Below are 72,089 nucleotides of genomic sequence, written 5' to 3'. Positions count from 1 at the left end.
AATACTTAAAACCATCCAATTCTAAAATTACGGCAAAAACCAATGTTTTATATTCCCTTTAAAGTTTAAAGGTTGTTTTATTTAAACTTCCGGTCTGGTGACATCATCAATTTTCTCCCCTCAACTTTTTCTTAACATGAAGCTGATTATATACATCAATTATAAAGTGATTATTAGACTTGAAATAAGACTGTATCTGTAGCATACTGCAAACAAACTCCACTATGGGATATATGGTTGCAGGCGACTAGCTGTCAGAGTACTAAATTCAACCGTGACCGAGCCCAATTGTACACATGCGAGCGGTCAACGGGGCCAATTCCCCCGCATTGATAACTGCAGTTAGAATTCAGCTTCATCAGCCTTGAACACAGACTACACTGTGCCTATCGATTTGCTAACCTGGCCATACCTGTGACCCGACTCAATTGATTGCGACATTGTACATGTATACACGATATGTACATACATGTACATATTTTAAACGTATATTCCTAATATATTCGGGGCACAGGGAAACGCGGAGAAACACTTCTTTGATGGAGAGTTGTAACAAAGTTGAGCAATCCATTGGTTCAAAAGGAGCCTTCGCCAGTGTGGATAGTACACTGAAGAGGTCCCAAGATGGGATTAATGTGCGTACTGGGGGACGAGTATTAAACATCCCCTTGATCAGTTGGCTGATTGCAGGGTTGCCGGAAACGGAAGAACCGTCCGGAAACCCTTGATGAATCGTGGCAACGGTGGATCGATAATTTTTGACCGTGGCCGTCGTGAGCCCACTGTTAAAAAGGTCTAGGAGGAAATCCCCAACTTCCCTTACAGAAGTATTGGGGGGATGAATAGATTGCCGTCTACACCATTTAAAGAAATGGCGTAGTGGGCTATCGTACACCTTTCTGGTTGAGGCTCTGCGGGACTGGGCTGCAATTGTTGCAGCTCGTCGCGAAAGGCCTGCTGAGCAGAGGGATCGCGTGACAATACCCAGCACGTCAGGTGAAGATCCTCCGGAGCCTGGTGACTGATTCCTGAGCTGGGCTGATAAAGGAGATCGGCCCTCCTCGGTAGAATTACCGGGCGGTGAACCAAGAGCCGGACGAGCTGGGGGAACCACGGCTGGCGGGGCCAGAACGGGGCTATGAGGAGGATTTGGCAATCCTCCTGCACGATCTTGGTCAGCACTCAAGAAACGAGGGAGATGGGTGGGAAGGCGTAGGCCAGTAGGCCGTCCCACCGCACCGCCAGCGCATCGGTCTGCCACGAATTGGGATCTGGACCCCTCGTGCAGTAGATCTGTAGCTGATTGTTCATTTGCGACGCGAATAGGTCCACATGAGGCCGGTCGATTAGTCAGAAGATCGACTGAGCCACGTGTGGGACCAGTGACCACTCTGTCGGGGCGATCCAGCCTCTGCAGAGAGCGTCGGCTGTGACGTTCTCTTCGCCCGGGATGTGGACTGCCGACAGTGCTATCCCGTGATGTATGCACCAGAGGGTGAGATCCCACGTTAGTGCACACAGACGGCCTGACCGAGTGCCACCCTGGTGATTGATGTATGCCACCACTGTGGCGTTGTCGCATCGTACCAGGACTGCCTGCCCTCTGACGTCCGACTGGAAATGTTTTAGTGCGTTGGCGACTGCCAGCATTTCCAGGACGTTGATGTGGGATGATTGGTGTTCGGCGCCCCACACGCCCGCCACCTGTCGCGGGTGGAGGGTAGCCCCCCAGCTGTACCCTGACGCGTCGGTCGTTATAAGTACTGACGGGCGGGGCAGGCGGAAAACGCAGCCCTGCATTATGTGGGCCTCGACTAGCCACCAACGAAGGTGGGGGACTAGCCAAGACCAAGGGCGGATCCAGAACACAATTTTTTGGGGGGCCAAAAAAAAAAGTTGGATTCTAGATGCTCTGTGGTGCGATCTGAGGCAATTTCTGACCACTTTAGCCAGCGTTTTTTGAGGAAAAGATGGTGGTGTACTCATTGCCTGCCTTTATTGCGATGTCACATAAAAAAAAAAAATTGGTTTCGTTTTGGGGGGGGCCATGGCCCCCAGTGGCCCCCCCCCCCCCCCCCCCCTTGACCAAGACGTAGTGGGCGCCGGATGGTCGATCGGGTGACAACGGGGTTTGTAGAAAGAAAGCAGGTGAAGTTGAATTGGCCTCATCCTCAACCTGCAAAAATCCACTAAGTGCCTAGGGATGAGCAGGTTGACATGGTGGTGCCTGGGGATGAGCAGGTTGACATGGTTGTGACTGGGGATGAGCAGGTTGACATGGTGGTGACTGGGGATGAGCAGGTTGACGTGGTGGTGCCTGGGGATGAGCAGGTTGACATGGTGGTGACTGGGGATGAGCAGGTTGACGTGGTGGTGACTTGGGATGAGCAGGTTGATGTGGTGGTGCCTGGGGATGAGCAGGTTGACATGGTGGTGACTGGGGATGAGCAGGTTGACATGGTGGTGACTGGGATGAGCAGGTTGACGTGGTGGTGACTTGGGATGAGCAGGTTGACATGGTGGTGACTGGGGATGAGCAGGTTGACATGGTGGTGACTGGGGATGAGCAGGTTGACATGGTGGTGCCTGGGGATGAGCAGGTTGACGTGGTGGTGCCTGGGGATGAGCTGGTTGACGTGGTGGTGACTGGGGATGAGCAGGTTGACGTGGTGGTGGATATTATGGTTAGCAGGTTTACAAAGTACGTATAGGAAAAGGCCAAAATGCCTGTCCATAGATTTCGTCTTCTTTAGAAATAACGTCCGGTATAGGAATAGCTGCCTTTTCAGTTTTCGTTGCCTTTCTACGGGTTAATCACAAAGAACGTTTACGAAAAGCCGAAATGCCTGTCCATAGTTTTCTTAGTCTTTAGAAATAACGTCTGGGTCTGGTATAGGAATGGTTGCCTTTTCACTTTTCGTTGCCTTTCTACAGGTTAACAAATAACGTATACGAAAAGCCGAAATGCCTATCCATAGATTTCTTCTTCTTAAAGGGAATGTACAACATTTGCTTTTGCTGAAATAAATTGATTTGGAGGATTAGTATGTCATAGAAAATATTGTTAAACTGACTTGTTTCACGTTTTGGGCTTGTAGAAGCTGGAAAAACCAAGAAAACTTATCATGTTCTTGTAGTCTGGTTTCCTGACCCCACTTAAGATGAAACGGAGCAATAATTACACTTTGGGGAATTGTAAGGTCAGAGAATCAGTCTTACAGGCTTGTACCCATTCACAGGTGTATAATCAATTGCAAAGAAAAGTCGGAATAACTAAATATGAAAAATTAGGAACAGTTTTTGAAAAAAAGCCAGTTTTCTCCAAGGCTGGTCGGCCGACCAGTGTTGGAAAAATACAGTTTTTCTTAAAATGTCAGCACACCAGGAGCCACGATTTTAAAGGATGCTTTAGACTGTCGGTCCCTAACAGTCCAGTAAGGTATCTCGTGATAATTTGATGATTTCGTTTTTTGATGTTTGCAAATGTTGTATCTTCTCTTTAAATTGACTCCATGCAGTATATATGTACGTCGTGACTAAAAAAAAGCTTCGGACTGCGTGCACGCATTTGGCCCTTGAACTTTGCGCCCTCCCCCTTTCTGAAAATCCTGGATCCGCCCCTGGGAATGATTGCCTTTTTTCTTGGTGAATTTGGTTGAGAATTTTGTTTAGATCTTCTGCAATCACATGATCCTGCTTGGGACATGATCCTGCTTGGCGAAAAATTGTCCTTCGATTATAATTTCCACACAATTTTATAACCTAATACAATTCAAATACATGTACAATGTTACTAATCTGAACATAAATTTCGCAAGGGCTACATTAAATATTAATTGTTTGTTTTTTACTTCATTTTTTCTTTGCAAACATGCATGTGCATTGAGACCTACTTTTATATTTTGGTCGTTGGTATTGCGACTCCGAGTCGGCCACGGACCTCTACGGTTCGATTACATTCTTTTATTACCGTCTCAATGCATATACATGTAAACATTTTGTAACCAATGACTATAAACCTTGCTTTCCCTCTGCTGTATTACAATATATTTAAATTTACCTATTTGTATTTGATTTTGTTTGACTGATCTTTTTGTTGTTGTTTTCATGCTGATGAAATGAAAACTGAACCTGAAACTGAACATGAAGGGTACAAAATATCAATTCTTTAATTTTTGAGAAAAAAAAAATTGGCCACATAAAATACGTAGTTCAAATTTAATTTCGGGGTCTTCTTTCTCAGATCATGGAGAAGGGACATATACATTTTAATGTACATATTTATTGATTTAAGAAATGTGAAAACCACTTTGTCTGCCTGTTGGCTCAGCTTGCCTGGCCAGCAAAATTTCTTTTCACAAACGAGATCGGACAATATCAAAAGAGGGCGCTCTCTCTGCGTTATGCATATTCATGATGTCCAGGGCTTTAGAGAAAAAGTTATATAACAAGGAATAATAGTGTTTAAACCACAGATGATTGGCAGCTGATTCGTGGACTGGTTGGAAGAAGTCCTGACTTCAATCAGGTGATCTGAGTTCCAATCCCAGTGAGCGTTTTTCACTTCTTCTCATTTTACCTTTTAAATAAGTAAAGTGATGAAGGAACATTTCTTACAAGACATAAAGCCTACCTTGGGTTTGTGTTGTGGAGAACAAGGCATTAGATATGCATGTAATAGACCAATCAGAAGATGGAAAGCGGATGTCGTTTGGGAATAAAAGATTCGCGCCCGGCCCGCGTGTTTCAGCCTGCGAATTGGCCCACTATTTCCAATGGGGCCGCTTACGCTTCCGCCTCACGTTCTTTATTTGCATAAATTATCATTCTCGGTTGAAAAGGTCTATTGTGAGATACAAACGGAGACGTACTTATGTTCGTGGTGGGTGAAGCTTAAGGGCGGAGCAAGGAAATCAGAGCTTTTCATTGGTTTGGACCAAACGACTGTGTTTCGTATCAGTGCAAAACGCATGCACACTATTTAAACTAATACCAATCAAAAACTGCACGCTGATTATGTAGATCTGTAAAGCACACATATCCACTTTGATCCCGGTTGTTACCGGACCCCTGCTCAGCAGGATCAGCTCCCTCGGTAGTATGTACATCCGGGCTGCAGGCTAAGCACACATGGGCTAATCAGTCATGATCACTGCTCTTCCATACCCATTTACTTCTGGGTGGAGAGAAACAACTTGTGGCAACTGGTTTCTGCTTGCACTGCATGGTCTCAAACCCACAATTTGTAGAATATCTGAACAAGATACCGAGTCCTGTGACTGGACAACAAGGCCACAGTGCTCCACAACCTGTTTGATGATTTATTTGTTCTAAATATTTGGTACTGAGAAGAAGCACTGATTGGTAGAGAAGTTTATTCTCAAATAAACCTTTTTCACATTCTCAAAGCATAATGGGTGTGGATGACAAACGGTAGCCTATCAACATACTTGCATAAAATTATTTGCATTAATTTATTTTGTTGATTATTCAGTTTCAGCAGGGAGAAATCACAGGAAATCACAGGACCAAGTGATTCTTCAACTACTGGAGACGTTGATGAGCTGTTAAATGTTTCCGGGGAAAGTTCTCAGCCAGAATCACTATGGCAAGACTCTTCTACGGTATCCACATCCACAGTGCCACGAAAAAGGAAAAATCGTATGGAAGGATTGGTGAGTACATGTACAAAGTGTTTTATCTTCAAGTAAACTTGAATCCTGGATCTTGATTGGTCGATCCATAGCAACAAGCTGTGTTACATATAACCATGTAGCACAGCCACAGTCCATACCGCACTCCGCGTATTGTGCTATGCTAAGAGGCATGTGCCCTCGTGGCAAGTGGGACACATTCTTCCGTGTTCCACTTGCGCTTGCGGGATAATTAACAATATTCAATGCTGGTTTGTTACTTGAAATGATTTCATACCGCTAAAATATGCTGTACTTTTTCTCATTTTTATTTATGGATGAGGTACATCAATTTAGGCAATTACAAACACGGATATGATAAACAATATTCTAATATTAGTTATCACACGAGCACGAGTGGAACACGGCCTCGTGGTACATGTATGTGGGACACAGCTATAGACGCACTACATTTTCTGTGTTCTATGAGCGCAAGCGGGATAACAAATTTATCTTCAAGCAAACTTGATGCACAGTAAAGATGGAACACGCATGTAATTTGATCTCCATTAGTAATTGGAGATCAATGCACACAGTACACAAACTTTTCATCGGTTATCCTATTACACGTGTGTGATTTTGCACGGAACGGCGCACGCATCTTAGAATAGCGCAATACGCGGAGTACACAAGGGCGGACGGATCCAGAACACAATTTTTTGGGGGGCCAAAAAAAAATGTTGGTCCCCCAAAAAGTGGGCCCAAAAAAATTATGGCGTGGGGTTCGGGGCCCGCTTAAGGGCCCCAAATTTTTTTTGGATTCTAGATGCTCTGTGGTGCGATCTGAGGCAATTTCTGACCACTTTAACCAATGTTTTTTTGAGGAAAAGATGGTGGTGTACTCATTGCCTGCCTTTATTGCGATGTCACATAAAAAAAATATAAAAATGGTTTCGTTTTTTTTGGGGGGGGGGGGCCATGGCCCCCTTTGGCCCCCCTGGATCCGCCCTTGGGAGTGCAGCATGGACCGAGGCCGTGCTACATGGTTATGTAGCAGGGCTTGTTGCCATGGATCGTCCAATCAGGATTGGTGATTCAAGTTTACTTGAAGATAAAGGGAAACACACCCTTCTGAATGTTACCCTTGTTAATAATGTGTTTGACCTTTATGTTTTTATATGTATTTTTACAGGAGGCAGAGGAGATTCTAAAGAAGTCAGTGTGTGGGAGAAGCATTTTGCAACGCCTGAGTAGTAACAAGTGCCTGACTAAGCAAGACCGATGCAAGATGACCGCAATACTTGTGACACAACTGATTGAAGCACATGGCTTACAGTAGGTAACAGCATGGTAATTGCAAGAAAAATGTTTCATGCAATCTTAGCAAAGTACATAGACTGAGAGCTGGATAGGGTTTAATCAAAATTTTGGGAACAAATCCCCTGATTGTCTTAAAGCATAGTATCATCGACCCTGATCACAGAATGGCCATTCTTAAGTTTTGCTAGATCAGACAAAGGCCCATTGGCGTCATGCCAAATGTGGCCAATTTTGCATTTAATCAAAATTTTGAGAACAAGAACAAAACTAGTATCATTTGATAGCTTGGAACTTGCAGATTACGGAAATATAGCTTTAAGAGCAATTTTAGATCAGACTAAATAATTAACTTAAGAGCGGCCTAAAAGCGCGGAGGGTGGGCGTGGCCATCACCCCCTCTTTTTCCTTTTCGCTGATACCGTTGCAACGCAACAGTAAAGGAGAAAATGAAAGCAGTTTGTATTGATGCCTTGGCACATGTGGAACATGAAAACATAATTTAAGAGTGACTTTTGGTCAGACTTATTAACTTAAGAGAGGTGCGAAGAGCGTGGAGGGGGCGGGGCCGCAACCCCCCTCCATGTACATTTTAGCTCACATCGTCGCAATGCACTAATTCAATTCTGCCAAGTTTCTCTGACTATTGTTCCGATGTCGTGCAGTTATTTTGACACCTTGTTTATGGCAATAGGGCATACCTTCCTAACAAAATGTCCAAATACCAAAACAGGAATAGGATTAAATGCTAACTTTTCCATTACATAGAACATGAATATCGTACATCAGAGGGCGCATGCATATGAGAGTGCCGACTTTTACTGACCACTATAACAAAACGTTTTAACAGGTTGAACTGAAACTTTACAGATGTACTACACTTATTCTGGTGTCCATTAAATAATAACATATGTGGAAAGAGCATGTTAGACCTCCATTGCCCTCAGCTGGGACAAATTACTTTGTATACCTTAGTTAACTTCTCGCTTATATATAATTTTTATTCGTCAAAATGTAACATTTTCCGTGAAGCAAGCCACAACTATATAAAAAGAACGGCATTATTCTACACTCCTGTTATAAATTCAGACCCAATTAGACAATGGGGTGCCCTCTGACCTCTATGTCTCTTTTTCTAGTGGCAGCCGCGAAAATGATACGACTGGATGGAAGGCTGTGGACCGAGATGCCAAATTCAAAGCTTGGTGTGAGATAGTGCTATAGCAGCAAAGGCATAAGCATATGGTTTTGCTTGATGGGGGGGGGGGGGGGCCATACTGCCTGGAAAGTTTTTGACAAAATTAATGAGACAAATGTCTAGTTATTGCAGTGCATGGGGGCGCAGTGTTTAAATTCAAAGCAACAGATTGTGACTGATTTATGATCTTTGTATGGAATGAAAGTAGCCAATGCGCTTTACCTAACAATGAAACATTATTTCTCGTTCGCGATAACCAGTAACATTTTGTAACCCTTTTACCAAACTCGCTGGTGCACTGTTGCCATGTTTGTTTGGATTGCCTCTTAAAATTCTATTCTGTTGCACCTGCATCGGCATGAAACAGAGGACATGGGGATCAGATGCTCTGAAGAAAAAAAAATCGTCTCTGCATCTGAATTCATGACATCATGTATAGAACAACAGAATAAATATAAATTTCTATTCATTATTTAGACTTGGGACATGAACAGTTGGCATTTTAAGGTAGTAGTGGGAAATGGGTACATAAAGCTCGCTGACCTCAAAACGTCACCATGGGTCAGATATGAACTTTCCCTACATTTGAAACTTCATGTAGTGGCAAGAATTCACATCGAGAGTTTAGATATGGGTCATGGAAAAGTAGGGTTTGGTTCTTTAAAATATCAATAAATAGGGTATACACCGTTAATAGACCTTTGGAAAGTCACCACAGGGCAAGTGTGAAATTTTCTCACATCCGATCATTATATTCAGTGTATGACGAACCAACGTGCAAAGTTGTATGCTTTTATAGGCTCAAAGTGCACAACTGGTTACGATATTTGACCTTAACAGCCCTGTCAGCCCACCCACTGCCCCTTAAGATTCAATTCAATGTCTAGCTTCAAACCCCAAAACTGATACATGTATGTACATTATAATTTGTTTTTTAATTCGCCAGCTACTGCTACCTGTGCTTTTGCATAATTACCCATTATTTTAAGCAAATGTTGATATCTGTAATGACAGGACTCCCTAATATATGTCGTACATCTGTAAAGTTTCAATTCAACCTGTTAAAATATTTTGTTGTCATGATTACTTAAAGTCGGCACTCTCATGCACCCTCCGATGTACGTTATAGGCTTACATGCTCCATGTAATGGAAAATTAGCATTTAACTAAGCCCATACCTGTTTTGATATTTGGACATTTTGTGACGAAGGTATGCCCTATTTACATAACCTTGGTGTCAAAATAACTGCAAGACATCGGAACAACAGTCAGAGAAACTTGGCAGAATTGAATTAGTGCATTGCGACGATATGAGCTAAAATGTACATGTAGGGGGTTGCGGCCCCGCCCCCTCCACGCTCTTCGCACCTCTCTTAAGTTAATTAGTCTGACCAAAAGTCACTCTTAAATTATGTTTTCATGTTCCACATGTGCCAAGGCATCAATAAAAAATGTTTCATTTCCCCATTTTTAATTTGAAGTACATTTGCACAGCTTCCATTTGATATGTTAGTCGGCACTCTGATGCACGCTTTCATTTGCATGTACTTTTCAATGGGAAAAGTTAACATTTGGACATTTTGTGATGAAGGTACATGTATGCCACATTTTCATAAACCTGGTGTCAAAATAACCGCAAGGCATCTGAACAACTGTCAAAGAAACTTGGCAGGATTTAAGAAATGCTTTGCGACGATAGGAGCCAAAATGTACATGGAGGGGGGTTGAGACCCCGCCCCTTTCTGGCTTTTCCCGCCGGTATTAAGGTAATTAGTCTGACCTAAAAGCCCTCTTAAGTAATATTTTCATGTTCCACAAGTGCCAAGGCATCAATACAAACTGCTTTCATTTTCTCCTTTACTGTTGCGTTGCAACGGTATCAGCGAAAAGGAAAAAGAGGGGGTGATGGCCACGCCCACCCTCCGCGCTTTTTAGGCCGCTCTTAAGTTAATTATTTAGTCTGATCTAAAATTGCTCTTAAAGCTATATTTCTGTAATCTACAAGTTCCAAGCTATCAAATGATACTGGTTTTGTTCTTGTTCTCAAAATTTTGATTAAATGCAAAATTGGCCACATTTGGCATGACGCCAATGGGCCTTTGTCTGATCTAGCAAAACTTAAGAATGGCCATTCTGTGATCAGGGTCGATGATACTATGCTTTAAGACAATCAGGGGATTTGTTCCCAAAATTTTGATTAAACCCTATCCAGCTCTCAGTCTAACAGGGTCCAGCTGCTTCCTTAATCTACTCTCCATCTAAAATAACCATGTTATACATATATATTTTGACGATACCTCATACATAATCAGTTGTCAATATTGGTTGTCCAAAATTGCACAATTTACAATTTTGTTGCGACCAGTCATACTCTATGCATCGGTGATGAACTCTACCTGGAAAGAACTTCTGGGCTTGTCACATGTGCTAGATGTAAATTCTCTCTCAACAGGTAAAAGTCTTTGCATAACATGCATTATACAATTGTCATGTTTTCCTGGAATATAGACTGTTTTCTCAACGAGAAACTCATCAACAATACTACCATATGTGTGGACTGTCATGCACAGAGTGCTAGGGAACAGGTAAAACCCAGTGGCATAGCCGGGGGGGGGGGGGGGGGGGGGGATGCTCCCCACAAATTAAACTTCTACAAAATGTTTACATGGACCTATTTCACTAGCAAAAAGGTCATAATCCACCACTGGGGGCCTTTTTGGTCAGAGAAGGGAATTTTGCATTTGTTGCATTCTGTAGACAACTTCATTAGGACTTTGCAAACACAAATTGGTTTCTGCATAATCCAAATTAAATATTAATCACAGGGGTAACTGATGATGGTGCTAAAACCCATTTCCGTTTTTCAATGATAAAAAATAAACAAAAATAATTGTGCCTTTCGCCAGTTGTGGTCATATTTAATTAAATGTAATGCTTCATTGAGTTTCATGTGACATTACACTCTTTCTAAGTCGACATTTGGCAGTGATCGGCTTTACCACTTAAACAAGTTCTTGGCCAAAGTAGCCAGGGGAGGGAAGGGCATATTATGCCTCCTTCCCAACAATTGACAGGTCCCCCCCCCCCCCCCCCACTTGGATACGCCACTGCTCTTGCTGTCGGTTTATATGTCATAGGAATACCATTTATTCAGCACACAGTTGTCTGGTCAAGTTTCTTAATGTGTTTTATATTTGAAGGCAATCACCAACATCGATGGATACTTGGAGGATATAAATGCATCGGAAAGACCGCAGCTGTTTGTTCTTGCTTTAGTTGGCAGGAACAAACTCCATCCCACCCAAGTCTTTGTGGTGATTGAACGCTGCGCAATCATGATGCCCACACTACTCCAGGCAGTTGATGCAGCTTTCAAGTCCCACTATGTTTTCAGTCTAGTCTACCAGCCACAGATTAAAGCAGTGTGGGAGTTTCTGCAGTGCGTTGTCTATGAACTACCAGGACAGGTCCAACCTGTAGTACGTGACTTGCAGGCATACCGGATGGCAAGCAAGCGTTAGATACAATTGAGATAAAGGTCCTGTCCCAATTGGCAACTTTGGCTACACCTGTTGCTAAGAGGTTGCTAAGGCTGCCCGCAACCCCTTAGCAACAGCTATATCTGTAGCAGCCAGTTTGGACCAGCCATACTTGAAGGTGTGAACTTGAAGGTCAGCAAGGTGTGTGTGTGGGTATGTTCCTGCATGGCATTACGCCTGAGGACAGACAACAAAAGGAGCACAAAGGGGCCATTGATCCTCGAAGGAAAGTGCCTATTGTCCTCGAACGCAGGTTTGTGTGCTTAGTCTATGGGAGAGTGTTATATTACAGGGACAAAGGAAAACACAAAGCCAATCCTCGGAAGCATAGCAAAAAACGACTGTGTGTGTGTGGGTGTGTGTGATGGGGGGGGGGGGAGAGTTTGCATATCAAAATTGTTAATTTTTAAAATGTTCCAAAAACTGTTGTCATTACAAAGTTGATATTTTGAAAACTGATCAAACAGTGTGTATAAAAAAAATGATACACTGGAAGATTATTTTGTTTAAGTGTAAAAAGTATTCGATGGGTTAAATTTGCTTTATAATTGAAGCCATAAATTGAGAAAAAGACACTTTCTTCCCTATCCTAATTTTTGTTCTGCGTTATTTGAGGGTTCCGATCAAAAGTGATGTCAAGTTTTAGCGGCTAGTATTTTTAATATTTGTTTCCCTAATTTTGTATCGTTTTTTTTATACACACTGTATGTCGAATAAATAATCCGAGGGGTAAAAGTCAACTTTACCCTTCACGCTTATACAAATAAAGGTAACGAAATTCCATATAAAGTTGAGCATACATGTAAAAAAAAACCTACTCTTCCAACTTCTGTAGTTAGAATGCTTCTGTCATGGTAAATAAGCAAACAGTTAACATTCAATTTAATTTCCTGTATAAGCCAATATCTATCTTACTGTCATAGATTGTAAGTAATACATGTACATGAACAGGGTTGCTGCAATAATCACAATGTTTGATAACGTAAAAATGTTTGATTACATTCTACAGTTTTTAGAGTCGGAGTTGTAATGACTCAAGTCTTTGACTCGACTCGAGTCCGACTCGAGTCACAATATTTGGTGACTTGACTCGAATCCCTAAGGGTAAATGACTCGACTTGAGTCACTGCAAACAAATGACTCGACTTGACTTGAGTTTCTCATCAAAAAGACTCGATTTGACTTGAACGTAGGCTAATAAGACTCAAGTCCCAAAATAAAGAAATGCAGCGAAAAGTATTTGCAACGGTGCAACATTTATGTTCACGTCACTTTGCTAATACATGTACAGTAGGGTACAGCAGCCGCTTGTCAGGTACAAACATACAACTTGTCATAGACTCCCACCTCGTGGTTCTAGAACGCACAAAATACTATCCAGGAACCGGAAAAGGATTTGAAACACATTTTCCAATTCGTTGTTTCATCTTTGACTTTGGGCGATTCCTTATAAAGCTCTTGGATTTGAATGTCGGCTAAATTTATGCCCTCCTTTTATAAATGTTTGTATACAGTGTTCAAATATTCATGACTTGAATTGACTCAAGCTAAATATTTGACTCGACTCGACCTTCTTGACCTAATGACTCGACTCGACTCGTGTCACTTCTTTCAAATGACTCGACTCGAGCCACTTCACAAAAATCAGTGACTCGTTACAACTCTGTTTAGAGTTCAGTGTTTGTTAAATGTGATCTAAAACTTAATGCTGTAATGTTCACATTGATTCCAATTGTTAATTATATGATTTAAAAGAAAGATGTTGATGTGGTGGTTGTAAAGATTTTTATTACCAAATTAAACAAATTGACATAGAAAATGTTTTAATGTCATCATTAATAATTCGTGTGGCATTCCCTTGAAGTAGTTGGGGAAAATAGTAATAAGTAAAATCATCGCAATTGAACAAAATGTGAATATATTGTCAATTTATAATTGATTCAATGTCACTGCCCCCCCCCCCCAAAAGTATATTAATTGGTGAAAGTTGCACCAGTTTATATAGTAATTTTGAAAATGCTCATTTATTGGGTAATTATAATTTAAGCAATGTAGAGCGAATATAAAAAATAACCAACACCTGGGTAACACTAGTGACCAGCAACCAATTCTTGAGTAAAATATTTCCCCAATTAGTGGTAAACATCTTTGACCAATAGATGAGTAACGTCTCGACAACCAATTGTTGAGTAAACAAGTCAGGTGTGTTTACAAACACAAATGCCCCGCAACCGTGACTGTTTCCATGACATAACACCACTCTAACATCAACTTACATGTACCTTGGTCAAATGGAACGTTCATTGACAGCATCAGTGTCTTCTGTAGGTTTTATATGAATTAATCCCTAACCCCTATGATCTCAGAATAAATAAAAGATTTATATTGTTTTAGCCACTGTGACCTTGACCCTTGACCTTTCGACCCCCAATGCGATAGGCTTCTTAGGATTGCCAAGGACAATCCACAAACCAAATTTGAAATTAATATCTAAAGTATATCTCAAGTTATCACGCTGACAAAATGTCTTTTGTTTTTGCCACTGTGACCTTGACCCTTGACCTTTTGGCCCCAAGTGCAAAAGGCTTCTTAGAATTGCCAAGGACATTCCACAAACCAAATTTGAAGTTCATATGTAAAGTATTTCTCAAGTTATCGCGCTGACAAAATTTCTATTGTTTCAGCCACTGTGACCTTGACCCTTGACCTTTTGGCCCCAAATGCAAAAGGCTTCTTAGAATTGCCAAGGACAATCCACAAACCAAATTTGAAGTTCATATGTAAAGTATTTCTCAAGTTATCGCGCTGACAAAATTTCTATTGTTTCAGCCACTGTGACCTTGACCCTTGACCTTTCGGCCCCAAATGCAAAAGACTTCTTAGGATTACCAAGGACAATCCACAAACCAAATTTGAAGTTCATATGTAAAGTATTTCTCAAGTTATCGCGCTGACAAAATTTCTATTGTTTCAGCCACTGTGACCTTGACCCTTGACCTTTTGGCCCCAAATGCAAAAGGCTTCTTAGAATTGCCAAGGACAATCCACAAACCAAATTTGAAGTTCATATGTAAAGCAGTGATGAAGTGCCTTGATGCTGGGCCTTGGCCTTAAGGCTGCCTTAAGGCTGGATTTTAGGGCCTTGGCCTTGGCCTCGAGGCTTGAGGGCTTAAGCCTTGGCCTTGGCCTTGGCCTTGAGGGTTCAGGGCCTTGCAATTTTGAGTCAAGGCTCTTCAAGGCCCATAGATTTTTGCATTTTCTAGATAAATCTGTTCGAAATTGTGCTGTTACCATTTTAATCGTATTACCATGGAGGAGGGAAGCACCCTGTAGATTTGTGTGTTGGGCACACTTCCACTTTTATAGCATCACATGTTGTTACCATTGTAGTAGATCTGCTGCAAAAATATTCCATACACTTGTGGGGCTAATGAGATGATCACTTTAATTGCATATAACTATGGAATAGATCTGATTGGTTGTATATATGTCTCCCTGATAAGTGCTAAAGATTTGCATGTATCTGTTTTAGATAATGCTGATATTTCTGACCATGTTGGGCCAGCAAATAAAAATTTCCCAAATCAGTTTCTTGGATCCCCCTTTTGTTACACTTGGGAGAATTGTGTGTCAATATAGAAGTAAATCATTATTTTGTTTAGTTAAACCATATTGAAGACCTGAACTTATACTTTAATAGATACAGTGCAGTCATAAAACGGTGTAGGCCTATGCGAGCATGTTGATTGCAATTAAAGAAATGTTGTTCTTCGTAACGAGCAATTCGTGATGATAAGGGCGGATCCAGGGGGCCAAAAGGGGCCAATTTCCCCCCCCCCCCAACAAAAAAACGAAACCATTTTTTTTTCTGTGACGTCGTAATAAAGGCAGGCAATGAGTACGCCACCATATTTTCCTAAAAAAACATCGGTTAAAATGGTCAGAAATTGCCTCAAATCGCACCACAGAGCATCTCGAATCCAACAATTTTCAGGGCCCTTAAGCGGGCCCCGAAGCCCAAGCCATAATTTTTTGACCCCCTTTTTTTTTGGGGGGGGGACCAAATTTCTTTGCCCCCCCCCCCCAAATTGTGTTCTGGATCCGCCCTTGCGTGATAATGTGTCACTCATGTGACTATAATTAGTTCTATATCAGTGGTCATTACATAAAACAGGGCCTTGGCCTTGGCCTTGGCCTTGAGGGTTAAGCCTTGGCCTTGGTTCGAGGCTTGGGGGTCAAAGCCTTGGCCTTGGCCTTGAGGGTCAAAGCCTTAGCCTTGGCCTTGGCCTTGAGGGGCAAAGCCTTTGCTCCAACACTGATGTAAAGTATTTCTCAAGTTATCGCGCTGACAAATTTTCTATTGTTTCAGCCACTGTGACCTTGACCCTAGACCTTTCGGCCCCAAATGCAAAAGGCTTCTTAGGATTACCAAGGACAATCCACAAACCAAATTTGAAGTTCATATGTAAAGTATTTCTCAAGTTATCGCGCTGACAAGATTTGTCCGGACACACACACCCACACACCCAGACTTGTTTCACATACCTAGTGTGGACTTTCCTTTCTTTTCGTGTAGTTAAGGAACACCAGTGGAAAAACTCATTTTTCTCAAACTGTGAAAACTCTTACAACCCAATTTTTTTTCAATGATTCCCTTTAGTGTTTCTCTTCATTCTGCTACTGATAAACCTAACCCAAAAATGCCTCTAAACCTGTTTTCCAGAAATGGGGAAACACTGTGTGGACGTGGGCAAGTCCACACTTCGTCGCTGCTACCTACATTATGTGGACGTCTTTTGTTCGGAAGTCCACACTGCGTATGTAAGACAAGCTCACCCACCCACCCACCCACCCACCCACCCACGGAAGGACAAGGCGGAAACAGTATGCCCCTTCGGCTTCGCCGCGGGGCATAAAAATATTTCCCCAATTAATGGTAAACATCTTTGCCCAATGGATGGGTAATCGCACAACAACCAAATGTTGAGTAAAAATATTTCCCCAATATATTAGTAAATATCTTTGACCAATACCATTGGGCAATAAAAACCCAACGGTGTAGGCAGTTGATAATTCGACCTTCTTTGGGTAAAAGTTGGGTATATATTACCTTTTTTTTTTTACAGTGTATGTATAGATTCCCAACATTTTTTTATTTCATTGTGTTCTAACAAAAAGGACAATAGAAGCCCAGGCACCAAAAAAAAAAAAAAAACACTTTTGGAGATAGTCGAGTTCCAATGTTTTGTGCTCCCATTACTCAATAAAATAATCACTTAAAGCTGCAATTTTAACTCATGAAATTTGTTAATAATTGGAATAATATTGTGCATTTTTATTTCAAAAAATTACTTTGTTGGACTCTAATAACTTATGGGCAATTCCATGGTTACGAAAATGTAACGTGAGTAACCGATTTTGTGAGTCTTGTTTATCATACATAACACATTTTTCTGGATGTCATCTTTGGTGCTTAGGTAGGTCTAGGTCTACTCTATCTACCATGGGGATAACAGTTATTATTCCTTTTTTAGTAAGGTAATTACAGCCCAAGGAAACTCAAAAGTAGCATCAAAAATGTAACGTGAGTAACCGTGGAATTGCCCTTATGAAATATGAAATAAGACTTACGAAATCTCAATATTCATCGTTTTTATAACTACTCTTTTCATCTTACCTAATTCACCAACAAGCAGGGTATGCTTGGTGTAATTCATTACAGCTCTAGCCACAGATATTGCGCTCTTCACTCTTCTTAGACAGCCAACAGATCCAACATCATGGGTCACACTGTAAGGAAACATCAATGATGTCAAAAATATGCATTTGTACATTTGGACTAAAACACAATATTTCATCTGTTTTACCATGAAACATACATATTCACCTTACTCGCACACGTAATTAATTTCATTTCCCAAATCTTGAGGGAAAAAAGATTAAAACTTACTCTACATTCCTTCCAATAGTGAAATTCTCCAGTAAACTGAAAAGTCCTATTTGTGTAGATTGAATAAAAACATTAGTAAGGCCAAAAAAAATAATACTTTTGCTTCCAGTTACCCGACCGACCCTATTTTGAGGCTGCGACCCTAAAAATTTTATCGGCAATTCCAAAAAATAATAATAATGATGATTGAATAAATAAAAATAAAAGCTTGTTGTCTTTTCTGTCTTTACAAAATACCTCTCAACAACCCATTTGCATCAAAAAATGCTTATATTTATTTGTTTTTTTACTTACATTCGCTATTTTTTTCAAAAGAAACCAAATTCGCTTCGCGATCTGTCATGTCATCATCAAGTGATTTATTATGGAGTCATGAATAATTAATTTTTCTAATAGACTTTGTACACAGCTTTCTCCACAAGTCTTTCCCTATACAACACTGATACTGAGTAGTTCTGAACTTCGGCGGAGAATTACTATGAGAAGGAAAAAGAAATCGTATTTTTTTACGTTTGCCATTTGATTGAAAATATTCCCAAGATTCAGAATATCAAGTTATATTTTATAAAAATGTTTCAGTTTAAAGGCAAATTACGTATTTAAAGGTGCAGTTTTTCTGCTGTGCGATTTTTAACCCATTGACTTTGTACACGTTTTCAAGCCACCATGTTTATAACTTGGCGATCTGGAATCGCCATCAAAGTTACAGCCAAGGAAGACCCTCATACAAAAATTATGCCAAGACTATGACGTCACGATGACGTCATCACCTAATTTTTTTATTGATTTTTAAAAATTTACGTACATATTGTGAAGTCTTATATCTACAGAAATGTAAGTCCGATTGGGTTGAAACTTGGTATGTGGCTATACCAGGATGTGTTATAGATTAAAAATGAGGTGACGTCATGATGACATCATCCTGAGATTTTATATGAATATATATTTTTTGGACCTTATAGCCATATCTCCCGAACGCAACATGCAAAATGCAAAATTCTTTTTTGCATTTGGTCTGTTATGTAATAGCTATTCGCACAAAACTTGAAAAATGTGTGACGTCATCATGACGTCATCAAAATGCGATTTTTCAAAACTCATATAAGGAAAGGTCCAATTGTCATGAAACTTGGTGGGTAGGTAGTTAATCATACTAGTATGCAAAGTTCGAAATGACGTCACGATGACGTCATCAAAAATTTAAAAATAATTGTCGATTTTCAAAGTGCGTTTTCGACTCTTTGCCAGTAATTTATTTAGATCACTCTTTGTCCAAGCAAAGACCTTGTACACACGCACAAACATCGTATTGCCGAGGTCAAATCCTGTCCACAGTGACCGTTTTAGCCGATTTTTCGGCTAACTTTGACAGATTTTATGTTCATGCATATTCAGGGCATATTATTGATTTAAAAAAATCATAATGCAGAAAAGCCCTATGTTCTGTTGCAAACAGACATAGACCTCTAGTTTTTTTCTTCTCTTGTTCCTACCCCAAATCCCATAGACTTTGTACACGTTTATTCTACACGCCACTTTGGGCTTTAAAACAATTCCGAATTTCCTTCAAACCTGGCACATACTTAGAACATCACCTGCAGATGTGTGCCGAATCATTACGTCATGCTGACGTCATCATGTGATTTATTATAGAATTTTGAATATTTAATTTTTCCCATAGACTTTGTACACAGAAATTAAAAAACAATTGTCGATTTTCAAAGGGCATTTTCGACTCTTTGCCAGTAATTCATTTACACCAATCTTTGTCCAAGCAAAGACCCTAATTCAAACAACATTGTGTAATGATGACGTCATGATGACGTCATCCGGTGGTTATTTATGGGCAATTAAAGTGTGACACTTTTAATATTTAAAAATGCATAAGAAATCAACCGTACGCGTCCACAGCATTCTGTTGCCGGCAAGTGGTAGAGTAGGTTGAGGTCTTTATTTCATTCAGTGTGCGTGCAATCACGTGACCCTTGCTTCCGGTCGAAAAAGGCCAAAACAGGAAGTGGCTTATTATTTAAAAGTGGTAATAGATATAAACTTGCTTTTAACGGTGTTAGTCTCTTGGCTGATAGTATTCTTCAAATCATTTACCAATGACGTCATGCAATCTTCGAGCGCCCTCTAGCGACAGGTTGAAAATTTTCAAAAATGTATTTGGAATAGATGTCTGTGGCGAAGTTTGTCGGAATCGCCTAAATATTGGTGTATATGATGACCTTGACCCACTTAAGACGTGTGCGAAGTTTTAGGCGTATGACGTCATCAGACCGGAAGTTATAATAAAAAGACTCTTTTTCATATGAAAATTCCTGAAAAATCAACCATGGCAGTTTTTATATTAGTTTTTACTTTAATTGTCGATTTAAGGGTAGGTCTAAAATATTTCAAAGCTTCGAGGCAATAAGCGAACTCGGACATGCCCTGCGCACGCTTAAAACTTCAGGTTGACAATACCTCTGCTTTAAAACATGCACAGGACGTCCACAATGTACATGTATATGTACATGCACGTACGTTGTACATACGCACATACATCGTATGTCAGTCAGCCTGCAGAGCACGTGTTGCTGAGGTCAAATCCTGTCCACAGTGACCGTTTTAGCCGATTTTCGGCTAACTTTGACATAGTTTATGTTCATGCACGCGCATAGTCAGGGACGTATAATAAAAAATCATAATGCAGAAAAGCCCTATGTTACGTATTTAAAGGTGCAGTTTTTCTGCAGTGGAATTTTCCACAAGTCTTTTCCTATACAACACTGATATCTTACTGAGTAGTTCTGAACTTCGGACAAGAATTACTATGAGAAGGACAGAGAAATCATATTTTTTACGCTCTGTCATTTGATTGAAAATATTCCCAAGAGTCAGAATATGAAGTGACATTTTATAAAAATGTTTCAGTTTAAAGGCAAATCACGTATTTAAAGGTGCAGTTTTTCTGCAGTGGGATTTTGAGCCCATTGACTTTGTAGACGTTTTCAAGCCACCATTTTTATAACTTGGCGATCTGGAATCGTCATCAAAGTTAGATCCAAGGAAGACCCTCATACAAAAATTATGCCAAGACTATGACGTCATGATGACGTCATCACCTAATTTTTTTATTGATTTTTGAAAATTTAATTTTTTTGCTATAGGTTTTGTACACGTTTTTCTATACTGTTATTGATCTTGCTGAGAGGTTCCTCAACTTCAGCCGGGAATTAGTATGTGAAGGAAAGAGAAATCAGACTAAATTTTTCCTTTTGTTCGATTACAAATATACCCCAGAGTCAAAATATCAAGTATTATATAACCGACATACGGATACTTGTCAATTGATTGGTGGAACTCACATCACGTGGCATTCGTTATATTCTGCTTACAAAATTTAACACTTTTATTAATCCGATTGTTTTCAAACTTGGAACAGACTAAAACCACAATAAAATAATGAGCACTGCCAAGTATTGTTACGATGACGTCATCATTAGACATGTGACATCATCGTTAACTAGTACTTTAAGCCCCTATATCTCATGAACAGTGATTTAGATTGGGTTGAAACTTGGTATGGGGGTAGGCCTGGATGTGTTACGAATAAATATTGAGGTGACGTCATCATGACGTCATCGTGTGATTTTATATAGATTTTTGAAGTTTCGGAACTTTAAGCCATATCTCACGAACCCAATATGTTAAATTCAAAATTCTTTTCGTATTAGGTTTGTTAGGCAATAGGTATATGTACACAATTTTGAAAAATGTCTGACGTGATTATGACGTCATCATCAATGCGCTTTTTTGAAACACATATAAGGGAATGTCTGATCGTCATGAAACTTGGTGGGTGGGTAGATAATAACACTAGTACACAAAATCTTGAATGACGTCATGATGACGTCATCGGTAGATTTCTTACGATTTTTTTAATATTGCCAATTTTATTCTGCTTACAAAATTTAACACTTTTATTAATGCGATTGTTTTCAAACTTGGTACAGACTAAAACCACAATAAAATAATTAGCACTGTCAAGTATTGTTAGATGACGTCATCATTAGACATGTGACGTCATTGTTAACTTGTATATTTTAAGTCCCTATATATCTCATGAACAGTAAGTCAGATTGGGTTGAAACTTGGTACGGGGGTAGGCTGGGATGTGTTTAATACCAATAAATATTGAGGTGACGTCATCATGACGTCATCTTGTGACTATATATATATATATATATTAAAATTTTGAAGACTTTTGTCGTATCTCACAAACGCAATATTCCAAAATCAAAATTCTTTTTGAATTAGGTTTGTAAGACAAAAGTTAAATGCACACAGTTTTGCACAAAACCGAAAAACATGACCTCAATTTTAAACAAGTCAGGTGTGTTTACAAACACAAATGCCCCGCAACCATGACTGTTCCCATGACATAACACCACTCTTTTAACATCAACTTACATGTACCTTGGTCACATGGAACATTCATTGACAGCATTAGTGTCTTCTGTAGGTTTTATATGAATTAATCCCTAATCCCTATAATCTCAGAATAAATACAGGATTTCTATTGTTTTAGCCACTGTGAACTTGACCCTTGACCTTTTGGCCCCAAGTTCGATAGGCTTCTTAGGATTACCAAGAACAATCCACAAACCAAATTTGAAGTTCATAAGTTAAGTATTTCTCAAGTTATCGCGCTGACAAGATTTCTATTGTTTTAGCCACTGTGAACTTGACCTTTGGCCTTTTGGCCCCAAATGCAAAAGGCTTGTTAGGATTGCCAAAAACAATCCACAAACCAAATTTGAAGTTCATATGTTAAGTATTTCTCAAGTTATCGCGCTGACAAGATTTCTATTGTTTTAGCCACTGTGAACTTGACCTTTGGCCTTTTGGCCCCAAATGTAAAAGGCTTCTTAGGATTACCAAGAACAATCCACAAACCAAATTTGAAGTTCATATGTTAAGTATTACTCAAGTTATCGCGCTGACAAGATTTCTATTGTTTTAGCCACTGTGAACTTGACCTTTGGCCTTTTGGCCCCAAATGTAAAAGGCTTCTTAGGATTACCAAGAACAATCCACAAACCAAATTTGAAGTTCATATGTTAAGTATTACTCAAGTTATCGCGCTGACAAGATTTCTATTGTTTTAGCCACTGTGAACTTGACCTTTGGCCTTTTGGCCCCAAATGTAAAAGGCTTCTTAGGATTACCAAGAACAATCCACAAACCAAATTTGAAGTTCATATGTTAAGTATTACTCAAGTTATCGCGCTGACAAGATTTCTATTGTTTTAGCCACTGTGAACTTGACCTTTGGCCTTTTGGCCCCAAATGCAAAAGGCTTCTTAGGATTACCAAGAACAATCCACAAACCAAATTTGAAGTTCATATGTTAAGTATTTCTCAAGTTATCGCGCTGACACGATTTATCCGGACACACACACCCACCCACCCACCCACCCACACACACACCCACCCACCCACCCACCCACGGAAGGACGAGGCGGAAACAGTATGCCCCTTCGGCTTCGCCGCGGGGCATAAAAAACATAATGCGGAAAAGCCGTATGTTCTGTTGGAAACAAACACAGAGCTCTAGTTTTCTTTCTTCTTCTTCTTCTTCTTCTTCTTCTTTTTGTTCCACTTCAAATGCCATTGACTTTGTGCACGTTTTTTCTCAGTGCCACTTTTGGCATTTATCTTTGCCATACATCATTCAAACTTAGCATAAGCATAGTCCCTATAGCAAAGATGTGTCCCGAAGATTGACTTTATGGTGACGTCATCGACTAATTTATTATAGATTTTTGAATATTTAATTTTTCCCATAGACTTTGTACACAGAAATAAAAAAAATTGTCGATTTTGAAAGGGCATTTTCGACTGTTTGCCAGTAATTCATTTAGATCACTCTTTGTCCAAGCAAAGACCCTAATTCAAACAACATTGTGGAATGATGACGTCATGATGACGTCATCCTGTGTGTATTTATAGGCAATTAAATTGTGACACTTTTAATATTTAAAAATGCATAAGAAATCAACCGTACGCGTCCGCAGCATTCTGTTGCCGGCAAGTGGTAGAGTAGGTTGAGGTCTTTATTTCATTCAGTGTGCGTGCAATCACGTGACCCTTGCTTCCGGTCGAAAAAGGCCCAAACCGGAAGTGGCTTATTATTTGAAAGTGGTAATAGAAATGAACCTGCTTTCAACAGTGTTAGACTCTTGGCCGATAGAATTCTTCAAATCATCTACCGATGACGTCATGCAATCTTCGAGCGCCCTCTAGCGACAGGTTGAAAATTAGCAAAACTGTATTTTGAATAGATGTCTGTGGCAAAGTTTGTCGGAATCGCCTAAATATTGGTGTATATAATGACCTTGACCACCTTAAGACGTGTGCGAAGTGTTAGGCGAATGACGTCATCAGACTGGAAGTTATAATGAAAAGACCCTTTTTCATTTGAAAGTTCCTGAAAAATCAACCATGGCAGTTTTTATATTTGTTTTTACTTTAATTGTTGATTGAAGGGTAGGTCTAAAACATTTCAAAGTTTCGAGGCGATAAGCGAACTCGAACATACCCTGCGCACGCTTAAAACTTCACGTTGACAATACCTCTGCTTCAAAACATGCACAGGACAGGACATCCACAATGTATATGTACATGCACGTACGTTGTACATAGGCACATACATCGTATGTCGGTCAGCCTGCAGCGCACGTGTTGCTGAGGTCAAATCCTGTCCACAGTGACCGTTTTAGCCGATTTTCGGCTAACTTTGACAGATTTTATGTTCATGCATGCGCATAGACAGTGACGTATTATAGCACTTTTGGCATTAATCTTTGTCAGATATCATTGAAAGTTGGCATAAGCATAGTCCCTTTAGCCAAGATGTGTCCCGAAGAGTGACGTCATGGTGACGTCATCAAGTGATTTATTATGGATTTATGAATAATTAATTTTTCTCATAGACTTTGTACACAGCTTTCTCCACAAGTCTTTCCCTATACAACACTGATATATCTTACTGAGTAGTTCTGAACTTCGGCTGAGAATTACTATGAGAAGGAAAAAGAAATCGTATTTTTTTACGCCTGTCATTTGATTGAAAATATTCCCAAGAGTTAGAATAGCAAGTAATATTTCATGAAAATGTTTCAGTTTAAAGGAAAATCACGCATTTAAAGGTGCAGTTTTTCTGCTGTGGGATTTTTAACCTATTGACTTTTCCCATTTTTTAAGCCACCATTTTCATAACTTGGCGATCTGGAATCGTCATCAAAGTTACAGCCAAGGAAGACCCTCATACAAAAATTAATTATGCCAAGACTATGACATCATGATGACGTCATCACCTAATTTTTTATTAATTTTTGAAAATTTGATTTTTCCCCATAGGTTTTGTACACGTTTTTCTATACAACGCATAATTTGTCACAAACCGTAGTTAATCTTGAAAAATGTAGTCTTTGGTAGCAAACAAGGTATCAAAATGCAGCTGAAATGATTCCCCACAGGTGTATAAATGACGTCCCCAATCACATTCAACATTATGACACCTCTAATGAGTGTCAACTTTCTTTTGGGGGCATTTTTGTACATGTAGGCCTAATTACCTTTTATGTAATACCACACAGCATAACAAAAATAACTGTATGAATTAAAGTTGATAAGCATTTTAGTGTTAAAATAATGTGTTGGGCCCACTTATTTACATCTACCGGTACATGTAAACTGTGTATGGAATGGGAGAAACTGCAAGGGCCCTGACTCGAAAACTTAACTTGAAACTCGAAAACTTAACTCGACACTTGAAAAGTCAACTCGAAACTCGAAAACTTAACTCGAAACTCGAAAAGTCAACTCGAAACTCGAAAACTTAACTCGAAACTCAAAAAGTCAATTTGAAACTCGAAAACTTAACTTGAAACTCGAAAATCAACTCGAAACTCAAAAAGTCAACTCGAAACTCGAAAACTTAAATTGAAACTCGAAAATCAACTCGAAACTCGAAAAGTCAACTCGAAACTCGAAAACTTAACTCGAAACTCGAAAACTTATCTCGAAACTCGAAAACTTTACTCGAAACTCAAAAACTTAACTCGAAACTCGAGCTGATCGGCCTGCCTGCATGCCGCTTCAGTGGAACCATATGTAGGCTAGGATGAATGGATTTGCTGGCCTGGTATAAATCATTATATGTCGCCATTCCACTCAAGTCTGCGTCTTACTCTCGGTCCCCCGACAGCAAAAAAACAGCAAAATTCTTTGCTTCAGTCGGCCTTAAAAAACCTTCAATGGTTTTGCACGTGGTGTGCAAAATGTGGAGTGGGGGGGTCGTCTTGAACAACACAGTCAGTGCACGCATTAAATTCATAATGAAAAACAACAAAAGTCAGAGGGAAAAAAGTGGATCGATTGCCTTTAATTCCAATACCTCTGGATACACAAAAAAAGAAAATCTATAAAAATGTATTAACCACAAACACATTTTAAAACTGTCGGAGGTATAAATGATACAAAGTTATGTCCCCGTTAAACATCACAAAAAGTTATGATTAGCCCCACAATTAACATCAAATTACCAGGATGAGATAAACCAAGATGAAAATAAACCAAAGCAGAGAAGGGAAAAAAAGTCAGCAAAAAGAAGGTAAAAAAGCCCCCCACCAAAATAAAACAGAAACAATTCAAATACCCAATTATTGGGGATGTCCACATTAACAAATTAAAAAGTTTCATTGAAAGTAAGAAGACATCAAATTACCTTAATAAAATGAAAACCAGATAATAATTAGCCCAAAAACTAATTAAGAAAATTAAACAAAACATGAGAAAAATGCCAACCCCCTCTCCCATTGCAGAATTATCCGGAAGAATATGAAACAATCCAACGGCATTTAGCAGAATAAAAGTCAGTGTTCCCTGCGATTAACCCTTACCCTACTAGACCCTCCAACGCATGCCAATATGTGCCTCAAGAAAATCTCCTATGTTTTTTGCATGGCCCTCCAATATCTGCCATGTCATTTCAAGGGTAACTGGACAGGCACTCCAATACATGCCACAGAGAACAATGAGAGTCCTCTGATAACAAAGTGAGTGCCCCCAGCTGGTCAGTATCAGGCACCCTCCAGGGCCTCCAACTCCTGCCAATTGGAGCCTTCACTGCTACATCAAAGTATCCTCCAATAAACTGCAGCTGGAGGGCATTGGCATAACCAACTGACATGCAGTAAACTACCCTCAGAGAGTAAGGGTTAAAGAAGAAATATTTTAAACAGAACGGACACAACTATGGACACCGCCGACAACGTTGCGTTGCAGTCATTGCTAGCATGAAGTGCCAAAATGCACCATTGTGGTCGTCCGTCTGAAGCTCAGACAATCAAAGTTGTGCACAGCAAACAGCCGCTTGCAACTCTATGAACGAGCCTCCAGCCGGGTGCGCCAATTCTATAGCCAGTTTGGCTCATCGCCAGAAATGAGCGTGGGAACTCGTTCCTGTCGCAACAGACAGACAGGTAGGTCATAATGACGACGAGATTCATCCACCAATGAAGCTAATGATAACAGTCTGGAAGACTGCCCAAAATATCATGTGGGTTGAATTAGTTCGCGCTGATTAAGGCAAGGCATTTCCACAGCAACAGTATCGCCACGACAATTGTGACGCTTGTGTTGGCTGTCGTACAGATTCATTATCTCTGAACGTACTGTATGTGTACGTATGTGCTAGGCTCATAGATGGTAAAAAGCACTGTATAGTCGATATTTCCAATATTACTACGACCGTAATACAACAATTTGCAACATTCTACAATTTAATTGGAAGGGATAATGATTCACAACAATTTCAGATTGATATTTTTTTACAGAAAAAAAATACTATACGATTTCACTTCACAGAAAATCGTCTATGAACAAAACAAAAAGGCCCCTAAAATGAAGGAATCTAATCATTTTAGCCTACATAATGTACACGTTAATAACCACTCACCACTCAAATGGGACAGAAATTTATTTGATTTCCTACAGAACGTCTTTATGTCATCCTAACAATGGTGTTGAAAAATGAATTTGCTGATCAATGACTGTGTTTTCATGCAAACACGAGACGTGATTTTGGCATTTCCACGGAAAGCTAAATACTTTAATGACCACTAGAATATATTCCGCAGTTCCACATTTTCTAGACATCAGGGGGGGGAGGGGGGGGCGTAGGGGGGCGTAGGGGGGGCGTAGGGGGGGCGTAGGGGGGGGCGTAGGGGGTGACAGCCCCCCCCCCCCATGAAACCTTGTCGCCTCCCAGTCGTCCCCACTGAGATTTTGAGTTTCTACAAAAATTATCATTGATCTACATGACGTCCCCCCATGAAATGTTCCAGCCCCCCAGCGCTCCCCACTGAAAATTCCTGGATACGCCACTGGTAACAGGTACATACACAAAATTGTGAAAATTGTGCGACGTCATTATGACGTCATCAAAAATGCGATTTTCCAAAACACATATAAGGGAATGTCCGATCATCAAGAAAGTTGGTGGGTGGGTAGATAATAGTACTAGTACACAAAATCTGAAATGACATCACGATGACGTCATCGGTAGATTTTTTACAATTTTTAAAATATTTACAATTTTATTCTGCTTACAAAATCTAGCACTTTTATTCATCCAATTGGCTTCAAACATGCTTAATTCCAAATTCTTTTTGTATTAGGTTTGTTAGGTACTAGGTATCTGCACAATTCTTTATAAAATGTGTGACGTCACGATGACGTCATCAAAAATGCGATTTTTAAAAACACTTATAAGGGTAAGTTCGATTGTCTTGAAACTTGCTGGGTAGGTAGATAGTGTTAATAGTATGCAAAATCTGAAGTGACGTCATGATGATGTCATCACCTATTTTTTTATTAATTTATCAACTTGTTTACATTTTCTTCTAATACAAAAATTTGACAAAGTATTTTTTTAAATTATTTCTTTACAAGCCTGTCCTGTGTCCTGTTCATCGAACAGGCATAACTCTAGTTTTTCTTTTTTCTTTTTATTCCACCCCAAATTCCATAGACTTTGTACACGTTTTGTTCCCCGCGGCATTTTGGACCTAAAACAAACTTGTATTCTAATGAAACTTGTCCCATGTAAAGACCCCATAGTGAAATTGTGTACCGAAGAGTGACGTCACGATGACGTCATTATGGGTCACGTGACGTCATCTTCAATATGTAAACTTGAACACCCTATATCTAGAGAACTGTAAGTCCGATTGGGTTGAAACTTGGTATATAGGTGACGTCATCATGACGTCATCATATGATTTAGTATCGATTTTTGAAGTTTTGGACCTTTAAGCCGTATCTAACGAACGCAATACGCTAAATTCAAAATTCTTTTTGTGTTATGTTTGTTAGGTAACAGGCATACTCACAAAATTGTGAAAATAATAATAATAAACTAGAGTTTTGTCCGTCTTATGCACGGAGCAAATGGCTTTTTCGCTGTAGGTGGTTTTATTAGGCGTAGGAAATATAGTATACCGTAGCTACCTAAATTTTAAAAATAGAAATCATCTTCAAAAATTGTACGAAGTTAAACGTGTACAAAGTCAATGGGCTTAAAATCCCACTGCAGAAAAACTGCAACTTTAAAAACGTGATTTCATGACGTCATACTCTTGGCATAATTTTTGTAGGAAGGTCTTCCTTGGCTTTAACTTTGATGATGATTGAAGATTGCCAAGTTACCAAAATGGTGGTTTGAAAACGTGTACAAAGTCAATGGGCTAAAAATCCCACTGCAGAAAAACTGCACCTTTAAATACGTGATTTGCCTTTAAAACTGAAACATTTTTATAAAATATTACTTGATATTATGACTCTTGGGAATATTTTCAATCAAATGACAAAGCGTAAAAAATACGATTTCTCTTTCCTTCTCAAAGTAATTTTCGTCCGAAGTTCAGAACCATTCAGTAATCAGTGTTGTATAAGAAAAGACTTGTGGAGAAAGCTGTGTACAAAGTCTATGGGAAAAAAGTAATTATTCATAAATCCATAGAAAATCACTTGATGATCTCACAATGACGTCAATCTTCAGGACACACCTTTGCTGTAGGGGCTAGAGTTGTTCAACAAGGGACATTAATATTCATGAGTTGACAATGTGGCGCTTGGTCCGCGCCCTCACGACCACGTGCGTGTGTGGTGTATGGGAAGCATGCGATGCCGAATCTGGTCAATGTATACACGCACCATAGAGCTGTATAATAAAGAACTAGAGGGCGTACTCGCCTGTACGCTGTGCCGACAAGGACGTCGCGCCGCCATTATCAAACCGGGCAAAAACGTTTGTTCAGCGCGCGATCGATCGTGCGCCTACGTACGTGAATCTACGGTTCGTCCTGCACGTCGCTCAACTATCGCTCGGCTTTCCCAGAAAAATGCCAGAAAGTTGTGCAGCCTTTGGCTGCACGAACCGGCGAGAGAAGGGAGGTGGTGTTTCATTTCATAAGTGAGTAGGCCCTACAATCATTAATCTAACTAAAACATTCTAAAAATGAAAAATTGTTATGGTGTCCGAAAACTGGGCAGAATTTCGCGGATTGTGGAGTAGGGGGGCGATCGTGTAGTGTAGTGTAGGGCCCCTGTTTTGTTTTGATCAAATTAGAGTCAAAAATATTTTTTATTGCTCAAAAATCACCTTTACACAATCAAAAGCAGCCTTTTCTCAATTCTAATGACACCCGCTTTGCAATTTTGAACAGTTTCTTGGGGTAGAAATCACGATTTTCCTGTGCAGTTTGTGCCTTGCGATTCAGCTGTTCAGCGCACCGTGTGTGCTCATGTCATGGTACATCGCGCGGTGTTTCACCATCTTTTATTTTCGGGTTGCGTGTTGTCGCCGCGCTGTCATTGTCATTTTTTCCCCAAGTTTCCCTCAAAATATCAAAGGAAAAAAATGTTGCAACCTGATGCCACGTTTTTCTTTATAATCATCTCAATGAAGGTCATTTATTGCAAAAATGATGATAAAACATGAATTTGGGACTGAGAAACATTTGCAATTTTGTTAGGAAAAACTTAGACACCATCTTTCTAGTATGGGGCATCCTGCAATGCGGTCATTTTTTTTACAATAGGTAGTGCTCTTCAGAGCAGCATAATTCTTAAGATGTTTACATGACGTTAAAACGGGGCACTTGTACAAAAAAAAAAGGCTGCTCACGAAAAAGGACTAGCGAATTTTCGGGGGTTGGGGGAGGCAATGACGTTTCATGGGGGGGGGGGTCTACGCCAATGCCAATCAGTCGTTTCTGCTTTTAATTGAGCTTATTTAATTGACACAACTCGCCACTTGTGCAAACCAAAAACAGTGATACTGATACACAAATGAAAATCTATTTTGGAATTGGGTGATTGAAAATATGTTTTGTTATTTATTATTTTGGGTGATTTTCTTTTATATTAAGATTCCCTCTTGGAAAGCAGACTCTACTAAGCAAGTGGGTGGCAGCAATCAGCAGAGCAAACTTTTGTCCATCCAAGTATCATCTGGTGTGTAGTGAACATTTTGACAAGGATGACTACGTAAGAGGTATATTGATGTGTACATAGCTGCAGTCAATCCCAGAAGATAAATATTTACAGCAGCATTCTACTTGTATCAGTGTTCTTGTGGTTTCAAAATTTCGGAGTAAATAGTTGTGTGGGAAGGGACAGAACCCAGTGATGTACTTGCAATATTTAACTAATTGTTCAAGCTAAACCTTACATGTACATTTACCTACTACCTACTGATTTTCCTTAGCTTGGGATCCAATCAGTTTCACATTGTGTATGGATAATTTAGTGACAGAAATGTTGTTGGCCATTCAGTTATTGCTTAGACTCCTTTGGTAATAAAAATAAACAAAAAGTTTCATTAAATGAAAGATAACTCTATATTCTTTATTACAAATATGATATTAAACATGCAAAAAATTTCCTTAACATTTGCAGGTATACATCCCAGAGATGACCAGGAAGTTGTTCAGCATGAACTCAGGGAGTCTGCAATACCCTCCATTTTCCCGGCTTTCCCGCTACATAAGCAAAAGAAGCAAGCAAGCAAGAGGCCTCCACCTAAAAGAAAGATGACCGCAGCTGATCCTAGCCCACAACCTCCCCAAAAAGCTGCTCATATTGCAGAAGAGCACAGGTATGCTACATCAATAAGTTCAGTCAGTGGAAAACTAAAACAAACGACCGACAAACTTCAAGAGGTTCGTAAGGAACTTAAAGTGGCGAAACAGAAAGTAAAGCGTCAAAGTCAAAAAATCTCAAGTCTTCTTCAAGCAGTCAAAGATCAAAACATGATAAACCAGGGACAGTTGGAGTTGATGAAGCTTAATAACTTTGGAGAAAACACATTCACACTGATCGAAAATGAGCTGAAATCAATGGAGAAAGACAAACATGGTCACAGGTTCTCAGAGCAAGTCAAGCAGTTTGCAGTCACACTGCATTTCTATAGTGCCCAGGCCTATGAATTTGTAAGACAGTATTTACATCTCCCACATCCAAGCACAATTCGTAAATGGAGCGCTAGCCTGAATTGCCAACCAGGATTTCTGACTGAAGTCATAAATCATGTCAAGGAAATGGCAGCTGAGGATTCCTTGAAGAAGCACTGCATGATTGTGCTTGATGCCATGGCAATTAAAAAGGAAGTGGTGTATGACCCCAAGAACAACAAGTATGCTGGTTTCATAGACTGTGGAAATCTCTTGGCGTCTTCTCAAGACAGTCTTGCAACAGAAGCCCTTGTATTCATGGCTGTAGGATTGACTGGCAGTTGGAAGTATCCAGTTGCTTACTACCTAGCAGATCACCTTTCTGCCGCATTGCAAGCTGAGATCATCAAGCAACTTATTTGTGTACTTACAGAAGCAGGAATGGTTGTACATGGTGTGGTTTGTGATGGTACATATGCAAACCAGACTACAGCATCACTGTTGGGCTGTTCGATCACCCCCTCTGCAATGCGATCACACTTTCCTCACCCATCAGATCCATCTCAAAATGTCTACTTTGTATTTGATGCATGCCACCTAATCAAGTTGGTTAGAAACTGTGTAGCAACCATGGGGACAATTTATCACGACGGAGATGAGATATCTTGGAGGTACATCGAAAGATTGTATGAAGTTCAGCAAAAGGATAATTTGCACCTTGCAAATAAGTTGAAAGCAAAGCACATCTTATGGCAACAACACAAGATGAATGTGAAAGTGGCTGTGCAGGCACTGAGCTCATCTGTAGCAGACGCGATTGACTTCTTGAGAGAGGATCTCTGCCTAGCTGAATTTGCAGGAAGTAAGAAGACCACAGAGTTCATACGCATTGTTGACAAACTGTTTGATTTCATGAATTCCAAGCACCCTAGAGGAAAGGGATACAAGAGTCCGATGAGAACATCTAACTTTGCGACAAGACAGAAATGGCTCCTGGACACAAAGAAATATCTGAAAGCCCTTACAGATGCTGAAGGACAATCACTGTGCTTGGGCAGGAGGAAGACAGCATGGGTAGGGTTCATGGCAACAATCGATTCAGTACTTGCTATTTGTCATGATCTTTTGACAGCTTCACAGCCTTTCTATTATGTGTGCACATACAAGATGTCCCAAGATCATTTGAAGATGTTCTTCAGTCGAGTTCGGAGACGAGGTGGATGGAATAACAATCCTAACTGCCTGCAGTTCAAATGGGCACTTCGTGCAATCCTCTTGAAGAACCGCATTATGCCATCTAAAAATGCCAACGTCAGCGTTGAAGAGCCCCTAAATGAGCTGTTCAAGGCAAAGCCATCAGCCTCTGTCCATCATACAAATGCTAACATGCAAACATTTGCAGAGCTGCTAAGAGAGCCGTCTGAATTTCATGACCACATTCTACATTACTTGGCTGGGTATATAAGTCGACATGTGACATCGGACTGCAAGTGCACACAGTGCTGTGTTGCATTGCACAAGAATACATCCGACTCCGCCTTTCAATCAGAAAGCTTGTTCACCACCAGAAAAGACCGTGGCGGCCTAATTCAACCAAGAGATGATGTCTTCCAAATCGTGAAGACCACAGACAGACTTTTAAGGCAGGATATTGCTTCATCGTTGGTCTTTAATTATTATTCTATTTGTTTTGATTTGTTTTTAATTGAGTATTTGCTGATTTTTATTTCAGTTTTACACTAACATTCTTTTAATTCAAAATTACTATGTTTTTAAATGTTTCATATTCATATTTGTGTGTGTGCACCAGTGGCGTAGCCACGGGGGAGCGTGGGGGGGGGGGGGCCACAGCCCCCCATGAAACCTTGTCGCCCCCCCCCCCCCCACTGAGATTTTGAGTTTCTAAAAAAAAATTCATTGATCTACATGACGCCCCCCCATGAAATGTTCCAGCCCCCCCAGCGCCCCCCCCCCCCACCCCACCCCACCCCACCCCACTGAAAAATTCCTGGCTACACCACTGGTGTGCACTTAAGGCAATGCTTGCAATATCATTATGCATAAAAGTGAACATGTACATTTGTTATAACATTTGATATTTTTTCTTGTTTGGTTAGTTTTCGTTTATTGACATTACTACATGTACCCAATTCAGAAACAAAGTCCTTTCTTGAATATACATGTAGATATCTTTGTAAAGTGAAGTGGATAGAGCAGTTTTTTTTTCTTTGGGGAGGGGGGCAGGGATACTGCGGTCCTTTTTATATAGACTGTGCTATCTTTGGGTAAGGTTTTCAATGCTGTATGTGTTCTTGAGGAAAACATGAAAATTATTTCAAATTTATAAGCTAAGAAATATTTATGAAAAATGTGTATACATGGGAACACAAGGACCAGGCAGGGCGTACAGTCATCAAATTTGAAAAGTGCAATCTAATGCTTTGCATGTTGTTTATTTAACAATAGGAGTGGCTTTTGTTCCTTGCTTTTCCTGGTTTGAATTTTTGATTTTGAGATTTTATTTCAATTAACTTGTTTTTTTTTCCAATTTACATGAGTTTGTTAATTCAATTAACATTTTGTTTAATATCCAGCTATAATAAATTGAAATAAAATATTGTTGTATTCATGTTTTGAGTTAAGATAAGGCTTCTTGCCATATTGAGTCCTTGACTTGTTGCTTTTTCCATAAATATTTTTTGTGGTAGTTTCTTATAAAACTTTAAGAGCATGCATCCATTTCTCAGACGCGGGGATGTCGGATTGGGTTACTAAGGGCATGTTTCAACTTGGGGATGTCAGATTACTGAATTCAGAGCAAAGATGTCTGCAGTAGGGTGGTGTCAGATTTAAAGTCCCTTAAAGAAAATTCACCAAAGTTGGACTCAAATATTAATTCTATGGTTATCACAATAGTATTAGTGATTTCACTGACCCTATACAACCAAAATAATTTCATCACCCAGCCTGCTCCATTCGGTTCTTTCCATATTGATACATCCAATAATATTATTCAGCCTCAGAAGTTTTTATCCCCTCACAAAAAAATCTGCTCCTCCTGAACCCACTGGCATTTCTTGCACATATGGGGAGAACATTTTTCCTTTCCCAATTCAAGGGTTGGAATTGTTTCCAAAGAAAATAAAGCTGAAGAATTCACTTAGGAAATCCCCCCCCCCCCCCAAAAAAAAGAAATAAAGAAAAAAAGAAATTAAACTGCTCCCCCTCCACTGCCGAGTGAACACAATTAAGCCTGAACAAGAGGCAAAAAGCCAAAAATAGATGCAGTTTATTTTTAATTTTGTGTATACAGGAAAGCATTGACTAGTGTTCCACAAGGTACGCAAAGTAGGCCTAATCCACTAGGAACTTCTCCAGCTCTTATTACATCCGTCCAGCAAGACCTGTTACTTAGAGTTCGCGGATCGGTTTTCGGTGATCTGTCTGAGCATTTCCTTGAGCAGGACTTGACAGAGGAAGACGATCACGGCACTCAACTTGTGAAGAGAATCAGCGAATTGTTTATCAAAACCGTCCTGTATCACCATGGAAGACTGTACACAGAGCGATTTGTGAACAAAAATAAGCCATCAACAAGACATCATCTGACAAAAACCATCCTGTTTTTAGGTCAGTAGTACCTCGGGCCTTTTCCGTGCCTGCGCCCCGGCCAGCCCCTTCAACGTCGCAGCCTACGGCGGTGGTGAATCCTGCGAGTACGACGGTACATGATGACGACCCGAATTCCCCGTCTGTTGCTGGAACTTTGGTGTTTGGATTAATACGCCGCGTTCAGGAAGTTAAGGTACAATTTTCCTTTTTCACCAAATAAAAAAACCCAAATTAAAAGCTCAGTAAAAAACAATTTTGCCGTATACATTTTGTACATTCCAATCGCACCGATCGCGCACTTTCTACACTTCCATGTGTATTGTGTATACGCCCGGCGTACAACATCCGGGTACTTCGCGCTCTGTTTGCCCGGTTTGGCAATGGCCGACAGTGCTCCGTGCGCGCACAGCGGTAAAGCGTTGCGGCTAATGGGAAGTACGCCCTCTAGTTCTTTATTATATAGCTCTATGACACGCACACACTTGCGGTATATGCTTGCTTTACATGTGGATGAGACTCTCTCTGCAGCAACTTGCGCAAGGGTATAATTTGCCGACGCCGCGTCAACTGTGTGAACAATTTCACAAGCTCGGAACTTGGCACTGTTGAGGCAAATGTTTACGCTATCATTTAATGGGCAAATCAAGATTATATCTGTATGGATTGATTTGTTAGCAATTTTTGAAAAAGGAAAGGTCTTTTCAACGGAACTTCCGGTCTGATGACGTCATACGCCTAAAACTTCGCACACGTCTTAAGTGGGTCAAGGTCATCATATACACCAATATTTAGGCGATTCCGACAAAATTCGCCACAGACATCTATTCAAAATACATTTTTGAAAATATTCAACCCGTCGCTAGAGGGCGCTCGAAGATTGCATGACGTCATCGGTAGATGATTTGAAGAATACTATCAGCCAAGAGACTAACACCGTTAAAAGCAAATTCATATCTATTACAACTTTTAAATAATAAGCCACTTCCGGTTTTGGTCTTTTTCGACCGGAAGCAAGGGTCACGTGATTTCACGCACACTGAATGAAATAAAGACCTCAACCTATTCTACCACTTGCCGGCAACAGAATCCTACGGACGCGTAAGGTTGATTTCTTATGCATTTTTAAATATTAAAAAGTGTCATAATTTAATTACCTATAAATAAACACAGGATGACGTCATCATGACGTCATCATGACGTCATCATTACACAATGTTGTTTGAATTAGGGTCTTTGCTTGGACAAAGAATGGTGCAAATGAATTACTCGCAAAGAGTCGAAAATGCCCTTCGTATATCGACATTTTAAAAAAAATTCTGTGTACAAAGTCTATGGGAAAAATTAAATATTCAAAAATATACAATAAATTAGTCGATGACGTCATCATGACGTCATTGTTCTAGGATCATCCTTGCATAAGGGTCCTTCATTGGTATAAGTTTGATGAAAATCCGAAGTTGCAAAAGCACTAAAGTCGTGTAGAGAAAAAACGTGTACAAATTGAATGGGCTTTTTGGAGAAGAAGAAGAGGAAGAAGAGGAAGAAAAAAAAAAAAATCAAGACAAAAAGAATGCCTTTTTCGCAAAATTGCGAAAAAGCCAATAATAATATCAAAAATGCTATTTTTTAAAACGCATATAAGGGAATGTCCAATCGTCATGAAACTCGGTAGGTGGGTAGATAATAGTACTAGTACAAAAAATCTGAAATGACGTCACGATGACATCATCGGTAGATTTCCTACGATTTTGAAATATTTACAATTTTATTCTGCTTACAAAATTCAACACTTTTATTCGTCCGATTGGCTTCAAACATGCTAAATTCAAACTTCTTTTTGTATTAAGTTTATGTTATGTTGTTAATCTGCACAATTGGTTTTTTTTTTTAAATGTGTGACGTCACGATGACATCATCAAAAATGCGATTTTTCAAAACACATATAAGGGTAAGTCCGATTAACTTGAAACTTGGTGCGTAGGTTGAAACTGTTTAATAGTATGAAAAATCTGAAATGAATTTATGATGACGTCATCATCAGGCCAAACAAAAACAATGGTGTGTTTATGGTAACGGCCTGAAAAAAATCCAGGTAGGTAGGTAGGGAAATCATATTTTTTTGTAATTTTTTTTTTCATTTCAGTTCTGCATGCCCATGCGTGTTCTTTCGCAAAAAAATTGTATAAAACCACTATTCAAGCACTGAAGATATTCAATCGATACATTTCAATCCAAATTAATTTGTATCGTCGGCCAGGGTTCTCCCCAGGATTTTTTCAAACATGTGGGGGAAGATTTGCTGCGATTCAACAACCCGAAAATGTTTGAACTTTAGAAGCTCTCTGCAGCTCTGGTGCATTTTAGAGCAAATCTGGGGGTCTTTATCTTAAGATTTGTCCTTGAAATTCAGAGGAGATCTTGTAGGTCACTAATATTTTTTGTAATTAAAGAAAAAAAATCAAAATTGTTAACTTAACAAAAAATTAACATTTCACAACCTGTGTTTCACTGCTTCCTAACTAGAAAAGTATGAATTACATTTACATGTAAGTTTCAAATAAAGAAATTAAGGTGGAGAAAAAAAACAACTTTTGCTTCTGATTACATGCCTTTCAAAATAGCGTCAGAAGGTCGGAAAATTATTTCCCCAATTTTTTTGGGGTGCTGATTAATGGAGCATCATTCGTACTAATCAAAGAGCAAGGAATCATAATTTTCGTGGCGCAAATGGAAATAATCCAGGCGATTATTTCCATTTGCGCCACGAAAATTATCAAGACTGGCTATCAAAAGTGATTAAAACTTGCCTCACCTAATTAAAAATATCTTTGAGGTCGGTGATTCCACTTTATGCTTAACATACATCACGGCCGCTGGCACCGCCAACATTCCGCCTGGCTGGCCGAACATCGCGCCGTGCTCACGGCCCACGTGGCTGAAAATCTTGCACTACTGCAGAAACACGCTACGATGTTTCGCCACAAGTTCGAGCTTTGCAATCTCGTCATTTTAATGGAAAACACATACACAGAATGTAAAGATCACGTTCTGTGAATTTATTCGCAGAAATTCTCTTTCTCCAGCGATGTTTGTTTGGTAATATTTTTACGATCCAACTTCGGCCCACTACATCATCATGCTGTATGATACGAAGTATGGACCGGAGAGAGGCAGTAGTCACTGGTTCCGGTCCTTCATCATAGCATTGATTCCGTTAGCTGGCGAAGGGAACCAGTGTACCATGCTGTATGTCAGCTGGGTGCTGCAGTCGACAGAACACGTCATCGTGTGCATTTTGATCACACATGCATCGGAAAAACAGGATTTTGGTCAAGATTTTGCATGTCAAGATGATATAATGGCGTATGTAACGATCAAATTGTGCATTTTAATGGCGTGTATGATAATTATATTGTGCGTATCAGGGGCTAAAAAATGTGATCGGCATTTTTTTGTCGGCGTATCGGGCCGGCCGCAATTCCAGCGTATCGGGCCGATACGCAGTACGTACGCACGTACGTGGGGAGAACCATGCCGTCCGTCGGCCAGCCAGGCGTACCCCGGCCCGATGCGTTTGTGCAAAAAAAAAAAATCGTACTTCGTAGTTTGAGAATTCAAGTTTTGAGATCGTCGCGATTTTCGCGCGCACGTTTAACACAGGTATGTTTGTGTCAAATCATGGTCAGATTCAAGTGTGGAAAATGGTTTTTGTTCGTGGCAAATAATTAAAAGAACTTGAAATGTTTGAAATTTGTCAATTATCAACCTTCAAAATGGCAATAAAAAGTTTGAGGTCGGCAACCACACTTGTAAACACCGGCAATCGTGGACTGGGCGTCCCTAATCGTCATTCCTTTGTTTGACGGGGCGTCCCTAATCGTCATTCCTTTGTTTCTATGATTCCCTTTAGCAACAACTTTTTAGCAACAGCATTCATTGGTTTTGTACACGATTTGAGATCGTGGTTGTTTGGTCAATCGTGGACCCTTTGTTTGTGCCCTAACCCTTTTGTGCCTAGTCCACGATTGCCGGTGTTTACACACACGCACGCACCCACCCATACTGGTATTTACCTGCAAACGTGGACCCCTTAGTTTTACTATACAAATGAGGACCTAATTATTTCCACTGATTTTAATGAATATTCAATTTTCCCTTCAATGGAAGAAATTAAATAGCTTAACGTTTGAAATGACATCAACATTTAAAAAAAAAAAACCATTCTTTTAAATCCAGATTTTTAAATTAACAATAGTGGACCTCATCAGTACACGGCAACTAAAGACTAACCAATAGTGGACGTCATATACACAGCAAATGAGGAATTGGCAGTCAGTATGAAGACTAGCCAATAGTGGACGTCAAACATACACAGCAAATGAGGACTTGGCAGTCGGTATGAAGACTAAACAATAGTGGACGTCATATACACAGCAAATGAGGACTTGCCAGTCAGTATGAAGACTAGCCAATAGTGGACGTCATAAACACAGCAAATGAGGACTTGGCAGTCGGTATGAAGACTAAACAATAGTGGACGTCATATACACAGCAAATGAGGACTTGGCAGTCGGTATACTAGCCAATAGTGGACGTCATATACACATCAAATGAGGACTTGGCAGTTGGTATTAAGACTAAACAATAGTGGACATCATATAAACAGCAAATGAGGACTTGGCAGTCAGTATGAAGACTATAGTAAAGAGCAAGTAGTAGTATTTGATCTCATCGCAGTGGCAACAACAGACATCATTATCTGCATCATAAAGTTTACAATTGCTTTGCCTTAGGGCCAGTCATGGAAAACAAAATAGATTCCTAACACTGATGGAACACACCTATGTAATGTCACGGATCTTTGCAAAAACATGTATATCATATTTTCCACAATGCCTGCATGTAAGTTACCTGGATTTGCGTTCGCTATTTTTTTCTTAGTTTGATTTCCAGATACAGCGTGGTAAAAAAACGCAGCCCCAATACTTACACCTTTTATACTTATTTCTTCAGATCTGTAGATATATAAAGTGTAAGCACTTATGTGAATAGGAAATGTTGTCGGAGGAAAGTGTTACCAAGAAATGTCAATTCGGACCAGAAGTTTGGATCCCAGCACCAATTTTGTTAATCAAAGTGGGGTGGGGGTGGTCTTAAGATTACCGCACACAGTCCAAGACCAAATCATCCCGACTCTGGTTCACAAAAATGGTGCTACTATCAAAACTACTTAACCGAATCAGGATGGTTGGTACTATTTTCCTTCGAACAACATTTCCTATCCAAAAAATGTAGGTTCCTAAACACTGAAAGTATGTTACTTTTTAAAGAGGGGGGGGGGGGGGGGTGCGGGGGTTGCCAGTAATTTAGGTTCAATTAAAAGTTAAAACCAAACATTTAAAAATGTTTTTATCTACAAAAAAATTGCTTTTTCGATGACAATAAGCTCAACTATATGCATAATAACACTTGATAGTGTAAATTACAAGTAAATAAAACACTGGAAACAAGAATCACTTGTGGACAATAATATAGCCAGTTTCATGGATGTGATTGCATTTTTGTTTATTCTGCAGCAAAAGAAAAATGTCAATTCCATGCCTCTTCTTTCAGGCAGGGCAACACTTATGTAATTCAGTTCAATGCGCAAAGAAAATCTCAAGTAAATGTGTTTATTAAAGGGTGAAACAGGCTCATTTTCTGTCTTAAAAAGTGTTAATACAATGTACCGGTAATTGAAATTATCCCAGTTCAAATTTAAAATGGGCAAATTTTAAATGAATTGTCAAGTATTAATCAGTCTAGCTGAAAATGCAAATATATACAGTGGCAAGGTTAACAGCGCAAATAGTTATTTAATTGAAAAATATTACAAAGCAATTGGAAAAACATACATTGCAATTGTTTTATACAGTAAATGTGTTGGCAAATAGCTCCCCAGCTCTATGAAAAAGGGTATTAGTCGCGCTGTGCATTTTTGTGTAATGACCCGCACAAACTTGAGAGGGTGAAAATTTCATCAAAATGTGATTTTCATTTTTTGTCATGAATGGCATCTTTAAAGTACATAATGTCAGGGCTCATTCACAGAAATATTGATTTTGATAATGGACAATTGTGAGTGCATTGTGCACACATCTACCACAGAGCTAGCGATTTCAAAGCCTGTTTTCTCAGTTGTGTAACTTATCCCAGTTCAAATTTAATATGGGCAAATTATAAATGAATTGTCAAATCAGTCTAGATTAAGAAGCAAGGTTAACAGCGCAAATAGTTATTCAATTGAAAAATATTACAAAGTTCTACTTGGAAAAACATACATTGCAATTGTTATATACTGTAAATGTGTTGGCAAATATGTGACCAGCTCTATGAACAACGGTATTAAGTCGAGCTGTGCATTTTTGTGTAATGACCCGCACAAGCTTGAGAGGGTGAAAATTTCATCAAAATGTGATTTTCATTTTTTGTCATGAATGGCATCTTTATAGTACATAATGTCAGGGCTCATTCACAGAAATATTGATTTTGATAATGGACAATTTTGAGTGCATTGTGCACACATCTACCACAGAGCTAGCGATTTCAAAGCCTGTTTTCTCAGTTGTGTAACTTGAACTCCAAGGAAGAAGTTAATATGGAAATGCATTATATCTCAAGAGCAGGAGGGGCCATGTAGTTCTAATATACACCAAATGAAAGCTTAATGTACATTGTGGGCTCTCCATCCATGTACATAACTCAATTTCACAGTTTTGCATAATAATACTTATTTTTGTAGAGCCAGTCACAAATGTACTACATGTACATCTGGCAATCAACAACATAAGCTAGCTTCCGTAGAAGCAAAACACCAAAGGACATTCTCAAGACAACCAACCGAGTGTGAACATTTCCAGCTTTTTTTTGCAGGTAGGAAGTAAAGAACAATGTAAATTATAGTTTTATTCTTTGAAAGTTGAAGCTGCCTCAACTGTTTTAAACTACTGTTTTAAACTGACCACATTTAAGACTACCACAAACTGAGTATTGAATTAACATTTGTGTATCTCATATAACCACACAATCACATTTTGTAAGCCTACCACAAACTGAATAATGCATTCATAACATTTGTGTATATCATATAACAACACGATGACATCATCCTCATGTCACGCACATTCTCATCAAATACAAAAAAAATAACCAAAAAGTTGTATTGATAAACATCTAACAACCTAATAACCAATTGAATCCGTAATTGGTCATCACTTCTTCAGAAAATAAAGAATGGAAATTTAAAGCCTTTATTTTCAGGCAGGAAGTAAAAAATTGTAAGAAAAATTTTCTTAAAAAGTTAAGACAAGAATTAGGGCCACCAACTATGTATGATTGCTGTGGCTCATCAAGAGAGATATTGGAAGGCGTATGGTCAGCTGACTGGACATCTTACTCAAGACAATAAGGACCAGCACTAGTACTATGTATGATTGCTGTGGCTCATCAAGAGAGATATTGGAAGGCGTATGGTCAGCTGACTGGACATCTTACTCAAGACAATGAGGACTAGCACTAGTACTATGTATGATTGCTGTGGCTCATCAAGAGAGATATTGGAAGGCGTATGGTCAGCTGACTGGACATCTTACTCAAGACAATGAGGACCAGCACTAGTACTATGTATGATTGCTGTGGCTCATCAAGAGAGATATTGGAAGGCGTATGGTCAGCTGACTGGACATCTTACTCAAGACAATGAGGACTAGCACTAGTACTATGTATGATTGCTGTGGCTCATCAAGAGAGATATTGGAAGGCGTATGGTCAGCTGACTGGACATCTTACTCAAGACAATGAGGACCAGCACTAGTACTATGTATGATTGCTGTGGCTCATCAAGAGAGATATTGGAAGGCGTATGGTCAGCTGACTGGACATCTTACTCAAGACAATGAGGACCAGCACTAGTACTATGTATGATTGCTGTGGCTCAGCAAGAGAGATATTGGAAGGCGTATGGTCAGCTGACTGGACATCTTACTCAAGACAATGAGGACCAGCACTAGTACTATGTATGATTGCTGTGGCTCAGCAAGAGAGGAATTGGAAGGCGTATGGTCAGCTGACTGGACATCTTACTCAAGACAATGAGGACCAGCACTAGTACTATGTATGATTGCTGTGGCTCATCAAGAGAGATATTGGAAGGCGTATGGTCAGCTGACTGGACATCTTACTCAAGACAATGAGGACCAGCACTAGTACTATGTATGATTGCTGTGGCTCAGCAAGAGAGGAATTGGAAGGCGTATGGTCAGCTGACTGGACATCTTACTCAAGACAATGACTCCATTCATGCACTTACTGTAGTCTTGAATTGTCATTCTTGAGACTTCCCCGGGTCTCTTTCGGTTGAAGAGAATGATTTGGGAGAGAAGAATTTCTGCCAGCCTTGACCATGCTGTTTGGACTTCTCTTGAGCCATCTGCACTTTGCAACATCTGTTCCCTGACTCTAACATAGCTGCCAACATTTCAAAATCCCAATTAGTAATCAACCCGCGCGGTCATTTTCAACTGCTCGTTTTATCCAAAGCTTTACCAACATCGCGTACAGGTACATGGTTTACATGTACACATACATGTGCATACCCTTCTTGTTGTGAATAATAATGTACTGTAGGCCAAAAGATAATTTAAAAAAAAAAAAATTTAATTTAATTTTTTTTTTTTTAAATTTTTTTTTTTTAATGTCTGTATTTGTTTGTTGGAGTCAAATAAATAATAACAATAATAAAATATACACATATTTTTTTGGAGATGCATGCTATCGATGTGGAGTTTCGAGTTCGTATCAATGTTTTTACACACAATGATTTAGGGCCACCGTCATGACCGTATGCAATAGAAATATCCCGCCGACATACCTTGCAAACGCATGCTGATTTATCTTTTCTGGACGTTGTGACAAACTCAAACTGTAATACCAATTATTCCAACCATACTCTTATTAAATTCCATGATTCAATTGTCGCACTGATGGGTCTCAACCCGGCAAAAAGCGACCAAATGTGCTCACGATCGTCACTGAAAAGTACTCACATACAGTACACACAACCCCACATCCACGAGATGCACACAAATGACACACCATTGAAAAATAGTTTTAGTCTGGTCCTCAAGTACTCCACTGCACACACTGCATTGATGTCTATCAGGTGCTTGACTGCATTCTTATTAGACTTGTCACCAGTCCATCCATTATCGCGACATTTCGCCAGAAGTTTTCGGTCAAAAACGATACTTTACAAGTATTTTTTTTTTCATTAGGTAGAAAATGGGAAATTCGTAATGTTTTAGTGGCAAATCGTATTTTCGTAATTTAACAAACAATTCGTAATAATTACGAAAAATTAGTAACAGTTGGCAGCTATGCTCTAACCTCATCCTTCAGATATTGCGATAGCTTCACCACATCTTCAGTCAACGGTAACAGCTTTGGATTGTTTCGCTGCGCCTCATTCAAACTACGTAATGCATGATGGCTGACCTTTTCTTCCCATTGTGTGGAGTAAAGTGATAGGAATCCTTTACAACGCTTCTCAGTCGACTCATCCCCAGACATAAGAGCCTCACCACGCAGAATTTCTGCACAAGTCTTCATGCTGTGTCCAATCTTCAGTGCAAGACTGGGTGTGCTGTACAGGCTAGTTTCGTCATTGAAGCCAGCTGCAACTTGTGTTGCACGAGTCACTGCAACAAATTTTGTAGGACATATCAGAGTAGACAATCCAACATTTGTTTGGCCTGTCAAGAATCGAAATTCCAACACCATTCGTGCAATCTCCCTTAATCTTTGCCTGATGTATCCAGCCTGGTCTTTGCTGTGGCCATGCTTCATTACCAACTTGTCAGCAAACCTTTTGATAAGCTCATCAGACTTGACCAATCGGGAAATGTTGTCGGCATTCATACTTGACAAGATTTCATTAGTCCTAGCACTAACCCCGGGTGTTGATGGCAAAAGCATTCGCCCTGGCTTGCAGAACATAGTTCTTCTCTTTTTTACACAAGGCTCACCAGAGCAATCAACATCAGGTTTTTGGCTGCATCTGTGCTTCCATAAATCTGACTTGGCATAGTAGCCGTAACAGTCCTGACAAAGAAGATAATCATTATGGTCCGTGTCATATCCAGGACGATACACAACAATAAGAGTGCCTTTCCCCTTTTTCAAAACAGTTGAGTTATGAAGAAAATTGCCGTAGTTTCTCATCAGTGTGAGTTGTTTCTTCTTTTCCTTCACATCTGTTGTGGCCAGCCAAGTTTTAACATGGGTTTCATCTTTATGCATCGGTGTAGTCAAATGGCGTGGTAGTTTCTTCTATTGCTGAAGACAAAATGGGCAGTACTGTGGTTTGTCCCAGTGGCGCTTCCTTCAGAGTTTGAAGTTGTCATGACTTCAATTTCACTTGTGCTGGAGACAGTCTCATCAGAAGAAACTGGATGATTGGAAGACTCCCTTGATGGAATCGGTATTACCGGGCTTGGTGACCTCAAAGATATTTCATCTGATGATTCTGGAACAATGTCTTCATCTGACGAATTTGAATCTGGAATGAAATCAGGATCGTCTTCATCTGAGGGATATTCATCAGGTGAGTCAAGACTATCCTCTACAGGATATGATGGAGCATGCTTTCGAACAATTATGTGTGATTTCTGTGATTCATCAAGAGAGGACTTCAAAGGTGTTTGGTCTGCTGACTGGACATCTTTATCAAGACAATGAGGGCCACCAACTATGTGTGATTGCTGCGGCTCATCAAGAGACTTGGAAGGCATTTGGTCTGCTGCCTGGACATCTTTCTTAAGACAATGTGGACCACCACTAACTATGTGTGATTGGTGTGGCTCAGCTATAGACAACTTGGAAGGCATTTGTGCTGCATGACCAGCATTGATGTGTGATTGCTGTGGCTCATCATGAAACGATGGTGAATACAACTGGCATGGACAATCATTGTCGCTGTGATCTTGCTTCCATTTGGTCTAAAATAAGATACAAAGAACAAGTTATTATTAACGCCCCTACCCTCAAAAAAGTAAATAAGTAAATAAGCAAATAGAGCAAACGAGCAAACGAGCAAACAGACGATGGAAGTGTTATAAGCATTTTTGACATAAAGAGTATTTTTAAATTGACAGAAAAGACATTGACTTTCTCAATTGTTTTGTTTGCTTTAAGTCCAACATGATTTTTGTTTCAACCACTAACTTGCCATCAGTGATTACAATCTTTTGAATTTTGTTACACAATATACATGCAGCAATTTCAGCTAATTTTATATATAAATGAATGTTTTATTTCTTTTTTTCCCCATTTTCCCAATTTCCCAATTTGTTGCAGTCACAGTCGGGTTATTGGAAACTCAAGATTAGTTTTTGTCCAATACAATTTTCAAGAACATTTTGCAAGGTATAAAATAAAGCCATATGAAGACCATACAATTTTTTATGGTCCTTGAAATGAAAAAAAAAATCCATGTCATTCTCAAGATTTTTCCAGGCCACAGGGGCCCTGGGTATACATGGATGCTTTATATACATGTATAGCTCTTTTTCTTACCTGTCGCCAGGGTAGATTGTCTATGCCATAATTGTATCGCAGCTCTGAGCCAACTTCCAAATCGAACAAGGCAAACAGACACAGGTGTGGTTCATCACAGCTTTCGAAAACTAGTTTCTTCATCACACAGTTGGGTGTGTCTTTCGCATCGTTGATCCACCGTGCCATACATGAATTGGGATTCATTGCATTATCAATGCTGTAAAAAACAGTAGTGCAAATCATGATGTTCATAACAGTGTTTTAGCCAGGATTTGAGAAAGTGGGAGTGTAAAATTTAAAAGTGGGAGTGCAACGTTGGAGTCCAGATTTTTTGTGCACAACACGAAGTCTCACTGCCGCGATCCAGGGCCGCATAAAAAGCCTTAAAGAACATGGATACTATCATGGCTAATTAGTTTGCTCTCTAATGGTAGCTGATGCATTCGCAATACCCGTTTTCCAAGTAGAAGTCAGCTTAGTAGTTTTGATTTGTTTCTTTTTTTTAAACAGAAAATAAAACGTTTGACCAAAAATACAGGATGTGCAGTTGTCCGTTATTTAAGTGATTGCCAATAGTGATTACACATGTAGCTGTAACAAATACGGTGGTCTTTACAAGTAACTGGATTTTTCCTTAAAATTCAAATGGGATTGATTATTTTTGAACTGGAAAAGTATGGACTAAAACTAAGTTTCAAATTAAGAAGCAAGGCCAAGGGAAATTTTGCTTCCTTTTACATGCCTTTTTAAAAATAGGGTCAGTACATCTGAAAAATTTTTTTCATCATTTTGTGTGATGATTGTATGGTGGAACAGGAGCAAGGAATCATACATGTATGTGTTTTACTTTGGGTCTGGGTTAGTTCCATTAGCACCAGAAAGTTTTTCGAGAATGAACATCAAAAGAGCTTAAAATATAATTGCTCAATGTAAGATATATAAGATAAAAGTTTTTGTTTTAATTATTAATGGAGCATTCAAGTCATCCGCACCATAGTCAATGTAAATACGCAAATAAAACCACTGGAACATAACACATTCTAACATTATAGGATATGTGAAATGTTTGAATATGTATTAGCGGTACACGTACACGGACTGTGAAATAGAGGACATGTACAGCAGGCATAATTAATTAACAATATAGTATTTAAAATGTTAGAATGTGTCTTGTACATGCAATGCAATACTGGACAAGTACAGCAGGCCCAATTATTAACAATTTTAGTATTTAAAATGTTTTGGATCTATGTTTTGCGTTGCATCTATTGCGTAAAAATAAGCTCAGCTAGAGTAGTTCAGACCGGATTACTGAAAATAAACAGCAAGAGAATTTTGTGTGCAAGCGTATATTTCATACTTCTTTAAAAGACAACTCCACAAAGAATATATTCATACATCGCTCGGACATTTTGTCTGAGTACATCTGCATTTGGTCGGACAAACCAAGAAAGTGGTCGGAAAATATCCGATGTCCGACTGTAATTTCACGCACTGAATGTGTATTGTACATGGACTATGCAATAGAGGACACGTACAGCAGGCCCCATCAATTAACAATTTAAGTATTTAAAATGTTTTGGAATCAGTCCTTCATTTAAAGGAAATCCAGTAGAGCTATAAATTGCTCTCCTCAAATCTTTGAGGAGAGCAAATCGCTCTCCTTAAAATTCACGGATAAACAGTGGTGAAACGACGGGTTACCATTGTTTTTGTTTTATTTTGAATCAGGATTTCTTCAAGGGGCTGCATTATAGTTTTTGCATAATAACATGCTCAGGTGGCGTTACTTCTTTGGTTTTTGTAACTGTAAGAATTTATTTTTAAAAACTAACTAGGCTTAAATGGAGATTAATAAAAGGTTTTACTGCTTATGCTTTCATTTTTTTAAATACAGTTGTCAGTTGTTTCATCACTTAATTATACTTGGAAAATGGAGTTAATAAACGACACATGAAGCAACTGAATATTTGTTTTCAGATTCGTTAAAATTATATGAAAATTTTCAGCCTGAACTATTTCCATTGCACTACGAAAGCTATACAAAAAAGGGCCTCAAAATGACAAAAACTTGCCTTAAGTGTTATCGAAAATATCTGCCGTTGATAATCTCAAAAATAATGGAAAATGCAGGTCAAGTATGCCATATGCACAATGCTATAGTCACGACGAGAATCTGGCTAACAACGTCTAAACTTCGCACTAGTACGAGCGTTTGTGCTGCACTGTGGTGGGCCGGCAATGAGCCTTGTTTTAAGGTATAGGATTTCGGTGAAACACGCTGCATCGTTTCACTTTATACATGTATGTATACCAGTAGTACTTCCTCAAAATAAATTCATGAACACGGGAAATATACATACACAGACAAGAGAGATCAAGTTCTGTGAATAAACTTGCAAAGATCGTCTTTCTAAATTGATGTTTTCTTGGCATTTTTACGATGTCTATTCCGTCCGGCTGGCCTGCATGCAAAACACTGATACTGCAAAAAGTACATACAGCAGTGCGCATTGCACCGTGCGCGATTATTGCATTGACTGATTACCGCATTTCCATTACGCCTTCTTTGGGCCTTAGTGTGCGGCGCAGCGGGAACCAGTCATTGCTGCACTAGCACGTACGGGTCCACGTGTTTTCATGCAGCTCTATGCGATATGCAGATTGTGTACGTACAGTATACAGCTGCTGTACAAGCACAATCTTTATGGTACGTACGAGCTCGGTGTTCGTTCATTTTTAGCAAAGTCCGGGGGAATATTAACGTGAGTTTGGGCATTATACCAATGAATAATACGTGTAGCTTCAGACTTAAAATAAAAAATTTCAATGAAAACATTCTGAAATTTTTAGGGTCAAAATATTAGTTAAACACCTCTAAATTTTTCAAATCTATCAAAATGTTTAACATCATAAGAATCCTTATGAAATAAACAATATTTTGAATTTTGAATCAGCTTATTATCACTCGTTACAAAAAAGTTATGATTTTTCCCCCGTAACACTAACATCGCGCCGCACGATTGTCCAACATGTCTGACTCTGGGTCCACACCGCAATGCGACCACACAGCCCGCCATAACACACGGGTAAAATACAGTTCCATTCACGGTACACACAACGCAGCAACACGAAACATGCACGTGTACGCGTAATCGCCGTTGCGACATGCGGATAAAATCGGCTGCCGGAACGGGCCGGCATTATTTTTTGACAAAAAAACAACTTTCGTGTTCTCCTAAAAGTCCAAGCTTCCGAATAAACCCCATTTCATGGACTTTCTATGCATGTATTTTGAGGATTTTTGATTGGAAAACCGTTACATGGTACCGTTTTGTAGCCTTCAGAAAATGAAAAAATTGCATTCACCGATTGCTCGGCAGGCTGAGCAGGGTACCAGGTCATACATAATGTACGCACGCGTGCTGTGCAACCAACGATTGTCGCACCACGTGCCCAATTGCACATGAGGAGCTCACTGCGAATCAGCCGGAACGTGCACAGCAGTGTTGTAGTCGAGACCGGATAGTCCGAGACCGAGACCAAGACCGAGACCTGAAGATTCAAGACCGAGACCGAGACCGAGACCAGCCCCTTCAAGGCGGACCGAGACCGAGACCAATATGGTCCGAGACCGAGACCGAGACCGAGACCGCTGATAATAAATAACAATAGTCGAAATAAAAAAAAACAAGACACGTTATTATAGTTGAAAAATGTATCCTTTCTATTCACAAAGAATACAGACCAAAATTTTGACCAGTGGCAGTGTTGACAAATTGATACATGACACCTTACTTGAGCAAAAAGTAGTTACACTTAAGAAATATGGGCTTTGACATGTTGTCTACACCCAATCGTGACAAAAGTAAAAAGTTAAAGGCAGATGCTTCTTTTTCTGTTATAGGAACTCGGATCCTAAACTCCACAGTCACCCCCTTGGTTTCAGCTATGACTTCTAACGGATATTTAAAGATGCAATTTAATTTTACATTGCCTCTTTTTTCCTAAAATAAATTTAGGACTTAACTTCTTAGAACAAGACTTGTGTACTTGATTTTAAAAAATTGGAGCTAGAAAATGTTGAATTAATTTTTAAATTTGTGTCATAGAATGTGGACTTGTACATGTAGACCCACAAGTTGCGAGGTGGTAGCTAGAATGTGCCAGATATGGATTTTTAATTTTTTTCTGAACGGGACTTTTAATTTTTGAGGAATAATGGGGTACTTTAAAATGAGCAGCCAGAAAATTGGGTCTCATCAAACACTCTCATGGCAACAGTGAGTGGTAACTGGTAAGAGTGTGTGAGCTCAAAGTTGGTAAATCAGGTAGAAAAATTTACTTTTTCTTCAAAATACTGTCCCAAATTAAAGAGAACATTGTGTGGGGTCGAAAATATAACTAATTTGAAGCACCTCATTTATTATCAGAATACAAAATGCAAGTGATTACGCCCACAGGGGTGGGCTAAACTACACAATCCCCGAAAATGGTTGACCCTTATTGCATAAATTGTTACAAGTTTATACTTTGCTTTATGTGGCCGACTCAACAGATAAATGCCGAACTTGTTCCAAATCGTTCAGTGACTGGTACTGCTACAGCTTTACATGTACTTTGGGGACTTTCCAACGTGCAGTCGAGTCCAAACCGACCGCGATATATAACAAGCTTGATCTACGGGCTAGCAAATGTTTTAAATAACAACGGTACTGAACGAAGTGAACACAAAGTAATCGATCGAGCTGTAAAAGCTACATATTGCCGGTCTCGACCTGAGACCAGCCAAAATATCGAGACCAAAGGGGACCGAGACCGAGACCAAGACCGAGACCACAGCTTCCGAGACTGAGACCGAGACCGAGACCAGCAAAAAGTGGTCTCGAGACCGGTCTCGAGACCTACAACACTGGTGCACAGCATTCTGGGACCATCTGCCTTGTTAAGCATGGAGGATCTGCGCGTTAGGATTGCGCAATGTATCCATAAATGGGATTATTTTCACTTCGTCACTCAGTCGAAAATCTTGAGTCGATATGCACCCAGACTCGACCAGTTATATACACACGGACGTTGAAAAGGCTCCATACTAGCTCGAGAATGGGACGTGTATCGTCTTCGTTCACGGTACGAATGACAATCTCAAAGAACACTAACAATTAGTCCGGAGAATACGAAGGTGAAATACCAAGACACACACATAAAATGCACAGATTTGCCTATAATTTTTTTTTTTAATTCCTTTTTCGTACCCGTGAGGCGGCGATATTGGCCAAAAAAGGCCGAGGCGGCTCAAAAAGTCGTGAGGCGGGCCGCCTCATGATTGAATGGGCAGGGGAAACGCTGGATCAGCGTAAGAAATATTTGGATTGGCTGATTCGTATGACGTATGGGGCTTTAGACCAATAAGTGTACTTCATACTCGACTGCAGTACGTGCGACGCCCAGACTGTCTGTGCAGATTCTGTCACCCTCTGACACGTGGCTCCGCCACTCGCATAGTCGCACCGCAGGTGTTTTTTGTTTTTCTCGTAAGCAACTTGGTCGCGTCACGCGTCGGGTAGCCACGCGCGCCTTTACTAAAGGCTTACCGTGCACAGGCAGAGATTGAAAGAAAAGACGTGAAACAGGGAAACGAAAAAGTAAGGAGAAGCACCATTTATTACGAAGCAAAAATAACTTAAGTCAGAAATATCAGATGTTGGAAAAACAAACGTGAGTTTGTGAGTTTTAGAATTCATTTTTATTCTTCAAAATCGCACGGTCAGAATTTCGCCAAAAGTCGGACGTCGGAAGAATGTCATCCCTTTGTTTTTCTTTATAAGTTTTGGAACCGGTTCCGACTCGGAATCGAGTCTTTTCATGGAACCAGATCCGGTTCCAAAAAATGTGGAACCGCCCAACACTATACAGCAGGCCCTCATTTATTAACAATTTTAGTATTTAAAATGTTTTGGACAGTGTCTTGTACATGGACTATGCAATAGAGGACATGTACAGCAGGCCCCATGTATTAACAATTTTAGTATTTGGGCAATTCCATGCCAAAGTTGACATGACCCTCAAAATTTGAAATGGAACTTATTCCAATTGTTTCACTTTTGCAGGTGAGGGGGATACCTAAACCTTATGAATATGCACTAATATTGCCTAGATTTGTTGGTTTTCATTTTTTTTTTCAACGTTTGAATATGTATCCATGGTAACTTGTAAAATTTTCCAAAAATTGGGGAAAATTCAGGCCGTTCGCATCATATGCACAACCCTATATAGTGAAGACGGGAAGCTGGCCAAAACTCCGAAGTGTATGATGCACTGTGCATTTGTGGCCTGCGGCCGACAGACCTCGTTTTACGGTCGAAAATTTCGGGAAACACGCTGCATGTATCACTCCAAATACGAGTAACGAGTGCGATCTCAAAATGAACTCTTGAACACGGAAAATACATACACAGACAAGATAGATCAATTCTGTGAATTAACCTGCAAAAATGTTCTTTCTCCATCGGTGTTTTCTTGGCATTTTTACGATGTCGAATCCGACCAGTTGACACTGACAGTGCACGTGCCTAATGCATAGCTAGCTAGCGCTGGCGATCGCATAGCCATGACAGACTGGTTACCGCACTTTCATCATGTCTTCTAAATTGGCCCCTGCACGGCGCGGCGGGAACCAGTCGCATAGCTGCCAACATTTCAAAATCCCAATTAGTAATCAACCCGCGCGGTCATTTTCAACTTCTCGTTTTATCAAAAGCTTTACCAACATCGAGTACAGGTACATGGTTTACATGTACACATACATGTGCATACCCTTCTTGTTGTGAATAATAATGTACTGTAGGCCAAAAGATAATTTTATATATATATATATATATATATATATATATATATATATATGCAATAAATTCAGAATATGAGTTAAACAAACTTAGGCATATCTCTCTCCTGGACAGACTGTTTCGTACCATAAGGCACTCATCAGCAGAAATATATATATATTTTTCGTACCATAAGGCACTCATCAGCAGAAATATATATATATATATATATTTTTTTTTTAAATTAATTTTGTTTTAATGTCTGTATTTGTTTGTTGAAGTCAAATAAATAATAACATCAATAACATGTGCGCATATTTTTTTGGAGATGCATGCTATCGATGTTGAGTTTCGAGTTCGTATCGTGTTTTTACACACAATGATCTATGGCCACCGTATGCAATAGAAATATCCCGCCAACATACCTTGCAAACGCATGCTGATTTATCTTTTCTGGACGTTGTGACAAACTCAAACTCTATTACCAATTATTCCAACCATACTCTTATTAAATTCCATGATTAAAATCTTGCACTGATGGGTATCATCCCGGCAATAAGCGACTAAATGTGCTCACGATCGTCATTGAAAAGTACTCACACATACAGTACACACAACCACACATCCACGAGATGCACACAAATGACACACCATTCAAAAATATTTTTAGTCTGGTCCTCAAGTACTCCACTGCGCACACTGTATTGATGTCTATCAGGTGCTTGACTGCATTCTTATTAGACTTGTCACCAGTCCATCCATTATCGCGACATTTCGCCAGAAGTTTTTCGGTCAAAAACGATACTTTACATTTTTTTTTTTCGTTAGGTAGAAAATGGGAAATTCGTAATGTTTTATTGGCAAATCGTACTTTCGTAATTTAACAAACAATTCGTAATAATTACGAAAAAATCGTACTAGTTGGCAGCTATGCAGTCGTCACTGCATTGATCAAGGTTTACGCACGTGATTATAGTCACCGTGACTCGAATTGCGAGGCATGATGACAGATTGCAAAGCGAATTTGGTTTCTTTTGAAAAAAATAGCGAATGTAAGTAAGAAAACAAATAAATACAAGCATTTTTTGATGCAAATTGGTTGTTGAGAGGTATTTTGTGAAGACAGAAAAGCTAGGCAACAAGCTTTTATTTTTATTTATTCAATCATTATTATTTTTTATTTTTTTTTGAATTTCCGATAAAATTTTTAGGGTCGCAGCCTAAAAATAGGGTCGGTCGGGTAACCGGAAGCAGAAGTATTATTATTTTTGGCCTAACGAGCGTTACCGATGTTACAAAATTTTGTTATGGATGTTACGTTATGGACGTTACACATTAAATACTGCATACAAATGAACCTTTCAAGCACCCTCTACTATGCATCTTATTCACACCCCTCTTTTAAAATATGAAATGACCCTATGTGCATGTAATCTAGGTCATTTGTAACAATGTTCTGTCTCCTGGCTTGAATGTTATAATTACATGTACATGTATAAGAGCCATATCTCAGGCATGCCACTTACATGTACATGTACATACATGTACAGCTGAAGTTTGAAACTGACAAGCACACATGCAAAGTAAGTGAATTTTGATTAATAGTTTTTTCAGAAGTTTTTATCTGAACTAAAGTGTCAATAGCTTTGTTTCGCCATTTCACAAAGTGTCAATAGCTTTGTTTCGCCATTTCACAAAATTTTATTACATGATACAAACAACAGTAACTGTATTTCTCAGCTTATAAAAACCCAAGTAACTCATAATTCTCAGATAAAAATTGCTTTTAAATCAGGAGTGATGCTATACAACCGCTTGGCTTTTCGACTCCTTCGTCAAGTACTCTTGGACATTCCTGTAATTGATGGTGTGCATACAGGGCTCACTGGGTCATTCCGTGCCAATTCAACGGGCCATGGCACCATATGTCACAGATTTTGTTCAAACTTGGTGGTAAGGTTCTGTTAGCTGTTCCATAGATGATATCGAAAGCAAAAATTCAAATTGCTTTCCGTTGTGGTGTTACGGTAGCACAAAGTTCAATGAACTTTGCCAAAAAAAAGGGGGAAACTGACTGGCCCATAGAATAAATCGCTGACTTTAAGGACCCATATCTTGAGATTGATATTGATTTGGAAGCTGAATTTGAATACATGGGTACAACTACTGTAGTAGAGCAGGAATATAGGAAAATAATGCCCATCATGCCTCACACCTTAATTTTAGGGGGGGGTCAAAAATGATCTGTCATGATGCGTCACATGCATTTTTTCAAATTTTGAAGGCCCCTAATCTTGGACCTTTGCATTAACTTTTTTTTTATTTCAATTTTAATGTAATCTCTGACTACTAATATTGACATTTATGTGAAAGAAAGAGCAATTGTAGATGTTTTCCCTGATTTGGGTGACCCCCAAAATGGCCCCAGCCAGAAATCCGCCTTAAAATTGGCCCAAAACAAGGGGGGAAATCCCCTTGTGGCTCAGGTGATATAATTTTCTAGGGTTTTTTTTTTAGGAAAGAGCAAATTTGGAAGATTTCCACAATGTTTCTAAATGTGTTTGTTCACAATTCTTACAGGCTGTTATAATGGAAGCATAATTTGGCTGAACCTCCAGATTGCAGCAAATACGCCATACTTGTACTTTTTAGCAAATGAGGGAGCTCTAATTGAAGAAATGGGGGGGGGAGGGGTCACAAACATTAGCAACTGATCTTTTATTGAAATAAATTCAAACATTTCTCCTATAAGAATGCAAATTGTAAAATGTATTGAAATGTTTTCAAATTGGCACATGAATTGATTTAATGTACATGTACATGTACCGGTAGGTATACCCTAAAAGTGAAATGACGGTGACCTGAATTGTTTCAGATTGAGGACACTCTTATTACTGCATTGCAAATACTACAGGATACATGGTCAATGTTAATTTGAAATGTGCTACTCTCTGAAGAAAGATTATCATTAAGTAAGCAATCACTGACATTTTCAAGTATTTCAACAGGAGGTTTTATACCAAAACAATGATAAAAAGTGACATTTTGACGTAATTCCTCACCACCATCACATCACCATCACATCACCATCACCATTGTCATCACCATCATTTTCTTACAAGAATTGGTTTCTAGTGACATGGGGTGATGGTGGTACACCATAAAAAGGATGAAAAAGATATTTACAGCTGAAAAAAACATGACTGGTAATCTTGGAGCATCACGTTTTCACACACGTAACGTCCGTAACACTACAATGTAACGTCCGTAACGACAAACACTTGGGTGTTTCTCCAACATCACAGTGGATTTTCAAGTGGTAATCCATGTTTGTAAAGAGTGAAGTGACAACTGCTAGTGCATAGTTATTTCAAAGAGCTTTGGCAAGAAACTTCACAGAGTTTCACCAATACATTCCAAATTTGAAAAGCCATGTCCGAAAACGTAACGTCCGTAACGCTCATTAGCAACGATTATGTCTAATTAATTAATCAGGTTACCTCTTAGTTCACCATACCATGTTATACATTTGGGCCTAAGTCTGAAATGTGCTGAGGGGAATAAAATTTGCTTTGACCCCAAATATGTTATTTTGGTTTGTCAAAGTTTCTAGTCGCCTCTGAATGTAACGTCCGTAACGGTGGAATTGCCCATTTGCAGCAGACCTCATTTATTACATGTATTAATAAAAACAGGAGCTTCCTCATAAACCCAAATTTTTTCAACTTTCGAGGAGCTAATTCTACTATGAAACCTAGAAGTTGATCAGGTAGATTGGTTTGCAGAAAAATAAGCAAATTAAGAAGCTGAACTATTTCTTTTTTGGCCTTATTAATAAGTTTAGTATTTAAAATGTTTTGTAATGTGTCTTGTACATGGACTATGCAATAGAGGACATGTACAGCAGGCCTCATTAATTAACAATTTTAGTATTTAAAATGTTTTGGAATGTGTCTTGTACATGGACTATGCAATAGAGGACATGTACAGCAGGCCTCATTTATTAACAATTTTAGTATTTAAAATGTTTTGGAATGTGTCTTGTACATGGACTATGCAATAGAGGACATGTACAGGCAGGCCCCATTTATTAACAATTTTAGTATTTAAAATGTTTTGGAATGTGTCTTGTACACGGACTATGCAATAGAGGACATGTACAGGCAGGCCTCATTTATTAACAATTTTAGTATTTAAAATGTTTTGGAATGTGTATTGTACACGGACTATGCAATAGAGGACACGTACAGCAGGCCCCATTAATTAACAATTTTAGTATTTAGTTGCAGCAGGCCCCATTTATTACATGTATTAACAAAAACAGGAGCTTCCTCATAAACCCAAAATTTATCATCTTTCGAGGAGCTAATGTTACTATGAAACCTAGAATTTGATCAGGTAGATTGGTTGCGGAAAAATAAGCAAATTTAGATGCAGGGCTAATGTTGCGACCCTGGAAATGCCGACATTACTTGGTTAGAAAATTCAACTGATCAGCTCAACTTTCTTTTTGGCGGAATAATGTCCTTAGATTACTGTTATGAGTGATGCGACGGACCGGCTATTTTATGCAAAGAACTTGAATAATATACTAGCACTTTCTGGCACGGCACGTTTGGGACGGTGAGTAAAAAGAAGTAAATGAAGCCCTCTTTATATTAGCAGTAGCAGAGAAAGCGTCATGAACACAAAAATTATAATAAAAACTCGTAAAGAAAAAAAAAACAAGTGTATCAGTACATTATTAAAGTCATGTACCCTCACAGAGACTAATTAATCAGGACATTGACACATTGTGGCACCGAATACACATACTTCTTTCTATTGAAACTCTTATCTTTTCATCACAACCTCTTTGTCTGGTTTGGCCAGCCAGCGAATTTCTATTGTCGGCGCTAATAGTGGCAATTAGTGGCATTCGGACCCTTGTGCTTATAGCCTGCATAATTGGCACGCAATTGCCTGCACCGACATGCAAAGGAACGCAAGGACCAGGCCAGGCGTGCCGGTCTTGTGACAGGTCTCGACTACAACACTCTTGCCTTCTTTTGTCTTTGTATAAGTTCCTTGTTAGGAGCATTATCATTTATTTTAAGTAAAATTTGGCAATTCTGGAATGTAAATAAAAAAATATAACTAACCTGTACTCAACACCCTGGTGGTTGAAAAAGAAAGTGTAATCGTTGTCGTTGTTGCAATTTCCCTTGCGCAATTTCCCTCTATACTCCAGCAGGAAGTCCCCCTTGCTGAAATGCTTAGTGGTAAAAAGACCATAACCTGTATACCAACGAGAAATAAAGGTCCAACACCACAATTGGTCACTCATAAAAAGTATACACACATGTGCGAGTTGATAAGAATTGGACCCACATTTTTTTCCCCTCTTTGTTTTGCCAAGTTGATTGCCAAGAGACTTCATTCAACTTTGAGTATAGCTCAGTCGGTAGAGCGTCGGTACGGTATTCCGGAGGTCACAGGTTCGAATCCTGCCCCTGCCAGTCTTTCTTTGTTAATACTTTGAAATGTATGCAAGATGATTACCTAGTCAGTTTCTCTTGTGTTTTATCTATGTGTTAAGTATAAAACTTACAGTTATACATTTTGAAAAGAATCCCCGTTATCTTATGACAATATATTTTTAAATGCAGATGATTTTGGCATGGAATTAATGACCAAAACAACACAGTACCTACAATACACGTTTGTTGGCCTACATGGACTATGTAGTATGTTACAAGAGGACCCCTGTGTGGACCCTTCAAACTCAAATGGATTTAGGAATTAGGCTTTATTACACAAAGGTTATTTGCCTTTTGCTTGCCAAAATCCTTAAAAAATGCCTGGTTAATTTTGCTAGATCAGTGAGTTTCAGGACCCCTGATAAACTTCATTTGAGAAATCAAAGATACATCCCACGGTCATGATGGAATCCCGATGTTGTTACAACTTTGAATTTAGTACCCAACCGTCACACAGATTGACTGATACTGTATTACTAACCAGAATGTGTAAATATGTATAACACTATCGTTTAGTAATACAGTATCGGTCAATTTTACTACGTACATTATATCAGTCATATCAGTACATTATATCAGTCAAACGTGAATGAGTATAGCCATTTATTGGTTTTTGTAACTGTCACATGTTCTACTTACCAACACAGTCATTGATGTACCTCCTCTCGAAGCCTTCAAGATTGATCACTGCCATTATTACACCATTTCTCAGCATGTTGTTGAGGCGATATTCTTCTTGTTTTTCTGCAATTCATTTTCTCTGACAAAGCAAAGTACTACATTAAAGAAAATACCAAAAGATTGCACAAACAAACATGCTCCATGTTGTATTTTTGCTTGCAATATGCACAACATGTCATTTGGCAATAAAAAAATCATTGATGTTCAAATTCATCAGAAATGAGCGTGGTTCTGCAAATTTTGAGAATGAAGCAACGGCAAAACGCATATCATCATCAGACTCAGAGGAAATAAAATGATGATGATGTGCAGTACTACAAACTCTGGTCACAACTAACAAGTAACAATAAACTAGTTTTCTAATAAATTCAAATCGATGTACATAATTATATGCACATAAATAGGCAGTACTGAAGCGAAATCGGCCAATTGATCCAAACGGCAAACAAATTTTTCAGTTTTCTTTCAATTTGTCCTACATGTATTTGTCTTCTGAAAAGTCTCTGAAATTATCATAAACGTATTACTTTCTGGTCCAAGTCATTATTTTGAGTAAAAAAAAAATTGTAAAAAAACATTGCAAAAAAAAATTGTCCCCTGCGCACGAGGTCAGGATTGAGGATCGATGACAGGATTGAGGCCTTCACGTTTCAGTCACTGTGTAAAGCGATTCAGTTGTGCGCATATGTTCACATGTAGGTCAAATAAAATGCATAATTCATGAGCAGTGACCCACGACAGAGGGACGATCGAAAACCAGAAATTACCAATGAATACTGACATCAGGGGCTTTTCAATTTTCAGGAGTTACGGTAATTCATAAGAACATCCGTGATGCAATAAATTTCCAAATTTTTTTTTTACTTTGCCTTAGGCCTATGTGCGCAGATAATGGAGGGTCGACATGGTCAGGGATATATGTAAAATGGAGCCATATCTGCGGCAAATGGGCATGTCAATTTTACATTGTACCTAGGCTACCCCGACTTCGAAAACTTTCATTGTCAGTGAGTCACATTATAATCGACATGATCGCTAAGTAGGTCTTAGCTAGGGCCTAGGCCTAGCTTATGGTGATGACATTTCCGATGCAGCATGGCAGCACACACAACCAAAGATCCTACACAGCCATATCGCCCATAACTTAGTACACGCGTTTGCCATAGATCGATCGCCCAAACCCAGAGGGGGTAGGCCTATTAATTGCTTAATTTCGACTACCCTAGTAGCAGGTCGAGGACCAAAGCTACATGTAGATCTAGCGACATCGCTAAACTGTGCGTACGTCGCTTGATCAAGCGACGTTGACGTAATTTACGTGTACATTATACTCAGACTCACAAGGAAACACAACCTGACACCAGATATTATGTGAATGTTGGCCACAGCCAAAGAACGTTTTTATTCATTTTTGCCGGATACCGAATTGTTTTCTTGGCATACCGGTCTCACATTGTCATAAAAATTAAGTGGGCGCACCTGGCCCCAAACATGTATACAAAATGGGCGCACCTGGCCCCATATACCAAATGGGCGCACCTGGCCCCATATACCAAATGGGCGCACCTGGCCCAATATACAAAATGGGCGCACCTGGCTCAATATACAAAATGGGCGCACCTGGCCAGAAACAAAGTGGGCGCACCTGCCCCCCTACAATAATACGAAATCATTAACATCATGATGGTAATTTTACAAGTAATTTCTGAGTGCAGAAGTGGTCCCACTGATGTTGTACATTCAGTCAGGAGCAGCATAGTCTTTTGAAACGTTCTAACACTATGTCCTCTGCACTTAACATTTATGATCATTATTCAGAACAAAAACCAATTTGTGTCTAGCTCCATGTCAGTTATTTTATTTTGAATTTTTAAAATGGGGGTTACTGGCTGTCTGCACCTCAAGAAAAAATGCCACACGCGCACAGCAGCGCGCGCCCACCAAGGAAAGGCAGACAGGAAGCCCTATGACCACACAAATAACACGTCAACACTAGAATTCAAAGTACTGTGCTGTCATAACACCAAATTAAAGAGTGGGAGACCTATAAAGGTTCCTACATATGTGCCAAAATGCAATGGTGGAGATTGGAGCTAAAAATTTGCGACCCAAGAGACGACAAATGCACTCCATCATAGCGAAAGAAAGACAGCTCTGACCACACTATCTGAGGGTGATGCAAGCAATATGCGCGTGACAGGGAAGCGCATTGAGATTTTGCCCAGCGATTAACAGTGCGGCGTTTTCTCTCAACTGCAGACTGAGAACGAGCACCAAAATAAAACACCCGGGGAAGGATGTCGGACCAGACAATGAACGTATCCGGAAACATGGCTCTACAATCACGCAGCAACACAGCAATTTTCTGCCTAAGACCATATTCGTCAATTGCCACCAGATCATTTGTGCCCAAGTGAATTATCAACATAGACGGTGGTGGCTGTTTGGCAGATAAGCCCGCCAGCAGTGAACGCAGCTCGCCCACTCCTGCGCCCCCTCTGCCTGTCCACGTAACCGTAATTCAGCCGCGGATGACGCAGCCCCAATTCTGAAAGAGTGCGCTCGAATACCAAGATCAGCAAGCCCAGCAACATTGACTGCTTTGCACAAGACTGTATTAAATTGATACTGCGTGAGAGGGGAACCATTGAAATGACAGAAAAATGGGCCATCACCAACAGGGCGAATTGCTGCAAAATCCAACAGCGCACGAACCGGGCAAATGGATTGATCAGGACAGGAAACCAACCAGACAGCTTGGGGACGGCCGCACTGATTATTTTTGGAATGCCGAAATACTATGACAACAGAAGGGGAATTTGTGTCGGAAGTGCACAATTGAATGTCATTCCCCAACAGAACAGACTTCTGAATATGGCACTGTGAGTAAACTGCGAATTCACCAACCCGCATAAAGGCAAAAAAAGGCACTCAAGAAAACTGCCCTGAACATCACAGACTCGAATTGGGACGCGCATACTGCCGACAACACCCCAGTAAGAGTGGCAGAGAAATGGGGAGCCGACCATCCACTGTGGGATGCTCTCGGCGAGTTCCCTCAACGAGCTTCGAAACTACAAAATGCTTAGTTGGATCATTATGCCCCTTAAGTTTATGTAAATAACTAACACCCGCAATATAGGTGGCAATTGTAGTTGGGGCCAATTGACGCAAGGACAACCAAGCTATAAAACTGCACACCTCGCCCACAGTTGCAGGTGACCCTCCTGAAACCAGCTGTTGCCGAAACTGACAAAAAGCTCGCCAGCCAGCAGCATAAGTCTTGTGAGAATTTGGCGCAATAGATGCTGTCAAGAGGCGATCCATCTTTACTTCTATGATACTTGAGGAAGAGCAGGCAGCGGGGTCATAACCGCGTCGGCAAAGGGATCTGTCCTGTAAAAACGATCCATCTGAAACCGGGACAATGCATCAGCAATCTCATTATACTGGCCTGGGACATGGACGGCCTTAATCAAAGTATTGGAACGCAGGCATTGCAAGACAAAAGGACGCACCAACTGCATGATTCGCGGACAAGGCGAGCTCAATTTATTAATGATGTGTACTACTGCAGTATTGTCAGTGTGAAAACAAACCTTGCGGCCAGCTAGTCGAGGAGCCCATGTCAACAAGGCAACTAGAATTGGGAAAAACTCCAGAAAAGTAATGGAGGGAGGATCGTGAGCAAACTCCTTCGGCCAATAACCCTGTACCCACTTTCCTTGAAAATATGCCCCAAAACCCACACTAGCGGCGGCATCGGTGTATAAATCAAGAGTCTCGTTAGATTGCCATGCACAGTCTGCCAACATTGAGATGCCATTGAAATGTGTCAGAAATTCTAACCACATAAGCATGTCAAGCTGAGCCCCTTTGGAAATGCGCACCTTGTGGTGTGGACGATGAAGCCCAGAAGTCAATGCAATAAGGCGACGCAAGAACACTCTGCCTGATGGAATGGCTCTGCATAAAAAATTTAATGAGCCAACTAAGGACTGGATCTCCACAAGAGAAATCTTACGCTTGCCCAGCACAGCTCGAATCTGCTCTGAAATTGCCTGAGTTTTTTGAAGGGGGATTCGCACCTCTGCTGCTACTGTGTCAATTTCTAAACCCAAATATGTGATAACCTGAGCAGGCCCGAAAGTTTTTTCAACCGACAGGGGAACACCTAATCGCTCACAAACTGCTTGAAACGTGCGCAGGAGACGTGCGCAGTTATCGGCACTCGTACCCACAAAAAGGAAATCATCGAGATAATGGGTGACCCCTTCTGTCTGACCAAAACACCTAACTTTAAATTCCAAAAATGTACTAAACTGTTCAAAAAGAGCACAGGAAACACTACAACCCATTGGCAAGCATCGATAATAATAAAACATGCCTTCAAATGAAAAACCCAGCAGTTCGTAATCTACCGGGGAAATGGGAAGCAAACGAAAAGCAGATTTAATGTCCGACTTTGCAAGCCACGCCCCATGCCCCGCCGCAGTGGCCAGTTCTACAGCCTTGTCAAATGATGCAGCGTGAACAGAGCATTTATCACTATCAATGAAATCATTCACTGACTGACCGGCTGGAAAGGAGAGGTGATGAATTAGACGAAATGTGCCTGGCTCACGTTTTGGAACTAGACCAATTGGGGAGCACTGTAAATTAGGAAACGGGCGTTCAGAAAATGGCCCGGCAATCCTCCCCAAATTAATTTCATTGGCTAGCTTTTGGCGAACTACCTGGGGACGTTCGGCCGCAGAAGCGAAACACTGTGAATCGCGTGCTTCCCTAGGACCATTATAGTTAAGTGAGAAACCCTCAGTGAAACCACTTCGTAAAACCTGACTAACACTTGAAAGCGGATAATCACCTAACCAATTTAACAACACAGGCACATTATTGGGGGTTGGGGGCACGAAAATTGGCTGATTTTGCACCCTGATGCAGTACAGGAGCTCTTACTGACGCTGCAGCAGCACTTGGCTTGGCAGGTAGCGGGGATCGAGGCTCATGCCGAACCGAACTTGATGCGCCAAAACCACTGGATGCAGTGGCCCCTCGCGCTTGCCCCCAAGCTCGACAACGCGTGGCGCCATGACCAGTGCGCGTGCATTTACTGCAAACGTGTGCGTATTTGCATCCCTGAAAATAGCAACCTTGGGCTGAATTAAAGCAAAACAATTCCCGAGCTTAAAAGAATTCCCTGTGCGGGGGGTCTGCGCTGCCGGCAGCCCACCACGTGAGTAAGAGGGGGAGTTCAGCCCGACCGCTGCAACGGTCAGCCACAGCTCGGAATCAATTTGACCCCAGGAACGGGGAGGGTCCGCTTCCTGTTTCAGCCTGAACTGCTCGTCGTACACCTTCCAGCCCTGGCCTGGAAATTGAATGTGCGCGGTACGAATAATTTCCGCGTAGCGCAGCAGCTCAGCAAACCTGTTTGTATGCTTTACAAGGTAAATGGCCATGAAAGTGTGAAATGCTGATTGCCACGCATCTAAACTCTCAATCTTCTTGCGAGTGGCCCCCGGTTTTCTCAGGACAAGAGAGCCCCCCTCCAACGCAAAAGTGAGATCTGTACCTTGCGTATCAGTGCGTGCCAAAACAGCACTTGCGGTGTCATTCCGTAACAAAGCCAAGTCAATACAGGAACCCTGCCAAATTTTTTCCTTTAGTGCCTGCGAAACATGAAAACCCAATATGGTATGTACACTGGCCTGGGCCATAGATAATGGGCGATGCATATTCATCATATCGATATTAGGCCCGTTACAAGTAGGTTGCTGAGACCCATACTCACCCCCCGGTGACACCAATGGGACACTGCCCAAAGCTGGCCCCATGCTGGTCGTTGTACATGGCGCAGCAGTAGCCGGAGCCATGGGAGCCGCAGGAACGGCGGATGGGGCACCGTTGAATGCTGCCGAACTCCCCGGCGATGATACCAAGCCCGAATTGGCATGAGGCAACAGGCCTCCGGAAATGTCTGTCCCAGATCCAGCCAAGGAAGACATCGCCCCGCAACTGGCGAGCAAAACCGACGGGGACATCGCTCCGAAGGACGGTACGGCTGCGTGAACTGGCTGGTATGCGGCAAGACTTGCTGCCGGCGGTTGGAATGTCCGCGAAACCCTGGATGTCATGGAAGCCCCGGATGTGACTGGTGTGAACTCCGGCTGCACGGCATGAGCACAAATCACCGGCGATAACCCTGGTTGGAATGTCAGCGAAGCCCCGGATGTCATTGAAGCCCCGGATGTGACTGGCGTGAACACTGGCTGCACGGCAATCGGTGCAGAAATCACCGGCGAAAAACTTGGAGCAGCACCGGATGTTGAGAGCCCGACTGATGTGATCAGTGGGTGTGCTGGCGCCGATTGCCCCGTGGTGGTGGACCCAAACCCCGGCTGGCATAGCGGAGCTGTGGCGATCGGGACCGCCCCGGGCACGGCAAAGGAGGCGGAGGGGGCAGTGCGAGCTGGAGCCCTCCGTGATCTTGACTTCTTCACAGGCGAAGATTTCTTTTTCTTCTTGGCACTGGAGGCTGGCTCAGGCACAGGCTCCACCAGAAACCGCGCAGGGCGGCGACGTTGGCGAGAAATATTCGCACGATACATCGCGAAACGACGAAATTGTTGTGTTTAATCTCACAACAAAATGCACCCTCCGCCTCCTTTGGATGGCTGTGACAGAATGACAGCTACATGTACGTGAATTGTGTTTCCCGCTCGAGATAGCGTCATGACGCGCATTCATGTTTTTTGATTGGTCTTAACCTTGTTCCATCCCGCATTTGCATACGCGCCACCCTAATTTGCATATCGATCCTGTCCACTATGACCTTGGTCATAAGTCACAGGTCACGAGTCACCTTCTCGCTTACATGTAATTGTTTACAATGTGTTCTGATCGGCTACTAGCGAAATGCTCTGCAATATACAGGATGCTTACGGTAGGTGTTCACTGAGTATAAGGCCTTTTATCGTTTATGCGATAAAAGGGGAATATACGTCATTTTTTAGTTATGTTTTTTAAAGCTCCGTGCACGAGCTCAGCCGGCAAAAAACGTAACGCAAAAAAAATTTGAGCGTTTGCTAAACTTACTTTATGTACATAAATGTTCATATTGAATGTATTCGTCAATCTAGTGGAAAAAAAATTAAACTTTATAGTAGGGAAAGTTTAAAAAAATCCCTCGAAAAATGTGCGATTCATCGCAATGGGAATCGCGGCTGCCGTGGCAGATTTTCGATCTAATCGCACGGGTCCCTGGCACCGTACCCCACGCCCGGTACGCGCAAAATGATAGGAGCCCGCCGAGTACCCATTAGCGCCGAGTCTGGGTACTCAACGGGCTCCAATCATTTTGCGTGTACGAGGTGTGGAGTACCAGAGACCTGTGCGATGAGATCGAAAATCTACTGTGGCAGCTGCAATTCATTATTTTTAAAGTTTATTTCCAACACAGTGGCGGATCCAGAGAGGTTGTTTGCCGGGGGGGCTGAGTTTGTTTTCCGGGGGGGCGCAACAGCTCATTTGAATGAAAAATGACCAAAATGACCTTATTTTACAAAATTTCGGTCACTGCCGGGGGGGGGGGGGGGGGGGTGCGCACACCCCCCTAGCACCCCCGGGATCCGCTTATGCAATAGATCAATGAAGACATTCAATATGAACATGTACATAAAAGTAACACTCCATTTTTTTCACGTTACATTTTGTTGCCGGCTGAACTTGTGGAGCTCATTCACGGAGCTATAAAAAAACATTACTAAAAAATGAGGTATTGCACACGTAAATTCAGCGAAGTAAAAAAAACATGTTTCACATCCCCGCCCGCTTCCTTTTTGGAGGCCGCCTGGATTTTTAATTTTTTTTTTGAAAACGCAGTAAAAAGACACCGAAAAAGTCCAGAAATTCATCGGAAAATAAATACTTGCGAAATATGGGAGTCGAAGTTTCAGTGACAGTATACTCTAAATGACACTAATATGTTCAGTTCTCTTGTCCAACTTGTCCTTCATTTTAAAAGTGTCTTTGAACAGTTGAAACACCAACGGTTGCAGGAAATTTTAAAATGGCTGCCATCTTGAAAAAAAAAAAAAAAAGCCCCTCTCCTCCTTTTTAACAAAAAAAACGGACGAGAGAAACATTTTTTTTTTATTCGGCCTTGCGCCATCGTCGCTTGATTAAGGCCAAAAAAATAATACTTCTGCTTCCAGTTACCCGACTGACCCTATTTTAAGGCTGCGACCCTAAAAATGTTATCTGCAATTCCAAAAAAAAAAATTATAATAATGATTGAATAAATGTCTTTTTTTGTCTTCACAAAATACCTCTCAACAACTCTTTTTTAGTCAAAAATGCTTGTATTTATTTGTTTTCTTACTTACATTCGCTATTTTTTCAAAAGAAACCTTCGTTATTTTTACAAATTCGCTTCACGATATAAACTTCGCAATTCAATGTCACGGTTACTCTAATCACGTGCGTAAACCCAGCGCAATGCAGCGATGACTGGTTCCCGCCGCGCCAATTTAGAAGACATGATGAAATTGCGGTAACTAGTCTGTGCACGGCTATGCGATCGATAGCGCTAGCATGGCTACAAACACGTGCACTGTCAACTGGTCTGATTCGACATCGTAATAATGCCAAGAAAGCACCGATGGAGAAAGAACGTTTTTGCAAATTAATTCACAGAAATGATCTAGCTTGTCTGTGTATGTATTTTCTGGGTTCAAGAGTTCATTATGAGATTGCACTACTCGTATTTGGAGTGATACATGCCGCGTGTTTCCCGAAATTTTTGACCGTGAAAACAGGTCTGTCGGCCCATGGCGGGCCGCTCGCCACACATGCTCGCATCACACACCTCGGAGTTTTGGCCAGCTCCCCGCGTCTTGACTAGCGTTGTACATATGGTGCGAACGACCTGATTTTGCCATTATTGTTTTAAATTATCGAACGTAAATATATTGACAATAATTATAGGTAGGTTTTATTCACTTTTTGTTGCCATTTTGTGTATAGCTTTCGTAGTGCAATGGAAATAGTTCAGGCTAAAACTTCGCATATAATTGGATACCCCATTCAATCTGCATTAAAAAAAATGGCCAAAAAAAAAAAATTCCGACCGACCGACCCTATTTTTAAAAGGCATGTAATCGGAAACAGAATTATTTATTTTTTTTTGGCCTAAGCGATGTATGCACAGTTTAGCGACGTCGCTAGATCTAGCTTTGGAACCCGACCGGAGTAGGCCTAGTCCTACCTCAATTTGTGTCCGTAACTTGCTCACCTTTCCAAATTAACCGAGTAGGCCGCCTAGGGCTAGGCTACAATGCAGCTAGGCTGCATGCAGGGCAGGCTATACAACGTGGTCCATTTTATTAAAACGAAGTCCAACTTTAACGCACAAAAGCAATCGAAATACTGCACACTATGATCAAAACAAAAACCAAAACATACAAGCAAAATACTGCCAAAATCAAATTTCTAACATAAATTTGGACAACGTCCAATCGCTCATTGTTAGGACAATGTTCACGCCAAGCCATGTTTGTTCGACTAGTCTAAACGTTAGGCAGTATTGGCTTCAGTACTTGTTAGGCCTACGTGATGTAGTGACTGTACTGATAGCTGACGGGACCGCGCCGCGTGATCAGGTCAAGTAGGCCTATACTGAGCGTCGAAATATTAACGTGATGTGATAAAAAAAAAAAACATGAGTAAACTAGGCCTAAAAAATGTTTTTGCATAGGAAAATACAATGTTTTTTTTACAAACCTGATGTGCCTTCTATCTGCCTATAATCATCGCAGGCGTCCAGCGATCTGAACAATCGTGGACGTGTTTCATCCTGCAAGCGCGGGAAATGGCATGGCACGGTGCCAACTTGCGCACTCGGCGCAGCGCGCGGCGGCCCGGATTGGTACAGCGCGCCACGCACGTACCGCTTGAGGGCGTCCTACAGTTAGGGATGAGTACGTTCCATTTTTTTGTCACACGAGCTGAATGTAGTTCATACTTTCACGAACCGACTCCTGACCTTCACCGCCAAAACGTGGACTATCGTTAAAGGGAATATACATCATTTGCTTTTGCTGTAATTTTCAGAAATGGATGGAATTGGGGGGTTGGAAATATAAAGCAAATATAGTTACACTAACTTTTTTGAGGTTTTGGGTTCGAAAATGCTATAAAAACCAAGAAAAACGATCATTTTCCTGTAGTCTGGTTCCCTGACTCCATATAAGAAGAAACAGAGCAGTTTACATACATTGGGGGAATTGTAAGGTCAGGGAACCAGTCTAGCTGGCTCGTACCCGTTTATAGGTGTGTAATCGATTGCAAACAAGTGCAATGGTCAATTGGGGCCAGTATTTGAAAAAAAGCCAGTTGTTTCCAACGCTGATCGGCCGATCAGCATTGGAAATCAGTGTTGGAGCAAAGGCTTTGACCCTCAAGGCCAAGGCCAAGGCCAAGGCTTTGACCCTCAAGGCCAAGGCCAAGGCCAAGGCTTTGACCCTCAAGCCTCGAGGCCAAGGCCAAGGCTTAACCCTCAAGGCCATGGCCAAGGCCCTGTTTTATGAAATGACCACTGATATAGAACTAGTTATAGTCACACGAGTGACACATCAACACGCAAGGGCGGATCCAGAACACAATTTGGGGGGGGGGCAAAGAAATTTTGGTGTCCCCCCCCCAAAAAAAAGTGGGTCAAAAAATGACGGCTTTGGCTTCAGGGCCCGTTTAAGGGCCCCGAAAAAATTTTGGATTCGAGATGCTCTGTGGTGCGATTTGAGGCAATTTCTGACCATTTTAACCGATGTTTTTTGAGGAAAAGATGGTGGTGTACTCATTGCCTGCCTTTATTACGACGTCACATAAAAAAAATGGTTTCGTTTGGGTTTTTTTTGGGGGGGGGCATCGCCCCTTTTGGCCCCCCCTGGATCTGCCCTTATCATCACGAATTGCTCGTTACAAAGAACAACATTTCTTTAATTGCAATCAACATGCTCGCATAGGCCTACACCATTTTATGACTGCACTGTATAAGTTCAGGTCTTCAATATGGTTTAACTAAACAAAATAATGATTTACTTCTATGTTGACACACAATTCTCCCAAGTGTAACAAAAGGGGGATCCAAGAAACTGATTTGGGAATTTTTTATTTGCTGGCCCAACATGGTCAGAAATATCAGCATTATCTAAAACAGATACATGCAAATCTTTAGCACTTATCAGGGAGACATAGGCCCTATACAACCAATCAGATCTATTCCATAGTTATATGCAATTAAAGTGATCATCTCATTAGCCCCCCAAGTGTACGGAATATTTTTGCAGCAAATCTACTACAATGGTAACAAATGTGATGCTACAAAAGTGGAAGTGTGCCCAACACACAAATCTACAGGGTGCTTCCCTCCTCCATGGTAATACAATTAAAATGGTAACAGCAAAATTTCGAACAGATTTATCTGGAAAATGCAAAAATCTATGGGCCTTGAAGAGCCTTGACTCAAATTTGCAAGGCCCTGAACCCTCAAGGCCAAGGCCAAGGCCAAGGCTTTTGCCCTCAAGCCTCGAGGCCAAGGCCAAGGCCCTAAAATCCAGCCTTAAGGCAGCCTTAAGGCCAAGGCCCAGCATCAAGGCACTACATCACTGTTGGAAATTGATACAAAAATACCACTTTTCTTGAAAATGACAGTA

At 40.3% G+C, this 72,089-nt stretch overlaps 2 protein-coding genes and 1 long non-coding RNA gene across 4 annotated transcripts; 1 reads left to right on the top strand and 2 right to left on the bottom strand.

Moving 5' to 3' along the window:
* The first annotated feature begins 5,578 nt into the window (after nt 1–5,578).
* Nucleotides 5,579–11,864, top strand: LOC119727146. Of its 2 annotated transcripts, none has more exons than XR_005270905.1 (3): nt 5,579–5,675; nt 6,826–6,968; nt 11,349–11,864. It is a non-coding gene; the product is annotated as an uncharacterized LOC119727146 (long non-coding RNA). The 2 variants fall into 2 exon arrangements; XR_005270906.1 differs by having other exon boundaries at nt 6,826–6,972.
* A 34,215-nt stretch (nt 11,865–46,079) lies between these two features.
* LOC119729100 lies at nt 46,080–62,140 on the bottom strand. The gene is made up of 4 exons (XM_038201616.1): nt 60,334–62,140; nt 59,317–59,452; nt 47,370–47,568; nt 46,080–46,792 (listed from the first exon to the last, which is right to left on the bottom strand). Exons 1-4 carry the CDS (start codon nt 60,407–60,409, stop codon nt 46,103–46,105), a joined length of 1,101 nt encoding a protein of 366 aa, XP_038057544.1. The 5' UTR covers nt 60,410–62,140; the 3' UTR covers nt 46,080–46,102.
* A 3,190-nt stretch (nt 62,141–65,330) lies between these two features.
* On the bottom strand, nt 65,331–67,235 carry LOC119727323. Its single transcript, XM_038199178.1, has one exon. The coding sequence runs from the start codon at nt 66,984–66,986 to the stop codon at nt 65,331–65,333; it is 1,656 nt and encodes a 551-aa protein (XP_038055106.1). The 5' UTR covers nt 66,987–67,235.
* Between the last annotated feature and the right edge of the window lie 4,854 nt (nt 67,236–72,089).

The sequence above is a fragment of the Patiria miniata genome, unplaced genomic scaffold, assembly GCF_015706575.1.
Source record: "Patiria miniata isolate m_02_andy unplaced genomic scaffold, ASM1570657v1 HiC_scaffold_20, whole genome shotgun sequence".
NCBI lineage: Eukaryota > Metazoa > Echinodermata > Asteroidea > Valvatida > Asterinidae > Patiria > Patiria miniata.
This window is presented reverse-complemented; position numbering and strand designations above follow the sequence as displayed.

What these genes read in the sequence shown, in the direction of transcription:
- LOC119727323 (XM_038199178.1), bottom strand. Translation starts at nt 66,986, where the DNA reads ATGTATCGTGCGAATATTTCTCGCCAACGTCGCCGCCCTGCGCGGTTT.
- LOC119729100 (XM_038201616.1), bottom strand. Translation starts at nt 60,409, where the DNA reads ATGCTGAGAAATGGTGTAATAATGGCAGTGATCAATCTTGAAGGCTTC. An exon ending in GTACATCAATGACTGTGTTG is followed by an intron (nt 59,453 to 60,333) that starts GTAAGTAGAACA and finishes GTTGGTATACAG; the next exon opens with GTTATGGTCTTTTTACCACT. An exon ending in ACAATCTACCCTGGCGACAG is followed by an intron (nt 46,793 to 47,369) that starts GTAAGAAAAAGA and finishes ATCTTATTTTAG; the next exon opens with ACCAAATGGAAGCAAGATCA.